Source organism: Tiliqua scincoides, chromosome 1, assembly GCF_035046505.1.
Source record: "Tiliqua scincoides isolate rTilSci1 chromosome 1, rTilSci1.hap2, whole genome shotgun sequence".
In the NCBI taxonomy this organism is placed as follows: domain Eukaryota; kingdom Metazoa; phylum Chordata; class Lepidosauria; order Squamata; family Scincidae; genus Tiliqua; species Tiliqua scincoides.
Window position 1 is genome coordinate 66,445,557 of NC_089821.1, and position 69,687 is coordinate 66,515,243.

Here is a 69,687-nt window from a genome sequence, read left to right on the forward strand (position 1 = left end):
GAGCACCTGTTTCCTGTAGCTAAGGGAAATGATGTGTGCCATGTAACAGCTGGCGATGTGTCAAAGTAGGGGGGGGGAGTACATAAAAACCCCACTGAGGAAAGTGTGACACTTTTAGGAGTACAGGACACAGCTGGGTCTTCATTTCAGTTTCTGAACTGTCTGTTTGAGTCGATAGACCCAATACCAAGATCATCAGGGCTTTTCATCCTAGATTGAGAGAGGGTTCAGCCCTAGAAACGTTTTCCAAACCCTGGAACATAGGAGGTCTTAATGGAGGGTCAATTTATGTTGTTGCCTAAGAAAAAAAGCCCATCCAGTCCAGCTTCCAGCACCTCACAGTGCCCCACCAGATGCCTCAGGGAGCACACAAGACAACCTGTATCCTGGTGCCCTCCTTTGCACCTGGCATTCTGAGGTAACCTACTTCTAAAACCAGGAGGTTGTATATTCCCATCATGGCTTGTAACCTGAAATTTTGCTGTCCAAAATAACTTCCTTTTGTTGAGGGGCTCTAAGCCGGCTGCAGGAACATTTATTTGACTCACAGAGCAAGCCGCCCTGTGCAAAGCATGCAAACACCCTGGCATCTTGTCCCCGTCCACCCCTGCATAACATCTCCTGTGGCTGAAGTCTCCTTTGTATCTTGTTTTTTGAAGACAGTGAAACTCTTTGAAGACAAGGAACATTTTTTTCCTTCGTTTATTTTGCTATGGAAATTTGAGATTTTGTTGTTGCAAAGTGGTATAAAAGAAGTGATGAATATTTGTGTCCCTGATGTCTTGCTTTGTATATAAGGCCCTTGTCTTTAAAAGAACTGATTGTTCTTCTTCTGGTTTGGTTACATGCAGGAACTTCTCCCATGCTCCAGAACTGCAGCATTTGGAGAATGCAGTTTTGCCCTCTTCTCCCAGATGTTAATATAAAACATAAGAACATAAGAACAGCCCCACTGGATCAGGCCATAGGCCCATCTAGTTCAGCTTCCTGTATCTCACAGCGGCTCACCAAATGCCCCAGGGAGCACACCAGATAACAAGAGACCTCATTCTGGTGTCCTCCCTTGCATCTGGCATTCTGACATTGCCCATTTCTAAAATCAGGAGGTTGCAAATAGACATCATGGCTTGTAACCCGTAATGGATTTTTCCTCCAGAAACTTGTCCAATCCCCTTTTAAAGGCATCCAGGCCAGATGCCATCACCACATCCGGTGGCAAGGAGTTCCACAGACCAACCACACGCTGAGTAAAGAAATGTTTTCTTTTATCTGTTCTAACTCTCCCAACATTCAATTTTATTGGATGTCCCCTGGTTCTGGTGTTATGTGAGAGTGTAAAGAGCATCTCTCTATCCACTCTGTCCATCCCCTGCATAATTTTGTATGTCTCAATCATGTCCCCCCTCAGGCGCCTCTTTTCTAGGCTGAGGAGGCCCAAACACCGTAGCCTTTCCTCATAAGGAAGGTGCCCCAGCGTGGACAGGGCCCACAATTATTTTGGGTGGGATCAGCGCAAGCCATTCACTCATCTCCCTTCCCACCTGCTTTCCCATGATTCACCATAGTGAGGATGCCTTTATTGCTAACCACTACACTGAAAAGGTGAAAGTAAAACAACCAGAGTGGAAACCCCAGCCAGGCTCAGGCAGTGCCAGTGAGCCTAGGACAGAGAATGCTGTGGTCTCCACCCTTCTCCAACTCTACCTCTAAGAATGCTGGCTTTGAGGAAGGGGGAGGCTTCAAAGGATGATTCCACAGCTCCCCTGGCTGCTTTCAGTGGCATCCCAGAGAGCAATGGCTCACTATTTGGCAACCACTGGTTTAGGGAATGGGGGCTATAGATGTCCTCTTATGTTTAGCAGATGGGACAGCTACAGTCCTTCTTCACCCCAGCATGGCATCTTTTCCATTGGCTGTTGCTGGTGTCTCTTCTGTATTTTTTTTTTAAGAGTATGAGCCCTTTGGGGACCAGGAACCAAACTGCTTTGTGAACTACTGAGTGTAGATTCTATTCAGTTGCCAGAACTGTTGGATAATATTTGAGCAGCCGTTGCCTTGTTCCAGGTCGCTCACCCATGAAGCCTCTAGCATCTTCTGCCCTATGAAAAATTGTAGTTGGAGTGAACATGACCATTTTTCAAAGGGTCCTGATTCTCCCTCCCTCCCTCCTCACACACACTTCACTAGCTGAGCCTAAAGTACATTGCTACTTTTAGACAGTTACATGAAGGTTTGAATTCTTTCAGATTCCTGATTTAACAAGTGTTTTTAAGTTCATAAGGTTTTTGCTCAGATCATTCCTTCTGAAAGGGAGAGGTTCTCTGGAAAGAAGTTCAGAAACTTCCTGCTGACATTTGTATTGATTTATTTGAGAAAGTGAAGTTTGTTTAAATCTTTACAGGGAAATTATTTTGGTGGAAATAAGAATGGAGAAACCAGTGCAGTTAAGCAGTTAAGAGTGTAGGATTAGGATCCAGAAGTCTTAGGTTCAGAGAGCTCACTGGGAGCCTTTGAGCTAGTTGCCACCATTCAGACTAACAACCCTACCTCATAGGGTTGTTGTGAAGAGAGGACAGGGGCAGGGTAAGACTCATGTATGTTACTCTGAGCTCCTTGGCAGAAAGGTGGGATGGAAATGTAAAAACCTGGTTTCTTTGTTCTAAATATTTTTATCATGCAGAGTGGGATCCCCTGTGTTTCTTTGCAAGCCTCATTTTAACATTCCCTGATAAGAGCTGGGTTTGTTCTGGGCAGGAACCTGGTTTTGTGACACTGCACAGTTAGAAGACAATCTTTCGACTCCTGTAACCGAGAATGCACCCGTAAATGTCTTGCTTATGTAAAGTCATGCTTTGAAAAAGAAACCAAGCAGTGCAGAGAGACACATAAAGATGTTGGGAGGTGATATGCTGCATCTACACAATTCCAGTTACAGTTGGAAGTTTGGAGAGAATTTAGCAGGAAGTAGGGCAAACACAAAGAGACAAAAGGAAACAAAGGATTGTCACTACAATATGGAGACTGATATAAATGGGACAAATTCTGAGAGCTGGTAAAAAAAAACCCCATTTGCACTAGAAATAGGGTTGTATCCAACAAGTTTTAAGAAAGGATGAGGAACGTCTTAAGCATTTAATTCAAGTGAGTTTAGTTCAAAGACAGAGAAATGCCTGCATGAGAAAAAACAGATAAATTATAGCTTTCAGTTTTATTACAGTAGAAGGTGATGGTGGGCGATGTGTCAGAGGAGAATTTTAAAACTTCTCAGAAGCAGGTAATATAGGTACAAAGGTACTATAAAAGAATAAGAGAAACCATGAAGTGAGAACCACCCACAATGCATTGCATACAATTTAAAATCACACACCCTGAAGTGAGGTGTTACAGGATTGCATCTCTGGTGACAGGGCAGAGTAAGGCAGCATCTAGGGGAGGGAAATGGGTGAGTAACTAGAGGGTGTGTGTGGAGATGTTTAAGCCAGAAAATAATAATGTGAATGATGATAATGTGCATTAACTGAAGTGGGGAAAGATTCTCTTGCTTTAAAATGTGCACATGAGGTTGGTTTTCTTTAATTCCTGTCCATCTTGTATAGGGGAATGCATAATCTGCTCTCTGAGTCCACTGCATAAGATTATTACTCACACATTGCCATGCACATCATTTACTTGTTTGGAACTACCTCTGAATTAGTATCATTAATCTGAGATAAAGCCAACATTGGGGTTAGGTTCTGTGTTGGCCTTCCCAAGGTGCTCTCATGTCTGTATACTGCCACCTCCTCTTCCTCCACACCATCACCACCTCCTCACTTCCTCCAACCACTTCTTCTAAATGGGCCAGGCTGGGAGTATCCTGGGAGCAGACTCTCTCAACTGCTAGCATCCTCTCCACACAGCCAGTTTACAAGTAGCAGAGGAAAATCAGGCATGGAAAAAGAGGCAGACATGTCTCTTTTCCTGGTCACAAAAGCAATCAGGAACAGGGATGCAAAGGTGGTGATCTCCTCCTCCAGCTCTACTGCTTTAATATTAAGCAGTGTTGCTGGAGGAGGAGGGTCTCCAAGGAGAGTGCATGAGAAGGAAATGGGGTAGGTAGAGACTAGGTGGTGCAGTCTGGCAAGTGGCAGGAGAGGGGAGGGAAGCGCAAGCCATGGGGCATCTCCCCCAGTTTGCTGCCTCCCACAGCCTGCTGCTGAAAGCAAGCATTTCTGTCTGCCTCATGGGTGGGAAGCCCTGTCTGCACCTGGGGAAATTAATCATGCATACAGTTTCCCTTGCAATCTTTCTCAGCTAAAATTGTTTCAAAAAGAGGAAGTCAGAAGCTAAAAAAGAAGAAATGACCCAGAGAAAGAACTCAGTGCCACTACTTGTTTCTATGGCATGAAACTAATATGAGGGTGATGATGATGATGATGATTAGTGGCAAAAGTCAACACTGGCCCTTAATTTTTATAATGAATTGTGCAACTACTGTATTCCAAACCCTCTCACTAATTAAAGATAATGTGAGGGCAGACTACTCATGTACAGCTGTCATCTTCCAGCTCTTCCCCTTTCCCCACATGCATATTTCTGTTGTGATTGGCGACTCACAGGACTAGCACACTTACAATTTCGTTTCTGCTGATGATACATTCATTTCTGTCTTTGTCCAGCATCTCGTGGAATGGGTTGAGGTCACGTGCAGCTGAAATTGAGAAATAGAACTGGCCTGAGACCAGCTGTCTCCGACTTTCTCTTGTGCTTCACTTCCTTCATCCGTCAGACGAGAATAAAGCTTCCCCATAACAGGGAAGGGAATATAAAAATGTATTTGTGTCAAGTTTTGTTTTGCAGCCAAAGATTCTAAATAACATCATTAGATACAGACCAAAGATCCCAGCACTTGTGGATGCTTTGTCTGCTATGCAATTGGCAGTTTCAAGTTTGGCTCAAGACATCCAGTTTGAGGGATAAGCAATGGCATCAAAACAAAGGGCAAGCAAGGGAAGACAAGATGCCAGACCCTCACCTCCGTGGTTACTGGGTGCCCAATCCTATCCAACTTTCCAGCATTGATGCAGTGACAATTCATCCCTAAGGTAAGGGAACAAATGTTCCCTTACCTTGAGGAGGCCTCTGTGACTGCCTCCCCACTTTATTGGCATGGCTGCATTGGTGCTGGAAAGTTGGGTAGGATCGGGCCCTAAATCTTTTCAAACTTTCATAGCTTGTCTTTGATTTAAGTACTCAGTTCTATGACCCTGACAATCTAATATTCCTCAGTCCCCATTAACTGACACACACACACACACACACACACACACACACACACACACACACACACACACACTTACTTTATGGACAACAAGTCAAGAAAGAAAGTGTATAGACATCTTGCTCACTGTCAAGCAGCCCTTGCCTACATCCCTTCTTTGGACCACTGCCCAGGTCACTCTCACTTTAAAACACCATGCAGGAATAAGACACAGCTATCACTGTTTCATCCTTTTTTCTATAGCACTAACCCCATTCTCACTTGCAATACCACAAGCCCTGCCATCCTGTAATTCCAAGCTTCCCTTTAGTTTGTCATGGTTTGATCACTAACTATCTGGTCACTAATTATTAGACAATCTCAGTGGAGATTATCACCTTGGCCATTTGGATGGTCAAGTCACAGCCCACCAGCAAGGTGGGAGGAAATGGGGAAAGAGATTGCCCCAAATGCATAGAAGGTCGGGCCGAGGAAAGGAATGGTGTGCTTTTGGAGATGTCTGGAAAAGTTGCTAAGAGATTTCTGGAGACAGGAAGTTCATGGTTTCAGGGGTGATGCTGTTACTTTGGGATCAAAGTCATGTAATTTGCACTGCTGTCCCTGAGCTTATTTCTGTACCTGTCACGTCTGCTCAACCTTTAAATTTGAAAACCGTGAAGATGCCATAAGTCTCCAGCACTTCCGTTACCAAAAGGAAACTGGCCACAGAAAAGGTTGCCCCAAAGTCTCTCCAGTCTGGGAAAGGAGAAGTGCAAAACAAACCATATCATCTTTCTGTTTCCATTAGCACTCTTAGCATAAAAAGAAGGAAGCATCTATTGACTCACCAAGCCACTGAAATAAAAGCACATTGCTATACAGTACTATTCAGATGCTTCTTAACCCTAACCCTGTTCCAGCCATGAGTAATTTCACAAGCATCCTTCTCTCCTTGATTCTCATAATCTGGGCAAGCCAGGCACTGGATCCTTCTACAGCTGGATTCCAAGAATGCAAGCGAGCCGTGAATCTTCCTGCACTGGAAGTTCTTCCTGGAGGTGGCTGGGATAACTTGAGGAATCTAGACATGGGAAGAGTGATCAGCCTAAACTACTCATTATGCAAAACTACAGAAGATGGAGCTTACATCATCCCCAATGAGGTCTTCACTATTGCCCGTAAACAGAGTTACCTGGAGCTCAATTCAGAGATCATAGAGTCTTGGATGGATTACCAGTGTACCACGTCTGTTTCCATCAATGCAGAACTGTCCTTTTCCTATATCAGTGGGAAGTTCTCCAGTGACTTCCGTAGGATGAAAACCCACCAAGTGAGAGACCATGCTGTAACCACAAGAGTTCAGGTCAGAAATTTGATTTACACTGTAAAATTTGACCCTGCAGCTATTTTAGATGAAGGCTTCCAGAGACAGCTTGTTACCATTGCTAGCTACCTAGAGAACAACCATACTCAAATGGCTGACTACTTGGCAGAGATCTTAGTATTGAACTATGGCACTCATGTTATCACTGGGGTGGATGCTGGAGCCAGCCTTGTCCAGGAGGACCAGATCAAAGCCACTTTTGTCCATGACAGCTGGTCCAGAAAAAGTTCTATCACAGCTGCAGCTGGGGCCTCTTTCCATAACATTATCCACTTCGACAGCAGTGTTTCAGTAGGCACAGAAGACTATTTCACCAACCAGTACCTGTCCAACCGCACCAGCTCAAGGGTGGAGAGCTTTGGGGGATTGCCTTTCTATCCTGGGATTACTCTGAAAACCTGGCAAGAAAGCATCACCAATCGGTTAGTGGCTATGGACCGTTCAGGCTTGCCTTTGCAGTTTTTCATCACTCCAGTCAACCTGCCTGGATTGCCCGGCCCCACAGTGAAGAAATTGTCTAAGACAGTGGAATCCGCCATCTCCCGCTATTACACTTTCAACACCTACCCTGGTTGCACAAATGCAGCCTCCCCCAACTTCAATTTCTATGCCAACACAGATGATGGAACCTGTGAAGGGACAGCAACCAACTTTACCTTTGGAGGAGCCTACCAGGAATGTGCTCAGCTAGAAGGTCCTGATGCTGTAGTGCTCTGCCAAGACCTGGAACAGAGGAACCCACTCACTGGCACCTTCTCCTGCCCTGTGGGCTATGCCTCAGTCCGCCTGAAGTCCCAGCAACTTGAGGAAGGCTACAGCCACTTGGATTGCCACAGGGAGTGCTTAGTCTGGAAGATATTTTGCAAGTGGGTTTGTAAGGATGTTTTTACACTCTCCAGGGTGCTCCTGAGCTCATACTGGTGTGCAGCAAGAGGTCCGGTCCCTGAAAATTCAGGATTCTTCTTCGGAGGGCTCTTTACTGCCAAGAGCACCAACCCCATGACTAATGCCCAGTCCTGTCCACCCAGCTACTACCAGCTGAAGCTCTTCAACGAGCTCAGGCTCTGTGTCAGTACAGATGAAAGGGGACGAAGGAACTCTGTGCCCTTTGGAGGATTCTTCAGTTGCCAGGTAGGAAACCCACTGATGGGATTCCACAATGGAACAGATAATGATCCCTACCCTAAGAGGTGCCCAAACGGATTTAGTCAGCATCTGGCTGTTATCATTGATGGATGTCAAGTGGAATACTGCGTCCAGGCTGGACTCTTCACAAATGGGGCATTGCCCCAAGCCCGGCTTCCACCCTTCACTCACAAACCTGCCATAAGCCTTGTAGCTACTGACACAGTGGTGATCATGAGCAGCAATGGAAGCCAGACCTGGATCAAGGACTCCCAGACCCAGCTGTGGAAGATTGGCAGTCCTGATGACATGCACAACAGTATGAAGTCAGCTGGGAGTGCCAGTGAGAGCCTTTCAGGTGGAGAGGCTGCTGGGGTCACAGTTGGTGCTACCACTGGCTTGGCCATTCTGATTGGCCTGCTTGTCTACAGCCGCAGAAAGTACAAGAAAAGGGCGTTTAAACAAATGGGGGAGGAGGCAAAGAACCTGATGACAGACAACCCTTTGTATGGATGTATACCTGAAATGGAGGACACACTCCAGCAGGAGCAGGAAAGGCAGTCAGTTTAGGGGAGGGGTTGATACCTTTAATCAATATATTGTTATAAGCTTCTGTCTCTCCCACCCCCCCTTTAGCTTCTTCCTGCTGCCTCTTCTTCATCTGTTCTCAGTAAGTACATGCAATAGCAACTTCTTTGCACATCTCCCCAATATTGTTTATGGGCATAGCTGCAAGGGATTTTTGCAGGGTGGTGGGGCAAGGTAGACTTGGTAGAGGCCACACTCACAGCACCTAACTCAACCATTGTTCCATGCTAGTCCACCTGCCCATCAGCAGTGCAGTTGATGGTTTGAAGGGAAGAGGCAGTCTGCCAAAGGCTGTGGTCTGTACAAAGAGTGGCTTTGATAAGGGACACCCCCAAAGTGAAGGGTGGTGGAATCAAAGAGGTCATCATGAGCAATGTGGTTCATACAGGGGAAGGGATTTCTTTCCAAACACTTTCAGGGATGCTGATTTTCAAAAGCAATCTCCAGAAAGTCTGTAGGGCTCCAGACAAATAGAACAGTGACTGCTTGCAGGCACCTGAAGTGTGACCATTTGTATGAAGGCTCTGTCTATCCTGTCTGTTCACACTGAGACACACACACACAGGCTAAACCAAGAGTAACGAAGGCTGTGGCAGAAATGCTTCTGTTAAAACATGGATGATGTTGGGAATGGCTCCACATCCAGTGGTGGTCTCCCTTCCAATGCAAAAACAAACAAAACAACAACAAAAAAACCCGCTTCAGGGGACAAATTTCATCAGGGCCACAATGCAGGGTTAAAGGTTTTAAAAGCCCTTCCCCGCTCCACACTCCTGATCCTATTTGGGTCCCACAGCAGCTGCTATTTCCAAATTAAAAAATACATACACAGGGCCAACTACACATTTAGCAGAACATGTAGTTTAGTTGTCTTCCTTTAACTATTCAGATGCTGCTGCAGCAGACACCATCAAGGCAGAGATGCACCACCAAGCGTAGGATAACCAAGGATGTCAGCCCTGTGGAATCCTAGTCCTGCAGACGCAGACCAAGGTCCTCTGGAGAGAGCACCCTATATTTTTAATTTGTCTCAGCTACCTCTAAAACTCTACTTTCTTCTTGTAGGGAAGTTCTACAAGGCATTAGTGGAGAGTGTCCTGTGCTGGTCCTTTGTCAGCCCCCAGGGTTCACAGGACCTATCACAAGATTGCTGCAGCCAGGACAGGGTGCATGAAAAATGTCCTATTTGCTAGGGGGTGGAGGGTAAGAATCTCTATAGTTGTTGGATACAACTTGACAGGGACACTTTCTCCCAAGTACAAAGTGGACAGCATGAAGAAAAAGCAGACTCTCAACCACCAGCAGTGCTGGAGAAACAAAATCCAGATGATAGGGACAAGTTCTAGTTTCTTTTCCTCTCTTCTTGTACTAATGCAAAGATAGCAACTGCTTAGAAAAGAAAGGGCTTAACTAACCTTTGAAAAAAGTGCTTGGAGCTATTCAGATGGATGAGAAAACATGGTTATTGTCATATGCACGCACTTAGAGGAGAAATAGGGAGAGGAGAATGGGAAAGGGAGGCAGAGAAACCAAGAGAGAATTCAAAATAACTCAACAGTTCAGCCCTCGTTCAGTCAAAGTACTGAGATGCCAGAAGGCAGAAAGTAGCTGCAAGGCTTTTATTTTTCAACAAGACTCCCCCCTCCCACCACCACTTGTGTGGTGACACAAGTGCATTTTTGAATGTACAAGGCTGAGACCCACATTCCCTGGTGCATTAGCACCATTTTATTCTACTGAGAACAGTGTCTCTGCGATCAGCCAGCAGCCTATGCTCCATTACAGGAATATATAATCTCACAGGAAAGGACAACAGGAAAATGGACTCTTCCCCAGAGTCAATGAGTCAGCCACTTTTTTCTCTGAAAATCACGGCAGGTTATTGACAAGATTTTGTGTTTTTGGGTTTTATTTGATCCAGCAAAGGCAACTGTATATATGCATTAAAATATACTCTAAGAACGCAAAAATATATCGTGATCTTTTATAAACATAAATGCAACACATTTGGTGGGAATAAACCCAAATAAACAGGATTTTGCGCAAATGCACTTTAAGGAGCAGATGAACCGTCTCACAGATTTTCTCAAAGTTGCTCCTAATTGAGTGCCCAGGCATGCATCTTCCTGTTTTATTGCTTATTATAGTAATATGAATACTAGGTTGGTGGTGGAGGATCAGTTTTTAAAAAACACACAAAATACACCTCAGGATTCCAAACAGACATAAGATAGGACGAAGATGTATGCACTCAGATTTTACTGAATCAAACAGTGGAAACTACACACATTGGCAGATCATTTCTGTACCAAAAACCACAGTCAGTACTATATAAAAATATTTCTGGATTCCATACATATGAAACCCATATTCTTTCATCAAAGATAATGAATACGTGAAGTTTATCTATATATAACTAGTTTTGCCTCACTAGTCTGTTTCCGGGACATATGTGGTCACAAAATATGGAATTCCTAGCAAGGAAGAAAGTGAGAGAATGAATGGCTTGGAGAGTTATATCTCTAGAAGTGCTAGGGAATGTAACCTTGGAAAAGGAATAGGTAACTGTGTAAGGCAGTGATGTTTCATTCCTTGGACTCTGGAAAACCAGATCAGACCCATCCTAGTTTCTGAACCTTTAACAGACACAGCCTATTGTTGTTTCCAACTTTTTTTGACAGCCGTACAGATAGGGGCTAAGCACATGCTTTAAAAACAAGGAAAGCTGAGATGCTTAAGATTACAAACCACAGCCCAGATGGCAGATTCTGCGCTTGCCAAGGAAACACATAAAATAGACATGACCCCGATTATGGGTTCTTGTGGTGAATGGGATGCAAAAACATATTACTTTCAGCAGCTGCCAGGATCACTCCAGGAAAGAACTTGTGGTTTCCAACCCTTTTCCTGGCAGGCTCTGTGCCTTTAATCGCTGCATGACAGGCAGTCATTCAACAAACTTAGAATTCCTCAGGACTGCATCTTCAGGCAAGGGGAAAGCTGCACCTGTTATATTTCTGCCTGTCATGCAGCTGTTAATGGCTACAAAGCCTCTGTCAGGAAAAAAAGGTCAACAACCCTTAATGAATGTGAGTCTAGATTCCAAGACTGGTTCAGAATTCAGGCGAGAAATTTAGCAAGGCAATTCTGCTTTGTTCCTTCAAATGATTTTTGTTCCATCTGTGAGATTCTGAATATGCATGCCATTTCAGAATTAAAATCTCTCTTTGGGTCTCTGCCTTTTCTTATCCCATGGTATGCAACCATAATAAACTGGTTTTCAATCAGCTTCCCTCAAGTCTGGCTGTGAAAACATTGTTGTGACAGAAACAATGCCCTCTTGTGGCTGTCTGAATACTGGCGTTCACCTGCTCAGGAAACAGAAACAATGAACAAAAGACAGATGCACAGACTCAGAAAACACAGACACACAACATTTTTAAAACTGGCAGTGGAGTTTTCCTTTTATTTTACACCCCAAGGGTGCCATTCTCAGGCAATGCAACAAACTAGAGACGGGCAAAACGCACCGTTCACAAACAGCAAACGAACAATATACAGCATGGTCTCCCCCCTGCCCTGCCCTCCCACCCCCAAGACCACTACTAGTATCCCACATGACCTGCTTTGGGGTATAAGGAGGACAAAGGGGAAGAGATTCTTCCATCACCCCTGCTTCCCCTCCAGGACAGCATCGCATCAGGCTTGTCATTTGCTAGGAAGTATAAAATTATCAACAGCTGAAAGTTAAAGGCGGAAATAAATCAGCCAAAACAAAGTAAAATAAAAAGCAAATCAACTCCCTTCAGCTGAGAGACAACAGTGGCTGGCAGGTCACCCTCCAAAACTTCTCGTGTCCTGGAGGCTAAGTTACTTCTGAAGGAATGCCATGGTTATTCAAGAAGATGGTGCTTAAAGTGTTTAGAAGAGATAGGAAATCTTGTTCCTTGGGGCAGTCTTTGTTCTCCAATTAGACCAGCACTCTGTGAAACAAAATACACCATGGGAAAGATACATGTAATTTCAAATGCAAAACATGTGGGAAGATATATCAAGAAAGGAAACCCCTGAAGGTTTGTCGGAAATCAGGGCTTTTCAGATCTGTGATGTCCCAAATTCCTTTTTACCATCATTAAGTAGTAATGAACTACCTGAGAACATATTAAAGAACCTGGTCTCAGGAGGGACACACAGAGTTGGCAAAGGGCAAGCAGGACGTTATTTTGGTTCCTCTGTAAGAGCCTAGAGGGAGTGATTTTTCAAGCATATTTAGACCTGCAGGAGAAAGTAGGCATACTGGAATGTTAACACTCCCTTGGGAGCAGTGCTGAGGAAAAAGACAGGAGGATACACAAAAAGGTGGCATATACCCAGGAACCCAGAATTGGGACAGCATTAAGAACCTCAAACACTGCTGAATTAACAACCCTTGTGATGCCTCCAGGCTCCTCCTCATTCACACACACCCTACTTCCGCCACCACCTCAACAAGCAGTCAGTCAACCTCCACAATGTGCCCCATTCCATTCTTGCTTGCTTTCCCTCCAAGCCATTTCCTCATCTGAGCCTGCCCCACAGAGATTTCACATGGGTTGTTAAAATTGAATAAAGTCAAGTAGTAAATAAACTATGGCAGGCAGAGGGAGGGAAGGGGGGAAATCTACATGGATCTTATGTATCCTTGGTGCAGCCTTTTCAAGATGGCCACCAGTCTCATTTCTGTACCATGGCAACCTGTAGCAACAGCAGCACTGAGCCTCTAGGTCTAACTTAAGTACCATTTTGTTATACATCCTAGCCTCAAAGTATTTCTCATACATTACAAATATATATACATACATATATACGACAAACCCCCCAAACATGAGGTAAATAAATTCAAATCAGTATCCAGGGGACTTTCCCATACAAATAGTTCAAAGAACCCACCCAGGAGCATGTCGGGCAGAAACAGAAAATGTCTCTCTCACCTCCACCCACCTCATCTCCACTCATTCTAATTCACAACAGACATAAACAATCCCCTGGGATGCAATAAACAAACAGAAAGAGAGGTCACGGCACATGGTTCTGTACTGGTCTGGAATTAAGTACATGCAAAGAAGCAGAGACTGGACCTAAACTGTAAACAAGTTAATATTGCATGATGGAGCCCAAATGGGCACAGCAGAGCCAGCTGCAGAAACAAGGAATAATTCTCACTTAAGTCTGGAATGGACTGACTTGGTTTGAAGGCAGGAGTGAACTAGAGCCTAATACCACCAGGAAGAAAGCAGTCTACTGCCTTTGCTTGTGTACCAGCTGCAACAGATTCACTCTGCTCTGCTTTCCATTTTGAATTGTATTGGGGAGACTTTCATGCAGCTGACCCAGTTTGGAATGTATCAAAGAGAAGGTATTTCCAACCTACTTCTCTAAGGAACTGGGTCAGATCCTAGCAGTAAATGCAGGCCTGCTTCTTAGCTAATCTGGAACAGGACTGGGGAGGTTGGGGGTACCAGACCAGCAAACAGCACATTTCCAACTCACATTGAGCCCATGACATAAAAGCAGCAGTGACATGACCACATGGAACCAGGCACCTAGCTGGGGGAGAAAACAAGAAAAAAGACCAGGGCTGGTTTGAATCTTCAGTGCCTTTGGAATGGAGCGACCTTCATTGCTCCTGAATGGTACTACCACAGATGCCAGATGAGGCTGCCTGTCCCCCACAAGGCATACTTTGTTTTTCATAGGTTTTTAAGTGGGTCCCTAATCTCCCCACATGAATACATCACTGCACCCCATTGAAGAATGAGGCCAGGTATCTTAGCTACAAACTTACAACAGCTTTGGCTACAGAGGTTAATGTAACCTCAAGCCTCAATAGGACACGCTGCCTCATGCCCAAGATGAGCTGGGAAAAGCCTCCATGTTCATTTGCTCCTATTCACCAAGCGCCATGGGCCATATGAGCGCAGACCAGTGATTTCTCATCTTAGCAAGTCCTAAAGCAGACTGCTGGATGGACAGAGACAGGTCTTTTAAGAGGCAGGTGGTCGCTGTGGCAGGAGGAGGAGAGGGTAGAGCAGGCACAGTGGAAGAAGGAAGGAGCTTTATCCATGGAATCTTGCTGCACCTGTAGCTCCACCCCCAGGACAAGGCCCTTCCCCTCTCCTCCCACACTCTCAATCCTTTTCCTGAGCCGCACTCTCCTCTGTAATGCCCTGAGCAGCCAACTCAGCTAGCACATTGTCTAGGTAGTTGGAATCAGGGTAGCCATGGCCAGTAAGGTTGGAGCCAAACTCTGTCTTGTGGTGAATCTCATTCCAGATCACCGTATCCGACTCGCCGGTAGTGCTGGACGTGCCAATGGCAAAGATCAGGCGCCGATCCCAGGCTATGAGCAGCAGTTTCAGCACCTAAGGGAGGGAAGAGTATTGGGAAAAGGAATTTGTGTTAGATGAGTTATGTGCCAAGACCATGCTAAGGGTTACTTCACTGTGCACACTATGTGAATCTGATGCATTTCTCAAACAATGGATGTCGGTATGCAGAAATCCAATCAATATGTGAGTACAATTTCCACAGTTTCATTGTTGCAAAGCTGAGGTAACATTAAAAGCTCACACAATCAAAGGCATGCATGCATTCCTGTAGCATTCCTTTTATAAAGCCCTCTCCTTCTCCTGCCGACTTCCTTCTCAGTCCAAAGGTAGAAAGCTCTTATGGATCTCAAGCATGTAGAATGAACTGTTTGAGTAGATAAGATGCTTCTTTCCTAGAAAGACTATGGGAAAGCTTGCCTGGAGTGCAAAGTGAATAACTGCCCCAGGCGAACTGGGTCTCCTCATGGATTATTTTTAACTCTCTCTTTAAAAGGGAAGGGGGCTACCCACTACCAGTCCAGAGCACATGGACAAGTTGAGCCGCAACAAGGAAAGAAATTTTTCTCAACAAACGTGAAAAAACCTCATTTCTGTACTTGAGTCTAGACTCTGTATACTATCATTGGATCATTTGCTTCACACACCATAATATGGAGGAGCTCTCCATAGCATGTTTTCACACTACACATACACAAAATGAACTGCCTGTCACATTTTGAGGTGTAAGTGGGCACAGGCTAAATCTGCAACATAAAGCAGACATTCATGGCAAATCAATTAGGAGCTGATTAGTCCACATCACCCACCAATCTCCTCCTCTTTCTCTTTCTACTTCTCTACCATCCCTGCCCCCATTCCAGACTATTTCTACATAATGCTTAATGCCACTTATAATAAGGCATTCTGGAGTGCATAAGCTAATATTTCAGGCAAGAGGATTTCAGTTTTCATTCAGTATTATCTGGGCTTTTGAACAATTATCCACCTCAGCTTCAAAACCAGGAAATACTTTTGAATATTCAAAAACGCAAAGAATTTTTGGTGATGTGTGACTGAGGTTCACTTCGCAACAAAGCTACCCAGGTGCCTTTTTCCAAACTGAGCAGTGACCTCTAGAAACTGCTGTTAGGGGAGGGAACTGTTTGAACTGTGAGTTTAGAATATCAAGACCGCCTGGAAAGGTTTTGGACAGAAATGCAGATATTAAAGGGCTGCTTTTGGGAAGCAAAATGCAAGACAAAGACATTCAACAGAAAGTCATTAGTGTAACTGTTTCAGTACCAGATCTCCTTCATACAGAAAAGGTTGCTGACTCCTTCCCATGCTTAAATATGGGAGTGGGGAGAGAAAAGATTACAGGTAGTCTTCAAGTGAGGTTCTCGAATGAGGGTGTTTCCAGAAAGAGGATTCTGAAATATCTCACATACAGCACAATTCTAATTTGTGCTGGAACAGGGAGGCCAGCAGGCCTGTGCAGTATTCAGTGCAACTTTGGGGCCGACTGTGGCTCAGTTAGGGGCAAGGGGAAACTTTTCCCCTTACCCCAGAAAGAGTCAAAGTGGCCCCAATGGGTCTACTTGGATCTGCACCACTTCAGGAGATGGCACAGATCTGAGCAGAGTGGAGTGACCTGGAGCCACACTGTGTTGCCCTGGAAACAGGGCTAGGACCTGGCATAACCGCCAGGTCCTTGCCCTGCTTCCCACTACCTGCCCACCCGGTCCCGGAAACACCCGTCCTCCCCAGAACACCTCCAGCCTCCTCCCCACCCTCCCCATGCCCCCTCAGACCCCTGCATTGGGTGAGGTCGGATGACACAATCTTACCATGCCAGACCTGGATCTAGCGAGAGGAGATCAACACAACTCCTTGCGCTGGCCTCCCCAACTCTTCAGTTGACACAAATGTGCCTTACAGCATGTTTGCAGCACCCCCAGGTCGGTGCAAGTGACTTGGGACCACCAGTGGTATAGCAAGGTCATTTGACACCCAGGGCCCATAAATTTTTGTCACCCCATACGACATAATTAATGATTTGATTATTAATTATTTATTAATTCATTCATATTTTTATACCACCCGTCCTCTAAGCAGCTCAGGATTTGAAATGAATAATAATAATGGTCAGAAAATAAATGCAATGAATATTTCCCCACAAGCAATGGATGAAATTCTGCATCAAATGGTGTAACATGATGGTATTATTCCTAAAAGCAATGATTTCCAGAATTTTGGTCACTAGGGTGTCACCCCTGCCCCCAAGAATGTCTAATTGACCTGTTTTGAGTTAAGGCAGTGGTTCTCAAACTTTTAACACTGGGACCCACTTTTTAGAATGACAATCTGTCCAGGACCCACTGGAAGTGATGTCATGGCTGGAAGTGACATCATCAAGCACAATGAAATAAATAATTATAAATAATTAAAGAAAAACAAATAAATAAGGGGAAGCCAGCCCTGTTCCACCTAGTGAATTTTCTCTGTACAGAACAGCTGCAAGAACACCCCCCCCCAAAAAAAATCAGTGAGATTTTCAGCCCTCCCCAGTGCCCAGTTCAGTGTAAGTTCTTATATTTCAAGCATAGCACTATAAGGACCCACCTGGCTTTGCAAGTCTAAAAACAAACAAAAATTGACCTTACCCGCTCAAGCCTCTGTTTTATTCTTTGGGGTTAGGCTGCCTTCTGGAGCATTTGTTGAGCTCCACTTTCATCAGATCGGGACCATGCAGCTAGCCTTACATTCCCCTTTGCCTGACTTGACCAGGAGCCAGGGCACGTTTTCTTACTCACAAGTAAACAAAACTGTGTGGCTTACTTTTGCTTTCTATAGGGCTCAATACATTCAATCTGCTTGGAGGGAGGGACTTCCTTCTTGGGTGTTGCTTTCATTGGATAGGAACCATTCTGGTGTCACTGGATTCCTCTCAGCCTGCACTTTCTGACTAACTATGGCAAATTCACCTACTCACGAGTAAACGTGCAATATGGCTCGTTTCATTTTCCTTAGGGTTCTATGCATTTTTCTGTTTCGGTTTTTTGGCCATAACATTTGATGGAAAGGAGATATTTCAATCTGGTTTTTTGCATTACATTCCACTGTGTACAATGATGGAATGGCAAGTGGGACTGGGGGGTGGTGCCACTATGACCCACCAGACTGACCTAAATAAGTGCCACAAATGCCATGTCTAGCTTATGTATCAGCATTCAACATTTTGCATTTGCAACTGCATGTGTGGAGAACAATCTTCCTGCTGTGTGTCCTCTCCCATAATTCAATTTGAAATATGACCAACTAAGTGGCCCAATCCTATCCAGCATTCCAACAATGATACAGGCATGGTGCAGCCACAAGTTAAGGGGACACACATTCCCTTACCTTGAGGAGACCTCCAAGACCCTCCCCCATAGGATGCAGCATATGCCCCACTGGCATGGCTGCATTGGTCCATGGCTGCATTTTTTAGGCAAAAGTAACAGATTCGATTTACAATCATAGACTTTATAAGTCATTCAAAATGAGTTAGCATCATTACTCTCTTACACAGATGTATAAGAAGCTGTGAGTTTTCATGGAGTTGCTAAAGGTCATCCAATAAGCCTGTGGCAGAACCAAGAATAGATTAATCTAGCCCAGAAAACAAAGCAGAACCAAGGCCTTCCCTGGCATGGCATTAAAGTTCATCTTAAGAAAGCCTTTGCCAAAGACTTTTTGGGAAGCTTCCTAAACTCCTACAGTGAGAAGATGCCTCTTACCTTTCTGCCTCTCTCGCTGTCTGGGAGGTAACAGTGACGAGGGAAACCCCGGGCAGTGAAGCTCTTCCCAGGATTTGGGTGTTCTGATCCCTAGAAAGAGGGAATGAGAGACAGAGAGATGAACGAAGTTGCCTTTAAAAATATTCTATGCAGATGGTTCAAGGGGTGTGAGAGAGATCTGGTTAATCTCGAAAGCAGATCCCACTGTCCACTGTAGGATTATCTAAAGACTCTACCTACAGCCTACCACACTTTCCCCTCTCAGCTGCAACTGTGGTTCTCTTCTATGGTCTCTGCCTGTGGAACTAGCTTCTTACCTGGACCCCTGGTGGGATGTTGTAGATAATTCTGATGGTTTTGCAGTCTAGGTGTCCAGGCAATGAATGGGGAATAAGATGATACTCCATCTTCCCAGGAGGCTGTGTGCCAGTCTTCACTCCATAAATGGTTTTGCATGTTGGACACTGCAAGCTCCCATCCTGAAAGTACGATAGGCAAGCAATAAGAACAGGTGATATGTTTGGAATAGCACAGAACAAAAGACACTGAACAAAAAAGGTAGAAGGCTGACACTGGACAATACTGCTCTCAGCATCATAAGAAGATCAGGAGAGAAACTGATGGCTACTGTCACTAGAAAAGTACTGAAACACCATCCATTCCCATGTGGAAATCTATAAGCACAAAAAATAGGGTTGGAGCACAGGTCCTCCCTTCTCTCCCATTCTCAATTTGGTGAGCCTCTGCCTTCAAGGGACAATTAAGGAGTCCTTTATAATTAAGGGGCAGGAAATCCAGGTTTGTTACTGAGTGCATGTTCAATAGGGACCCACAACCACTCTCAGCTTCCCACTAAAAGTGACTGTTTAGTACACTATTTTTTTCAAACATAAGTCTGTTGTATTCTAACTTTAAGTGTACAATTAAGACATCTCATACAATTTTTAAAAATGCAATGTGCAAAGCATTCATAAGCCCCAATCCGTAAAAAAGCCAAGCTAAGGTCAAAGTTAAGTGGGGGAGAAGAATACAGGTGGGGCCTTGGTATACTTGGGGGATCCATTCTCGGACTCTTTGCTGATACCAAAAACTGTGGATAATCAAATCTGCGATATCTGCCTCTGAAGGGGACTGGAGCTGTGCTCCAGTCCTCTCAAGAGGGCTTTCTGAAACCTGCAGAGGCAGCGCACATCCGCCTACTGCCTCTGCAGGCTTCAGAATGGCCCGGAGAGGCAAAAAAAACACCACTTACGGTTGCCTCTGCAGGCAGACACACACTGCCTCTGCAGGCTTCAGAAAGCTCTCTGGAGAGGACCAGAGCACAGCTTCGGTCCCCTTTGGAGGGCACAAGTGGAGCCGAGTCTGGCTCAATATGAGTTTGGGGGACCTGTGTTGAGTCAGATACGCGGATGAAAAATCCATGGATAAACAGGCTCCACCTGTATGCCACTTTAATAGTAATCTCCTCCCAGGCATGATGGACTCAGCAATGCTTCAGAAACTCAGAGTGCTTCAGTGCCTTGGCTCTGCCAAAAGGAGAAGCTGCGTTCATATCAGAGCTGTTTGAGAATGTGACATGCTGGCAAACTATAGCATGACACCGGCAACTTATCACAATACACTTCCTCAGAGATGAGCCTCTCTAACAGTGGGCTCCAACCTTTGTCTAATTTGCACAAATCTGATTCTGAGCCAAGTTAAGATTCTCCAATTAATAAATGATGAATATTTGCATGTATGCCTTTAACTGGCATAATCGCCTGTGCTTCATGAAGGAAGGAAAAGGAACTCTGCCCTATTCCCAAATCACTGCAATCACTTTGGCTTTTATAGGTTAAACAGGACATTATTTTTTATTTTATACATGAGATTAGCAAAGTGTGCTTGTTTTTTATTCAGTAAATTGCAGAAGGACCAGGATGTCTTTTTCAGCAGCTATTCCATGATAAACAGTAGTTGTGGCGGAGGGGGGGAATGGGACAGACAGCTAGGTAGGCCAATCCAGTTGCTATTAGTTGAACAAAACATAATCACATGCTTAACATCTTGATTGAACCGAAGATTTCACCTAGGCACTGTGTTATCTAAACAGCCAAAAGGCTTAGAATTGCTTTTAAGGAGGGAGGCCATGCCCCAGGAGACGTTCCGGACATGATTAGAATGAACATCCAGTTTGCCAGTGCAAACCGGAAGTGCTTTCTAGTTGTGTCTGGGAGGCCTTCTGAGGTGTGGGGAGGCTGCCTGCAACCTCTGGAGGGCTGGATGAGCCCCCCCCGGTAAGTAATTTCAGCACAAAGCAGCCCCCCCCCATGGATATCATTATCTGCAGAATTTGGTATCTGTGGAGAGGGGGTCCTGGAACAATGAGATCACAGCAATGACAATGAGATCACAGCAGTCTGAAATACATTATTTTCAAATCTGAAGACGACTTTACCATGTCAAAAATTGAGGGAGAACGCTTCTCTGACAGCAACTTTTCCACATCACTATTAACTATTCACTGAGTACTCAGAATACATTTTTGAGTTCTATATGAAGGACCAAAAGAGCTGTTCACTCCTAAGCAGAACTGATTCACTAATTATCAGCCTGAGAAGCTGCAGATTAATCCTGCCTCATCTTTGCCTTCCTCTCACCAGTAACACACCTTGTTTCCATTGTTGTACATGGCCACGAGACAGTGGAGGTGGTATATGTGGCCACACTTGGACAGCTTGCCCACCAAGTCTGGCTTGATGGCAGGTTGGGGCCCCTTGTAACCTGAAGGGGCAGAGAGGCGCTCCATACAGATGGTACAGTCCTAAAGAGGAGTAGGAAACTGTGTTAAGTAGAAGAGCAACACATAAACATACACAGAAATATTGGTTGGAAGGAGCTCAAGCCACTAATTGCCTGCCTGCCACCTCAATGTTCTCCTTGCCAAAGATGCAATAAGCTTGTGTAAATCTCAGCTGCTGCCTCTTTCTCCCACTCCTATTCCTCTTTCTACAAATGGCTTCCTATGTTTGGGAAAGCCAATTTCCTGTCTACAAATAAAGATCTTTCCCCCTCTCACTTTTAAGTCCCTTTACAAGGTGCACTTCTTTGGCAGTTTTCCCCAAACAACAGCAGTACCTGCATCTCTACTGAAACTCCCCTAGTTCATTTTCATTCACTAATTAGTTGTCAACCTCTGACCTCTCATTGTGCAAATGTAAACTCTAGAACAATGCCTAGAGCACTATGAGACAAATATAGAACAGTAGGATTACTACTGTCAAGGCAATTGAAGCCCAGCAATAAAAAAAATTCTGCACCAGGATAAACCATAGTTCACAGAGCTTAAGCCACCCCCCCCCCACACACACACAAATGGGCTGGATCCAAGGTGCTTTTCCGCATGCAGAAGGTGACTTCTGTTCATGGAAGGGCTGCTTTCCTCTTGATACTAGACTACTGCATGAGAAAAGTGAAACAAATTCCAAAGTTGCTCCTCCTCCTGCACAAGCAGAATCATGTAAAGCTGCAGTTCTCAAACCCGCAGGGAGTTTGAGGACCACAGTAAGTCCTTGTAGTGGAGAGGGGAGGCAGTGGGGGCAGGGAAAGAGGCCAGGGCCCTCTGGCTGGGGCATCACGATGCCCCAGTTTGAAAAGCCCTGACGTAAAGTACTGTAGAAACAAGGGTGGTATTAGGGATCAGCCATGCTGGGCACTGGTCGAGGGCCCATGCTCACTTATGGGCATACCTATTCAGGATGACCCTGAACCCTTGGCATTAGCAGAGGTGGTGCTGAATGCGTCACGGGGGCAAGGAGGACACGAAATAGGGTGCCCAGTGCAGGACTTGTCACAGGGCCCTCAGAAACCTAGTGGTAGCACTGGCACTATATGAAAGCTATGCATAACAGAACTGCTGTGACACAAATGTATGCGAAACAGCACTAGTGGCTATTTTCTATTTGTGAAAGTTCACTGGATCCAACCCAATACATAGAACTAGACTCACCTCATCTGGAGGATGGCGCACCTTCTGTAAGTATTTTTTCAGCACCTCTTCAGGGGTCTTACCTGGAGAAGAAAGAGGGCTGAGTTTAAAAGAATCAGCACAGTGAAGGCATAATTTCTATAAATGAAGTGAAAGAGAGTGAGACAGAGCATTCTAGAGCTTTACTCAAGGCTTGAGAAGGCACCACAATCAGAATTATATTGCCTTCCCCTGTTACAGACTTGCTCACTTGCTTGAGTAATCTGGAGCTATTAACTCTACACTTACAGAGTCAAAAAGGGTTATCACACCAAGCCATAGTTTATGAAGCTTAACTGTGGTTTGATGTGAAATAAATTGAAAACCACAGTTTGGGATGGGCTGGCAAACCAGAATCAGAAACTATCGTTTGTAGCAGATTTGCAAGTCATGCTTTGCTCTAATCATGATTTGGCATGATGTTATAACTAATGACCCATAGTTAGACCGATCTCTCCATCTTCAAAGGTCACTGCTCCAAAGAGACAAGAATGCTGAGCAGATGGAAATATTAACGGAATGAGCTGAGCAGATGGAAAGAGCATATTAGTGCTTCTCACTAGTGGTTCCCTAAGCACACTCATTCTATGCACAGTTTTTAACAAGGACTAACAGGTGTGCTATGAAATCATGTCTCGCTTTTCAATCTAGACACCCCCCCCCAACTGAGTGCACCTCCGGCGGCTGCACAAGAAATATTTTCGGTGATTCTCACTTAGCAGTTTTGCATTCCACTTGCAGTATTTACCACATTGTGAACCTGGTGACATTGATAAGAGAGACATAGAATTTGTAATAGCAGAACACCCATGGACTCCCCACCATTAAGGTTAGAAAGACAAGTCAAAAACACAGGTCAAGATTCAAACAGGTGCAACACAACGGACCCCCACAAATGCCACCCCATGATGATGGTACCTCTTCAAGACGAAAAAGTCCATTCAGCCACTAAAATGTTAAACAGGAAGCATCGGCATAATCCGAAATGCATAGGGACCTTGTCCAAGAAACAACAAAGGCCCAGGATAATACGTGCCAGGTGCTGCAGGACTCTGATCAGCAGGAAACAGATAGCTGATAAGAGGACTGTAGGGTCACAATTTGGCTCTGTGACAAGGGGAGAATCTCAACAGCCCAAGCCAATATGTGCTGCTACCAGATACCATCTGATTTGAGAAGAGAACACAGCAGCACACAGGATCGCTGAAAGCATCATTTCCAGGAGGAGGCAATATGGCACAGCTGTGCCTGCACCATCCCTGGTGTTCAGCCACTAACAATCATCTCCAGCAGCCAGTATTCCTAGTGAGAGATCAAGCTCCAGTTCAGTCATCACTGCACACAAGCTGCTGCTCTGCTTGTTCTGAACAGTGTGGTTATAAACACTGTTTCATACTGTGGGTGTTGGGGGGCAGAGCAGGCGAGGGAAGGTCAGGGTTCCCTTTTAAAAAGTGAGGGAGCACACATTGCTCCCATTTTCTACAATGATTAAGTGCAGTGATGTAACAGATTACTGTAACTTTATGCTCCACACATCATCAAATACCTTGGTCTCAGAGTATTAAATAAATGGTTTCACTCCTGCCATGCTTTTCCTTATCTGCAGCACCTTTTATTGAGTTCCCAATTCAGTTTTTATTTTCTGAGATCGCAAACTGCAGTCCTTCAAGGTTTCACATAGCACTGTAAAACTGGGGGATGGGGGTGACATTACTCCCACTGGATTGCAGTCACAGGTCACCAAACACGTGGCTGTGGGTGGGGTTGTGACAGATTCCACATATGTTTACTCAGGCTGAACTCGGTGAGTGTAGCATAGGACTGAGGCCTGAAAATGGCCACCTGAGAAAAATCTGCAGCTGAGTATGTTCTCAGCAGGGCTTTGTTCATAGAGAAAGAGATGCCAAGGCTCCAGCATCACCCTTGAAGCCTATGAAAGCATGAAGCCTATAGAAATTCAGTAAGGAAAATGCACTCTGTACCAGTTGCAGGCCTACCATTAGGTCCAATGGGGCAAAAGTCCCAGGTGCAAGCCACTACGACCCCACGAAAGCCTCTCTGAGCCTCCAGAAAGGGGCGGAAACTGTGCTTCTGATTTCCTGGAAGCACAGTTTATAGCATTGGGGAACCTCAGAGAGGCTTCCCCGATGCAATCATGGGTTGCGCGAGGCTCCATGAGGGGGGAGGGCGGATTTTTGCGCAGGAGGGGTGGCAGCTATAGCCCGCAGGAGGGTATCATTGCGGACTTTTGTCCCAGGCACAGAGCTGGGGAGGTCCGCTGCTTCTCTGTACCAGTTCTGGGGCATGTAATTGTAGTTCTAGCTTTTATTTTCCAGGGATAACCAAGGCACTGAAAACAGACTGCATGGCTCAGTCCTGGAAAATCCTGGCATAAATGGAGTCTTCAGTGTTGGCAGCACAACTAGTAACTTGTGCATTACTATCTTTAAATACATGAGCCCTGCTGGAACACACCAAGGGCCCATGAAGTCCACATCCTGCTGACTACAATGGTCAGACAGATGTCTCAGGGAAGCCTCCCAAAACCAGCACATTGAAGCAATGCCCCCCACACATTGTCTATTCCGCAGCAACTGGTGTTCAGTGGCCCACCCTGTTGGCATTGGAATGGGGCAGGAAAGAGTTGTGCTGGAAATAGGGCTATGGGCCCTTCTCTTTTATAACTTATGCTCTTCATACCCTAGCACCTTACATCTCCAGGTCAGGCTTCTGGCTTCCCTTTTTTTCAAGATGCACAGAAGAACAAATTCTTCACAAGCAGATGTGAAGCACTTTGGAGAAGGAACAGCAAAATAGGAGAACAGCTGTACTAAACAGTACTAAAGTGCAATTTCAAAGTACAGCTGCCTGGGAAACCGAGAGGAGGTGGGGTAGGGAATGCGGATAAGTCAATGGCAGGAAACAAAATGCAACAGATGGGAATCATCTAGGGGAAGTTTTTGGACAAGCAAACACTGGTCAAATATTTCCATTTTCTGGCTATTAATGGGTGAAGCTACACAGCAGAATGGGAAAAAATAGAGGAGTGGTGAGGGAGCAAACAATGCTTCAGAACAACATTTGGATGACAATGACTGTGATAGAAGGAGACAGAAAGAGAAAGGAAAAGCAGCAGTCTACAGACTGGTTCCTGCAAGGCAAAAAATGCATTGTATGATCCACAAAGTGGAGAGCTGCTCCAAGATTTTTGAGCAGAAGAGTTTTTGGCTAACCTACCCCCAGAAGTAGCCAACCAATGATAACACAGAAGAACATGCAGGGTCATTTTGCCAGAAGCTGGGCAATGTTGAACAGTTTGCGATAACATTCAGAGATTTTTCTGCCTACGGTCTTTTGCAGAACCCTATCAGTTCTACAGTTCAATGAACAAGAAGAGGTTCTCCTTTCTTACCTTTCTTGGTTTGCTTTTTGGTGGTCTTGCGGCAAGTATTGGAGATCCCAGGGATGGATTTGATTTCACTCTTGCTGACTGGAGGGGGATGTAGAACCAGTTTTGGGGGACGAGTGAGGCAGACAGGCAGACCTGCAGCACTCATGAGGATCCCTGTGATTCCTGGGTGGGACAAAAGGGGGAGGGAGATTTGAGAAACTGGTTTTTGCTGCCCCACCAAAGCCAAACATTTTTAACACTTCAAACACTGCCCCTCTGTAACCTTGTGTCTTGCCCCTCAAAACAGAATAATTTAGAGAAAAGAGAACTCTTAACATACTCCCCATCTCCAAGATAAGTGGTGCTCTTTCAATGTTTTATCTCTTTTATGTCCCTATCTGCAATACTTATATTTTCTGTGCTTGCAGCATTTGCTCTGTGCTCTGAGATGGAATTTCATCTGTGGGGTAGTCCCACCTTGTGGTGTATTGGCAAGCAGACCTAGGGGTTGGCAAGCAGGCTTAATGCCACAACACAGGCAGCAGGTCTGATGTTGAAGCTGAAGGACCTAGGCAATTTTCCCCCTGAATTTAAATGTACTATATACTACAATCCTCTATTACTCTCTTAAGGCTGCACTTCCGAACTATAGTGGTTTCCTACAGAGGAAACAGCATTTTCTGTTGTGGCATCCTGTCTTTGGAAAGCTCCCCTCAGAGATGATCACCTGGGGCCTGATCTGATGAGATTTCTCACTTTTATTTACCCAGGCTTTTTGGACTTAACATGATGCTGCTGCTATTTGAAATGTGGAGGTTTCTTTGCAATTTTTATCTGTTTTACTACTTTACTCTTGCACACAGAACATTTTGATCACTAACTTTCTTGCAATGTTCCTTTCTATACGTCTGCCTTTTCTCCTGCATAATCTCCACCTACCCTCTGCCTGAAAAGACAGCTTCACACCATTCCCCCATTATTGTACTCTGATAAAATCCTGCTGAAACCTTTCAAAATTCCTCCATACCTATCATAGTCCCCCCCAGGTGTCCCTTATGTAGGCCAAGCAGAAGTCAAAAGTCATTTATGCTTGACCTATTCTCACAGTTATTTTACTCTCTTTACCTGCCAGTGCAGGGTTGACCGGACTTGAGCCATTTAGATTTTTCACAGGAACTGTAGGGACCCTGCAAAGAAAGAATATAGGGTTTAGAAGCGGTTACTGAATGATACAGTATCACACAGGGAGGAAATCTTTGAGAACTATGTTAATGTGCAAAGCAACTAGGCAAGGACTTCAAAGGACAGCTCACAATTCCTTGGAAGACCAGGCACTCTGTGGGCAAGAAAGATGCTGTGTTACATACTACCATCACCCACAAATTTTACACAGGATGGGAGGCTTCCCTCAGATTCTCTGATCTCTAAACAGATTGTGTTAAGACTGAATGTGACAAAAAAAAAATTGAGTTCCCACTAAACTAGCCTAGTAGGTTAGATTCCTGCCTTTGGCTGCTAGCAGCCTGAGGCACAAACACACTCCCTGGTTGAGCAAGGAGACCCGGTCTGGGAGGGGCAAGCAAGCTTACAAGTGAGGGTGTGTGACAGAGCCAGGAGAACTGGTTTGGTAAGGATAGTCTGTGGTTGTGACAGGCATTGTGTCAGCAGGACTCCTGAAGAGACATGTCTGTACAGGAGTCTAAGAAGAAGATCAGAATGATACTGAGGCTGGTCTTCGGTCCAGGATAGGTCTCTGCTTGACTGCATGGCAGATAGGAGTAGTCAGTGTGTGACCTTGTTTGCAGGGTTCTCTCTGAGCAAAGGTACATGCTTCTTTTAAGGATGCTACCTCCACTGTTAGTTTAGTGCTAAAGTTCTACAGGAGTTCCACCTTCTGTTCCGAGACAGAATGCTGTTTACTTAGCATCCCGGGGCTTTGTGCCAACCAGCCACAGTTTTACAACCAGACTGCAACGAAGGGTCACTTTACACACATTGCCTTAATTCAATGCAATACAAATGTGCATTTTTATACTGGAGGCAAGCTATGCAAGAGCCCCCCATTCCCAACATATGCAACGCATGAGCAGAATCATCCACACTGTGGTTGTACGTTGATACCCAGACTGGAGTTATTGTGGCAGGACTGGGGGGGGGGGGATGACACATTTTCCTACGCTCAAATATACTCACATTTTAGAAAAAATGTATACTGCACAGATACGACTAAGAGTTATGTCTAGATATTCAAGATGGGAATGTGGCTGTGTAGCTCAGTGGCAGAGCAACAGCTTTGTGTGCAGAAGGCCCCAGGTTCAATCCCTAACAGGACTGGGAAATTGCACTGAGTGAATTGCCCATGTGAGTCAGCATAGTAAACCCTCAGCTACATAAACCAAGGGTTTTAGACCTTCAAGGGAAGGGAAAATCACCTCCACCACAGGAGCTAAGGACCGGAATTTCAGTGAGGAGGAAGTAAATGCAACCCCATAACCCTCTTAGAATGCGTCTACATGACTACTACATGCGCTCCTCGTTCATCAACACACATAGGAGTTGACCTAGAAAACCTGACTCTTTCTCTCCTAGGAGTGCAGGACTATGTGGATGTCACAAGCTGGGCCACACCCTATCCAAAGGCATGACCTGCAGGAGCTGACCCAGCCTGAAGAATCCTGCACATCTTGGTTTGCATGAATTGGTCTAAGCCCTGAGAGCAAATTTGAAAGCCTGAAGACGACACTTGCTGACTACAAGTTTATGGCTGCTAAAAATGCACAAGCCTGGTTAGGCTCTGAAGTAAAAAAAACACAGCCACTAGGGAGGCATCTGGAACAGGGGTAGATGAAGAATGTATAAGACAGTGAGGCCTGAATCACAGACAAGGGCTAGGGACCTTTCCAGCTGGACAATAGTTGCTGTAGTGACAGACCAAGACCGATCTGGAGACAGAGGATCCTCTAATCTAAAGACAGAGGCATTTCTAAACCCTCCCCCATTCGCTAGCACCCTTCTCACTGCTCCTTTCTCCAGCTCTTTAGAAACCTTGGTTGGGTCTCCAAGTTATTCACAGAGCCTTTTGTTCCTGGAAATGTCACCTTGGCCCCTTCCTCCCTTGCTGTCTTCCATGGGAAAGTCTTTTGGAAGGGTCATGGGCAGCGAGGGGGGCACAACTAACGACAGAAGGCCGATGGCAAAGTCACACAAAAGGGAAGAAACACGCTAATTAAATGGCCAAGAAAGAGTGCTTTGGTCGGGGGAGGGGGCTGAGAATGGGGTGCCTTCCAGAGTAGGCAGCAGTGTGAAAGGCTTTCTATGGGCCTTTTGATAGGAATTCGACCCAGATATGAAGAGGAGAGAAAAAGAATGTTTCACTCCCTCATTAAAATTCAAAAGGAGTTTGCAGGCCTCCCCTATGTTATGGTTATAGGGGTCTGCAGTATTTGCTGGAGCAAGGGAGAGCGGGGGGTGGGGGAGTTTCCCCCATAGTCAGTATTAGCTCTTCATTAGGATTCTTCTATCATGCTGGTAGTATGGGCTGTATGTATTAATCAGCGAACAGCTTCACGCCACTCAACATCTGTCTAGATTTTCAGTGAGGTTCCCCCAGTTTACATAAATTGGTGCCTCTGTACCAAAGCCTATGGAGCTGTCCCAATCAAAACGCCAGTTTCCTTTTTCCCTGTCCAAAAACAGCTAAAAGAGAAAATGCTTTTAAATTCCCAGCTCAAACTTTAAGGAAACATTTCAAAGTAGTTATGCATCTGGCTGGTTCACCTGGTGAAAAAACCCTGCACAGATGCTGAAACTTGACATGGTGACCATTTTTAACATGAGTCAAGAACTGGTTTGAATCACCACCTGTCTACAGCAATTCTCCAACTGATGTTTGATGGCTATTTCAGAAAACCAAATCAGTGAGAGAAAGGGGAGAGGAAATCTCAGAGGAGTTTCTCCCTTACTGACCAAAGAATATGCCACGTGTAAAACAACACTATCTATACAAAGGGTGTGGGCTCCACATCCCCATGGAAAAAAGGGAAGCCATTCAATTGGCAGGATCCATAATTCAATCAGGAATCAGTTCTCTCAGACACTGGCAACGGATAGTACTCACCCAGAGGCAATCAGCACACGGGACTGGGCAATGGCCAGGCGCTGCAAGTTGGTACGATTCAGTGTATTAAGGCTGGCATGAGTCACCTTGCCATTGGCACTGGGAGGGCTGGCAGGAGAACCAGACATGGTGAGGGCCGGTGTGCTGGCTGCCTGCCTCCGGCTCACTTGAGATGCCAGGGTCTTCAATGAGCTGCGCATGGTGGCTGTTCCATCTTGGGACTTGTGCACTGATGCTGGAGCAGGGAGTTTGGTGCTACCAGAAAGGGAGACAGCTTTACGTGGTGGAGGTTGTGGCTGCTGCTGTTGCAGTTGCTGTAGGCTGGCAGTTGCTCCATTCCCTCCATTGCTCCCAGCTGCCACAGCTGCCTTGATGCTCATGACCAGGAGGCACTGTGGACACATGCAGGCAGGAGCAGGGGGAGCACTGGCCACACCAGGACTTGCTGGCCATGACTGGGATTTGGGCAAGGTACCAGTGACCAATGGGTAGACCATGTCAAGGCGGCGGCGGACACGGCGCTTGCGCTGGGTCTGGCGGTTGATCTGCCCCATGGTACTGAAGTCGATGATGTAACAGAAACCAATTGAAGTGAGATCAATCCATGGGTGTTGTTTCTCAAAGGCATGCTGGATGGTGATACCCACTTCCATGTCATAGGGTGTCCAGGTGCCATTGTCATTTTCCCATTCCCACACTACACCCTTTCCCGGTGCTGAGGAAGGGTCATAATAACTGCGCCGCACTGGCCGAATGGTGCCTGCAGGAGAGCAATGGAAAGAGGATTTTAAACAGGAAAGAATTCAGATTAGAGCTCTAAATCACAGGAGTGTACTTGAGAATTATACGTGGTAGATTGTTTTTAGGATCTCTAACCAGCAGAAAAAGCTGGTACAGTACAGTGGCTAAGATTATGACCCAGGAAGTCCCTGACTGAAATCTCACAATAGCCACAAACGTGAGGAGTAGATAACTATTTTTTTCAGCCTCAGTCCTCTCCCCTCCCACACGCACACAAAATCTGCATTGTGGACCCAATACTGACCTCCCTTACAGGGTTGACTTGGTGGTAACTGAGATAATGGTTATAAAATGCTTAATTATTATCTTTGTTTAAAATATTTCCATCCTGCTTTCTCAGTTAAAAACTCAAGGCAATGTACAATAATAAAAACACAAAAACAGCAACATTAAATATAAACAAAATAATTAGCAATAAAATTATACATTAAAAGTCTGGAAGAATAAAACATTTTCAGTGTCGATTTAAAGACTGTCAAGGGTGTCATGTGAACAAGCTTCTCAGGGAGAGAGCTCCAGAGGTAAGATGCCACTACAGAAAAGGCCAGTAGGAACCCCATACTGACTAAGGGTCCCATCCTACCCAACTTTTCAGCACCGGTGCAGCTGCAGTGCAGCCCCATGGTAGGGGAACACATTGCCCCCATACCTTGAGGAGGCGTCAATGACTGCCTCTCCCCCACAGGATGCAGCCCATGCCCCTCTGGCATGGCTGCATCAGCACTGGAAAATTGGACAGGATTGTGCCCCCTGGGGCCTCTGTGAGATACAGGAAGCTGGACTAGATGGGCCTATGGCCTGATCCAGAGGGGCTGTTCTTATGTCTCTGCTATCTGCCAACCAAGTTTGTGTCAGTGGCAAGTTACAAAACAGGGTCTGTGAATCTGATAGTAAAACTCGGGCAGGTTCATATGAACCTTACAGCACTTTACAGTGCTCTCTAAAAATGAAAGTATTATTATGATTAAAGAGTAACTAAATGAAATCTCAACCCTACAGCAAGCTCCATCACTGATTGTCACGAGCCAAGGTGTGAAAGGTATTATCCAATCATCACCATTTCTCAATCTCATTATGGAAGTGGAGGCTGGATCCATGAGGCAGCTGGAAAGGAAATAGTAATTGACCCCTGACTGGCAGTCTGTTATTGGTGTGGGAAGCTGAGTTGAGGTTGTGGTGAGCAGGGAGCAGCAAAACCCAAGCACAGTGAGACTGATTCAGGAATAAGCTCAGTGGTTCATGGAAAGCCATTTCTTTTAAAAGTGCTCTCCACTTTGGATATGCAAAAGTCTAAGTGGATTGGAGAACATGTTTCCCCCATGCAGTTTCTTCACAGAACAGATATGTGTGCCTTACAGCTGAACTGGGACCATCAGATACTACTTAAAATCTGACATTTCTATTTATTCACATTGTAGTGCTGCACATCATATATACTGAGGGCCCAATCCTATCCTTTCCCTCCCTCACTGATGCAGCTGTGCCGCTGGAGCACATGCTGCATTCAGTGGAGGGGACACTCCCAGAGGCCTCCTCCTGGTAACAGAACATTTGTTCCTTTACTGGGGAGAGGGGAGCTTCCAGCACTGGAAAAGATTCAAGACCTGCACCAGTAATTTCACTGGCAAAAGTCTAAGTAGACTTACTTAGGAGCCCCTGGCCCCTATGGGTCTCCTCAGACTTGCGCCACATCCTGAGGTGAGTCAGAGGAGAGTACAAGTCCGAGGAAAGCAGAGCGGGAGTTCCCTGGGAATGGAGATTGGGATTCATTCGGCATCCCAGCCCTGCCTCCCACTCCATACCCGCCCCCAGGGCTGCCCACCGCCTGCCCTCTCCCCCACCCTGGAACGCCTCCCTCCCCCACCTCCTCCCTGCCCACCCCAGTCTTGCCTTGGTAGAATTCAACCAATGCAAGACTTGGAACCTCTGCCAGCGTGAAGGTTTATTCCAGCCTCCACAGGCTGGCACATCTCAACCTTGCCGACTCCCAAGGAGGCACAAACGTACCTTCTAGGATTGTGCTGTAAACATATATATGGTGCATTACTAAACAACATGTAATTGAAGACAATGTTTTCTGTAGTTCCCACAACGCAATGATTATTTTGGTACATTAGTGCAGCAATTTCTTACTTATTTACTTGGAGTTTGGGAAATCATATTACCTCTTTTTTACGTTTTTATATAGAGAATCTCTATGTTTTGTTTAAAACAAGTTTCTAAACTTTAATGCTGTGAAGAAAAGGAAAAAACATTTGAACAGTGTTTGGCACAATCTCAAAAGGAAGAGAACTGCCAAGAAGGATTTCCAGTGGCCTAAGGGATGCTTCACATGTAACTGATTAGCAAACACATCATCTGTTCAGTTTTGTGGTTTTTTCCATGGAACCCCATTAACATGAGAAGTGGTCACATGCATTTATTTCACCATGTGTTCACTGCAAAAACATACTGCTGAGAGCTGAAATTAGACCCCTACTCCCCATGAGTAATGGGTGAAGCATCCTTGGAGATGGAGAATAGCTCCTTGCCACTCCCTTACAGTTAATACTTCTCTGGGCCCTGCCTATGTGATCTACCCCAATCCCTCTGCCTTTTCCTCTCAATCAATACATCCTTACAAGTAGAGGCTAAGTTCTTTGAATCCCTTGCAAGCAGAATTATGCAAAAATAAGCAAATATATGCGCCTTCATTCGGAGCACAGATTTCCTGTTTTTGTGCTTCTGTCTTTTTGCTTGTATTACATGTCACAGTTCAGGACTCTTAAGTACTACCGAAAAAACAACTGGACAATGCTGAAAAAAACAACACAAAATAAACATTCTGTAAACAATCCTCTCACTAAATACCTCCTAGCCCTCCAGGATGAAATCAGCTGAAGCATCAAGTACACAACAATTATCTGATTATAAATGATAACATCACTGGTATTAACTAATTATAGCACCATCATTAACTCCTCCTGCCAGTGATGTTTACATGACCAAGAGCCCCAGCAGTTTTTCACTGATAAAAGACACTCACATACCACTGGTGATAAGGGAATCCATCCTGTGATAAATATTTAAACAATCAGCAGGATTAGTAACCACTACAATATTATTCCATTGCTAATATTAACCCTTGGACCCCAAAAGTCATTGTTACCATCTGTGGATGCAGAAAACAACTACTCAGTTAAAGCTTATATAATCCAACTAGAAAAATGCAGACCACTGCTGCTATTCCCTGTGGCATTTTACATCTAGCCTTTCTGCGTATCCTTCAGTACTCCCATTTGCTTTGTTTTAACGTCTGGAAGATGCTCAAGGGGCAGTTAGAATTTAAAAAGGAAGACCATAACTACTAGTGCTAAAATTATTTTTTATCACAACAGGCCACATTTGAGACCTCTCAGGTTATAACCACACATCACATTTTGACCATTAGTTCTATTACACAAACCAGGTACATGAAGCCTTCTGACATACTACCCTCATTTCATCCACAAAATTAGCTAACAAGAACTCAGGCGGTTTCATCTGCAAGTGGAGTTAATGGGCTTAAGGATAATCTGATTAGTGACATTCTAAAGCACTAAAATCCACAGTTTTCATCTGTGAGGGATGGGCCTCCCTAAGGAGATAAAGGCAGCTACTAAGGAAAGTAAAAGCTCCCCTCCCCAACTTATCCAGCAGTTCGGTTTTTCCTGCATGACTTAGGTTGGAACTACACATTGCAAGGGAGACACAGAGTTCTTAACCTCATCTTTGTCTCACAATGCTAAAGCAAGGCCTGTAGGACATCTGCTGGGGAGAACCAGCAGGAGGGAGAAGGAATGCTTAACCCTTCCCCATCACCAATTCACTCTACAGCTGATGCAGTTGCACCAATGGTGTGATACATCCTGCAGTAGGGGGTGTGTGTGTGTGTGTGTGTGGGTGTGTGAGACAGAGGCCTCCAAGATAAGGGAATGTGTATTCCCTTACCTTGGGGCTGCATTCCAACAGTGCTGAAAACTTGGGATAGGATTGGACCCACAAAGATTTATTTTAGGACAGTGAAGAACCAAAATGTACTTTGACAAGGTCTGGAGGCAAGTTGAGGAATCTTTATGTCTACTTTTGGGACAGCTTGCTAAGTGGTGGTGGTAATACTGTGATGCTTATGGAGGATACAAATGATTGGACACCAGAGTAATTAGATCTGATATAAAGTGCATGTATTCAACAGGCACTGGTACAAAGACGGTATTGAGATTATGTGAAAAATACAAACCAAGAGAATCTCAATTTGAGGATTTATGTTTAATTCTGCGTACAACTGCTGCTCAGGCCAACTAAATATTGTTATCAGGTTTCCATATTTTTAAAAAAGCATTCAAAACAGAGAATAGCTATTTATTGAACAGATTATTTACCAAAAATATGAGAGGCAATTCTTGCTTCATGCAATGGATGGTGCAAAACAATCAGACGCTGGCAATCTCCATTGAAAAAAATCTTAAAGGCGCTAGGTCAATACTAGTCTGTACATCACTGCAACCAAGGTTTATCAGTAACTTGACCCAAAAAAGAACTGGGGAAAATAAGATTATTATTAGAATAAATCACTGGTGAAAAATCCTTATCTAGAAATTCTGTAGATTTTACTTTAAACTGAAGGACATTGATAAAAACAAAATGTTCAACCTGAACTAAGTTCACCAAAATGAATTTCTAAATTAGAAAAGAAAATTAAAGAAGTCTATTTTCACTGCAAATCAAGAAAAGAAATAATATAATCTAGAAGTATGCCTGAGGATAAATATTGTATTAATTCTACATGCTAATAACTATCACATGAAGTGGTCAGCAGGAATGCGACCGTCAAAACAATTCATTTATTCTTACCCAGTGACCCTTTTCCTTGCTAGTGCAAAGCTCTAAAGTGCACCTGCAGCTTCCTGACTGCAAAAGCTTCCCTGACCACTTCAATAGCTTCAAATGCAAACTCCCCCCCCCCCACACTCCTCATGCAGACATGAAGTGCCTTCCTTTATCCAAGTACATGTGCAGGAGTAGTTCAAGCACACTGGAATGCATTCAAGGGTTTAACAGAGGCAATAACTTTAAAAAATGGACATACATATCGGAACTATGGTTTTTTAAAGGTTCAGAAGTACATTTACAGTGCACTCCTCTGCATGGTTATTTGGAAGTTACCGTAATCTCACTGTGCTGGGGGGGCGGGACTTGCTCCTAGATAAGGGTGCACTAGACTGCAGTCTCAAAAAATTTCTGAACTTTTTAGTGCTACTAGTGAACTGATGCTCCACGCTAAAAAGGAAGAGATTGGGCAGACAAACAAAGTGCACACCGAGTAGTCCTGATTGTTCCACAATCCTTATGTGTGCCTGCACACTTGCTCTGCAATGTTATGCACAGATATCTCAACACAGCATGTACAGAATGTAGGACTGTAGTCAGTTGTTCCAGTTATAGCTTGAAATCTCTGGCACCATATGAAGGCCCCTTGACTTCTGTAAAACATATATCAAAACCATATATGTTTTACAGTCGAGTCCCAAAAGAGGGATAGGGGAGCAGAGTGATTGGAATTACCAGGTCAAAATTATCAGCTATAAATTCTGTGATTTTACATAAAGTTCTCCTATTGAAATTTCAAGGGTACCTAATTTTTCTATATTCCTTCATTCCAACCCAGCTCCCACTAATCTCAATATGATTAAGAGAGGGGAAGGATGTGGAAACAGCTCAATGTACAAAGCTGGTTAAATATAAAAAGTAAAATTGTTCACTAAACAATTCAAAGTTGCTTAAAATTTCAATGCAAAATAACCCTTGTGAATCCATATGCCACATCATTTCCAGTGCCAACATCTCCCCCTCCCCCAGAATAAAAAAAAGACAGATCAGCAGCACCACACTGATTTGGAGGTCCTGTTTGATTTTAAAAAATGAACAATTCCAGACATGACTTCCAAGGTAAAGAGCAGCAGAACCTCTAACAAGCACTAGAAACATGTTGCCCCAATGCAGATGGCTCATGTGGATTAGCAGGTGATCAAACAATAAAAAGAAGGGATAAACCTGGATCATATATTCTGTCAATTGTAGTGTAAGCCTGCATGACATGAAAGGCTTTATGATTTGGTAGTGAATGTACTGTAGCATACGCTGTTCAGAAGAAAGACACTGTTGTGACTGGCTTCCACTCGACAAAATGTTTGCAGAATTCACTAACAGGAACATTTCCAGATGGAAAGGGAAGATATGAATTAGTAAGGATAATCAGTTTACCAGGGCTAACACCTGGATATTTTCTTCCAATTCCAATCTTTCAGAAGTTCCTGGATTCATTAAGCCTGATGAAAAATAAAATCCTGCATCAGGGAAGGCCACAGACACCAACACAACGTATTTCAAACAGAAAAAGATTTTCTAAGGAAATTATGTGGGGCAGTGGGCTCTAAGAAATAATCATGCATTACAATGCCAGAGTCTGCAACAAACCACAGTGCCGCTCCACACAGACTCTATAATTTATTATAATCCATCAGAAGTGGAATGAGCCAGTATTTGGGGGGGGGAGGGGGGAAGAGAATGCAGGAATGTCAGCATCTGGCCCCATCCAGCTCCATCCATCAACTTTGTGGGAAAATTCTCCCCGCCATCCCTGCTCCCTGGGTCATTCTGAGACAGGCCATCAGCCTTCCATTCAAGAAGGGAAGAAAAGGGACAATAGCTATTCAAGACCCTGCTAAGGTCACAACCCCTCTACCATCAGAACTTCTTAATGACCCAAAACAACAACATTCATAGCAACTGGGGAGGCCGGGGAGGGGAGATGCAAAGAACAATCGCCCATTCTATAAGGCAACTTGGGCTCCAAGCAAGTTGCCCACCCTTGCCCACCCTTCTTTGAGGCAGCTTCACAACAGGATATTGACAGCATTCTCAGTTCCTAAGAGAGCCAGCAGATTCTTCTCTGCCAAAATTGTGCCAATATCCTAATCCTAAAAATCCCTTGCACTTAATGGGACCTTGGCCCAGGCTCACAAATGAAATCTCATTTTAAGGAACTTTAACCGGCTTTCATTCTGCTCTGTTCTCACTGAAAGGGTGTTGGAAAGGAAGAGAGGTTTCCTCTGCAAAGGGCATGTCTGCCCTACCTGAAATATTTGGTCAAGTGAATATTATTAGGCTGCACAAAAAGAAATGAAGAATGCGTCCCATCTTAGATGAAAAGAGGGTTATATCTATCTCTATGCGTGTGTTCTCAGAGCTCCAGGCAAAATGTGAAGCATATTACCTCATAAACTCTTGATGTTTTCACTGTGTGTTTACACACTGCAGGGAGCCTTAGCTGACCCTGCATCATGGCAGCATGCGCGCAAAAAAACAGAAAACCTTTTATCTGGAAGTGTGAAACAAAATTTCCAGTCTGTCTTAGTGATTGAAATAAATGAAGCAGGAAATGCGATTTATTCTAGTACAATTAATTTAGAATTTTTAAAATTATAGGCATCTGAATGCTACTTCAAAGAGCAAAAAGCACTGGGTGGGAGAAGGCCCAGCTGTTTTATAGCTCCCACCAGACTCTTGTCTGAAAGGGTAGATCTCTGTCAAATGCTGGACATTTCCACTGCTGGAAATGGCTTCTATGTGATTATTTCCCCCACCGTGACCATAACCTTTAGCTAGCATTGCTGCTAGCACAGAGACTCTCCGCGTGAGAAGGAACAAGGAGATGAAGAGCAGTATTACACCTCATGGCACAGTGCAGTTAAGTAATCCCACAGAAGTTCTTTCCAGCAATCTCTTTATGATTCCCATTAACAGGTACACCAGCTCCTGCCAGAAAAATTACTAATACAGTACTTCATGTATAATATTTCACATACAGATTACAACATACTGGGAAAATGCTCCACCCCAAGCCAACCATCTTCCTGAACAGTTTTGTCCAAGAACTCTTATTGCCTTGTCACCTCTGCCATCTCCTCAGAGGTATTTTTCATAGAGCGCAATCCTACCTTGCACTGGAACAGGAAAGCTAAGAGGCTTGCAATGTATCCAACGCAGGATAGAATCCCAAGACAGCTCAGCCAGAGGCAAGGGGAAACTTTCCCCTTACCTCTGGGTAAAGCATGCTGGCCCCTATGAGTCTCCTCAGACTTGTGCTACCTCCGGAGGTGGCACAAGCGTGAGGAGAGCAGAGCGGCTTGAAGCCGCTCTGATCTCCCAGGGGTTGGGATTTGATATAACTGCTAGATCTCAGCCCCACCTGACCCTGGGGCCGCCCAATGCCCACTCTCCCACCGCCCTGGAATGCCTCCCTCCTGCTCACCCCAGAGCCTTGCATCGGCCCAGCCAGGTCAACGCAAGACTCACAGAGTAAGCGGCCACAGATTTGGCCTCCATGAGCCAACACAGCTTACTCCCGAGGAGACACAAACATGCTTTCCAGCATGTTTGCGACCCGCCTGGTCGCCTCTGGATTGCACCCATAGCTAAGTACAGGATACAGGTATTATGTTGTTTGTTCCAGATCTGGAAAAGCAAGACAGGATGCCAAAAGGGATTTTAGGCATCCTTTAGTGCAGAATACATCAAGTCTCCTAATTTCTTTTGCCATAGCAACAGTAGCGTAGCTAGAGGAGGCGCAAAACATTAAGTACTGTAGGTGCTGAAACGCACCGTGTAAGTGGCCACTCCCATTTACCATCAGAGCCATTCTGGGCAGCGACAGCAATATGCAGGATACGCCATTTGGTTTGGCAAGCACCTACACCAGCTATTTTCAACCACTGTGCCCTGGCACATTGGTGTGCCGCGACAGGTCCACAGGTGTGCCACAGGAATTGGGGGGAAGGTTATTTATTACTAGGGCCAATGATGTGAGCCCCCACTGGCAGCACGGTGTGCCTTGTCAACTGTCAAAAAACTGATGGAGTGCCTTGACAATTTTAGTGCCTTGTTTATGTGAGATGAAAATTTGAAAATCACTGACCTACATGTTGCTGTTGCTGCTCGGGAATGGCTCCAATGGCAAGTGTGGGGGCTGCTTACATGGCACGTTGTGGCACCTGCAGTACTTACCATTTTGCCCCGCCCTGCTACACTATTGCACAGCAAGCGCAAAGAGAATACACAGACAAAATATGAAGTACAAGCAGTTTCTCACTCCCTATGACCCTATGACCCATAGGCCAAATCAGGCCTGCCATCTAAAACAGCCATTTTCAACCAATGTGCCGTGGCACACTGGTGTGCCACGAATGGTCCCCAGGTGTGCCACGGGAGTTTGGTGGAGGGTCAATAGGACCATTGAGGATATGAGCCCCCCCCACCAACAGCAAGGTGTGCCTTGTCAATTGTCCAAAAACCAATGGTGTGCCTTGACAATTTTAGTACCCTGTCAGTGTGCCATGAGACAAAAAAGGTTGAAAATCACTGATCTAAAATAATTTAGTCTCAAAAAGATATTTCCATCCAGCCCCCAGTGGTCCTAAAAAAGAATTCAAGTTTATAATCCAATCTCTGTAAGGCTTACAATGTAAGCAGACCAAGGACAGGAGCTTCCTTTAAGCGTCATGGTGCATGCATCTCCCTGCACCATGCTCATCTCTTTTTTCTTAGCTCTATGGCCTAATAGGGAGGCTCATGCATGTGTATTGAATGTGCACGCATTCTTACTACTGACAGACCCAATGTCTGGCCCCTATGCAGAAGCTTGCTGACCCCTGCTCTACAGTATTAATGCTCTAATCCTAGGAGCCTGCTGTGTCACCAGAACTTGTGCTCTGGTTGTGCAGTGCACTTTCCAACACCACAGGATGCAAAAATCTGGCAGCCACCACAAACAGTAAGCAGAGGCAGCTGGGCCACAGCAGGTACTGCAGGACTTACCAGGACCAGGGAAGCAAGGGGGGAGGCAGTGGGTAGAACCAGGCAAGGAAGGGGAGGAAAGGGGCAGGGACTGGGGCAGAGAGGGGTGTGTGTCAAGGGCAGGAAAGGGGTGATTATCTGCAACAGTGGCTCCACCTATCCCCCTTCCAGGCCTTGATCTAACTACTCAGGTCCACTTGGACCTGTGCCACCAAAATAGCTGGCATAGGTCCTAGTAGACACATTGGGGCAGTGGAGGCTTGCCCTGAGGCAAAGGAACAAATGCTCCCTTACATCGAAGACTCCTCTTGGGCCTAAAACTCCCCTGCATGATGCAGCATATGCCCCTCTGGTGCTGCTACATTGGGGGCAGGGGGGAGAGAGTTATGCTGGATTAGGCTGTAAAATATATTAAGCCACTACACTCTTTTGGAGTTACCTCCTCCTTTCAAGAGGCCATAGATACTGCCATTATCAATGTAAGAGTTTGTTCCATTACACAGATTGATCAGATTTCAGTGCTAATACAGCAATGGCCTCATGTGACAACTGAGAGCAGAGCTAGGATGGTATATAATGGGTAGAGTGCTGAGTCTGAAACAGAGAGATCTGGATTCAGATTCCCACTAAACCATGAAGCTCATGTGGTACCTTTCAGTTATTCACAATCTCTTGGCCTAACCTATCTCACAGGGTTGTGAGGACGAAACAGGATAATACCCGTGAACTTGAGCTCCTTGGAGGAAGGGGAATGTATAAATGTGATATCAGCCAGAACATGTTCACATGACTGTATTCATGCATGCATGAAATGCACCTGAACTCATGAGAATGTGTGGGTTCTCCACGCAGCTAACAAAGGCACCCTACAAGGCCATTGCAGGTTTCACAGCCTGCATTGCAGACTTATTGTCTGCACAGGGATGTCCAAGTGGATAAACTTCTTGGTACAGAGCCTGTGCTGCTAAATCTAACTCAGACTCCTATCTGTAAAATGGAAATAAAAGCAACTTCACAACTATTAAAAACTGTAAAGTGTTCTAAATATTTAAAGTGCAATATAGGATAGCAATAAAATGGATCTCTGGGTAGAATTCTCAACTCAGTGAGCAGAAAATTCCTTACTCTTCTTGTTTTCCCCAGGCAAATGAATGCCTCTTCTAGCTCTAGGGAACCCCTAGGCTGGAAGAAAACTTTTTTGTTGGCATTCTTTGTCAGGTTTTCCTTTTCCAAGAGCAAAGCAAACATTAATCTCTGCTTGTCTCGGAGCTGACAAAAGGCTATAGTCAGGCAGGCAGTCTGCCCGGCCCACTTTCTTTCCTGACCCAGTGGCTCTAGTGCCAAGTTGGGACGAGGTTAGACTTCAAAATTAGTTTGATTCTGCCTGAGCAAACTCAGCCAGGGAGGTGGAAGGACAGGCAGACATATTGCTGTTATCACCGTGGCAACCACTCAAGAGGCCTGGAGAAGGACAGGACTTTTATTCAGAGCAAGGGAGTAGACTTGGGGAAGGGGTGGAGAGCGAAGGAGCCCAGGACATAATCACACAGACAAGGAGTCGGTGTGCATGCTAATTATTCTTTAGAGGGTGCCAAAGCCCTTCACTAAGTGCAAACTTCGTTAGAAGTATTCTGCAGCTGCAGTGACTTAATGATGCGGGGGACTTATGCACAATATTGTGGGATAGAGTGCTAAGTAGGCGGATGCACTTATATCAATGCGCTTTCCACATCAATAAAAATATAAAGATCCACAACTAAATTCTGGGATGAGGAAAATGTCACCAATATTATCACCACCGGTGTGTTCCTCAAGTCTTCCCTTCATGCGAATAGCGAAAACCTCTGGAGGAGACATAAAAGCGTTTTAGGAAAATCGAACATATTATGGCAGCCATTTTCAACCACTGTGCCATGGCACACTGCTGTGCTGCGAATGGTCCGTAGGTGTGCTGTGGGAGTTTAGGGGAGGGTCGTTTATTAGTAGGGTCATTGAGGGATGTGAGCCCCTTACCAACAACATGGTGTGCCTTGTCAAAAAACTGATGGTGTGCCTTGACAATTTCAGTACCTTGTTAGAGTGCCGTGAGGTGAAAAAGGTTGAAAATCACTGTGCTATGCAAAGAGCAAACAAAGAAATTATGCTCATGTTCTCTCTGAAAACACTAGAATTTGGGAGCGCCCAATGAAACCAATTGGTAGTTAGGTGCAGGACAAGCAAGACAAAACATTTCCTCACACAACAAATAAGCAACTTATGGAATTCATGGCCACAAGCATCAACTGTGTTAACAAAGGTTTGTTTAACTCATGAAGAGCAGGATAGAATCACCAGAGGCTGGAAACAAACAAAACTGACAACCTTCCATTATACTGTACTCAGTTTGTGAAATTCTTGAGGCAAAAGGTTGCCCACAAATGGAGACAAAATGCTAAACTAGATCAACTAGAAACGTTCTGACCTAGAAAAAGCCATATTTTTATAGGGTCCAGGCATCCACATGCAGCAACACCTGAACCACTGGATGAATACTTGAGGAGAGAGAAAACAACTATTCATCTTTATTTTGCAAAGGTAGCCAGCAAACTACCTCAAACCTTCAAAGGTCAACCAGGTGTTGCTGTTTCTCCCTCGCACCCCCCCTTTCCCATTATCACTGCCCTTTGAAGTGCTTCTGTACCAATTGCCATTTTCCTTACAATATGACATGTACGCAAACGTATGCATGTCTGAAGTATGTAGAAGAGAGTTGGTCATTCGAAGAGGAGAAATGGGAGACAACACTAAAAGCAGCAGGTACCCAGAACAGGTGATGGCTTCTAGAATGGTAAGTGATAGTCTAGCCCCCAATTTATATAACAATGTTTATATGGTTCTTTTACTAAATGTTCAAACCTCTTATTATTATCTCCTTAATCTATATAATTATCTCCTTAATATATATAATCTGTAAAACTAGAAAGGCCAATATTATTACACTTATGATGGTGATACGCCAATTCATGCTAGAGCTTAGATGTGAATTGGGAAATTTTCTCTTATATTAGACAAGTGATACAGGAGAGCCAGAATTTCTGAATGGGAGCCCAATCTTAGGCATGTCTACCCAGAATTCAGTCCCACTGCAATTAATAGGACTTAGTCCCAGGTAAGTGTGGACAGGATTGCAGCCTAACAGCCGAATCCTAACCAACTTTCTAGCACTGATGCAGTCACAATGCAGCCCTGAGGTAAAGGAACAAACGTTCCCTTACCTTGAGGAGGCCTCAATGACCCCCCCCCCCCGCACCACAAAATGCAGCCTGTGCCCCATTGGCACAGCTGCATCAGCGCTGGAAAGTTGGTTAGGATTGGGTTGTAAGTTAACAAAGGTTTCACCAGTAGGTACCCAATATCCAATCAAGTAGCCTTCAGCTCGAAGCAGATATAGTGTAGTTCCACAGCAGAAATAACTTCTGTAAAGCTTCAGACCACACCAAGCATTCTTTCTGCATGCCCTATTTCATGCAAGGTACAAATGCATCAATGCTCAGACATAAACGTTATTCCTCAGTACTGAGTGATACAACTTCAGCACTGCAGATCTGAATCCCTCCATCACACAGCGTACCTTCAAGACCAGTCTTCCAAAGATGCAGCTGATTTTCAATAACTAGGCCACAATACTCAATTTCCATTATTCCAGAAAGGAATGATGCATATGAACGTGTGCATGCCTCCTTAGAAGTAAATCCCATTGAACTTAATGGAATTTAGGGCGCAATTCTATCCTGTGCTGGAACAGGCAAACCAAGAGGCTTGCGCTGTATCCAGCGCAGGACAGTGGCCAGAAGCGGCTTAGTCAGAGGCAAGGGGAAACTTTTCACCTTACCCCTGGGTAAGGGCCGCTGGCCCCTATGGGTCTGGAGGTGGTACAAGTCCGAGGAAAGCAGAGCTGCTTGAAGCCACTATGTTCTCCCTGGGAACAGGGGTTGGGATCCGGCATAACTGCTGGATCTCAGCCCCACCTCCCTCTCCTTGCCCATCCACCCCCGGGGCCACCCACTGCCTGCCCTCCCACTGCCCAGGAACGCCTCCCTTCCGCCTCCTCCCCACTGCTTAATTTTGGGGCCTGCCTCAGAGAGGAAGCCAGCATGGAGGCTTGCATCAGCTTTCGCAGGCCGGCACTCCTCAGAGCGCCAGCCTGGCTTCCTCCAAGGAGGTGCAAACATGCCTTACGGAACGTTTGTGACCCTCCTGGGCCAGCGCATGGGCCTTGTGCCAGGCCAAATCATTTCTAGGATTACACCCTAACAAATATATTGTAGGCCAGATTCTACTTCATCAAATTACTTGATCTATTTATTATAATGTATACTTCACTTGATGCAGCTTACTTCATTAAACAGTTAAAATGACTATATTGGGCAGCAGATATCACTCTGAGAGTAAAAAGTAGGATGCAAGTAGACTTCCCTAGCTGCACAGAGAGGGTACCATCTACTTCATGATGGTACACATGATCTGTGTGCCCCCACAGAAGGATATTCATAGAGTCTCTCTGGCTCATCTTAGTAAATGGGAGACAGTATATAGGAGGAGGTGCTCCTTCAGGTATCCAGGATCAAAACCACAGAGGGCTTTAAAATTCAGCATTTTGAACTGGAATAGTGTTACATTTTCTTCAGTTTGTGCCAGTTATCATTCTTGCTAGTATATTCTAGACTAGCTGTAGTTGCTGAAGACTCATCAAAAGCACCATCATGTAGAGCACATTATAATAGTCCAGTATAAATCATTGTATCACAATAGCTAAATATCAGATCTCGTGCATGAGGCAGAGCTAGAAAAAGGCATTCTTGCCCACAGTTGTCACTTGACAATCAATCAGCAGTGATTGGGAGCACCCCAACATATGAACCTCATTCTTTGGGGGAGTGTAACTGCATCTGGAGGAGGCCTCTTGCCAACACCTAGATCAACTTACAGCACAATCCTAACTGCACGTGCCACAAAGCACGTTTGTACCTCCTTATGAGCAAGCCGAGCCAGCACACAGAGGTGCGATGGCACATGAAGATTGAATTGAGCCTCCACGGCAGCTTGCAGGGCAAGCCTTACGTCTGCCCAGCTGGGCTGACGCAAGGCTCTGGGGTGGGCGGGGAGGAGACGGGAGGGAAGTGTTCCGGGGCAGGGGGTGGGCAGGAAGGTAGCGGGAGGCAGGGCTGGGACCTGGCAGTTATGCAGGATCCCAACCCCCATTACTGGGGAGTTCGGAGTGACTAAGCCGCTCCGCTCTCCTTGGACTACTGCCACCTCAGGAAGTGGCGTGAGTCCAAGGATACCCATAGGGGCCAGGGTGGCTTACGCGGATGTAAGGGAAATGTTTCCCTTTACCTCTGGCTGAGCCACTTTGGACATCTATCCTGCACTGGATACAGCACAAGCCTCCTGGCTTGCCTGTTCCAGCACAAGATAGGATTGCACCCTTAGGTGTCCCTACTCAACAACTCACAGCAGAAAGCTTTTCTTGGACTCTGCCAGCGCAGCGGTCATGATGCCAACCTAGAGTGTTGCAAATGTGCTATAAAGCATGTTTGCGACTAAGCAGCGCCATTGTGAAGGCCTGTGCTGGCCCACCAGCACTGTATCCAAAGGAGCGGCTGGCGGGAAAAAAAGTGCGGAGCAGGGTGGGGGCTGGGGGAGGGTGGAACAGAGGTGGTGAGGAGGTGTAACTGGGTAGTGGAAGTGGAATGGGGTGGACGGGCCCAGGATGGGTGCGGGACTGGCAGAGGAGGCCTCCCCCATATCCTTACCCCTTTCCCAGGCTTGCCGGCCCTTACTCAGGGCTTCCTGTGATTTAGCTGGCTCAGATCTGAGAAGCCCCACTGAGCAGACTGCGGCTTTACACGATGTAAGGGGACAGGTAAGGGGCGTTAGGTAAGGGTTCCCTTACTCTGAGGAAACCCCCAACCTCCTCCTAACCAGACTGGATACAGCATAGGCAAGTGGTTCTCACACATTTAGCACCAGGACCCACTTTTTAGAATGAGAATCTGTCCAGGACCCACTGGAAGTGATGTCATGACCAGAAGTGACATCATCAAGCAGGAAAAAGTTTTACAATCCTATGCTGCAATCCTACCTACACTTACCCAGGAGTAAGTCCCATCTATTGTCATTGTTAAAAGAATATACATAGTAGCTTGTTAAAAGTACAGGGTTGTAACTTTCCACAAATGCAGTCACATACCATGGTAGCCTCAAGTCTAATATATTAAAAATAAAATACTGAAATGAATAGGGACCCACCTGAAATTGGTTCACGGCCCACTTAGTGGGTCCCGACCCACAGTTTGAGAAACACTGGCATAGGCCTTGCTATGCCAGCACAGGTTAGAATTGGGCTGTCTGTCTTTAAGATGCCTCAGGACTCATTGCTACTTTTGAACATCATTTAGCTGAAACTGAACCAGCATCAGTTGCCACTTTAAAAAAAAACAACAACTTTAGCTGTATTAATAAAAAAAGTAAAATATACTTATATTTTTTCTAGAGGACATACAAAAAAAAATTAATGGATCCAAAACTATAGACCAGATTCAGGTTCTTCTCATGGACTCCTGATGTATTCCTTAGACATCATTGCTCTCTATAATAATATTTGGAAAAGGAATATTTAATAATATTGCCAATCAGTGTGAGCACCAAAAGACTGGCCCTATCCTTTGCAGTGCCCCCCTCACCCCCCCCCATGGATTTTTACATCTGCCTCTCCCAATTTTTGGCCTCCTTCCCTCTTGCTTTAGAATCTGTTTAGATCTCCTCCTGAAACATCCCTCTTTGCTTTCTCTGCACTGGTTTCAGTGCCCCATCCTCACCCTTTTCTTTCTTTCTTCCTCACCCAATTTCACTCTCTCCAGTATGCAGTTTCCTGCATCATGACAGGACAACTGTTGTTCCAATGGGCTGTGGTGGCCTGATTCACCTGTTATCTCCTCCCAGCTCCTCTCCTGATCCAATAGCTTTGCCCCTTCTTGAAGTGAGCTCACTGGCAGCAGCAAACAGGGATTCCCAGCCAAGGAGGCTGATGGCTTTCCCAAGGTATTTTCCTCTTGTCAGCAAATGGCTCAGCTCACTGTCTCTCTCCCACCTACAGGATTCTTTTTTCAGTAATGAGATTACATTTGCCTCACTGAAAGTATTTCTGAAATACTTTATCTAGGGGCATTTAACCCTTGGTAAATCTCTTAATCAAGAACACTTATAGAAGCACAGGGAGAAGGAAAACCCCGCAGCAGAAACACAGGAGCACCATTCACATCTCTGCCTATGACTCGAAAACCTGAAGCCATAGCCCTGCTAATAAGGATGTCTTTATACAGTGGTTTGTTTTTTTTGTCAATTTCATACTACAATTCTGGCCTCTTGGTTCTTTCTAGCTGACAACATGTTAACTGACAATAAGTAGCAACTGCCACCACCCCCACTTTCTTTGCAGAATTCTAAAGATCAGCATACATGTTTGATTAACAGCGTTTAACATTTACCTTGGAAAGAACCAGTAATTTACACCCACCCATTCAAACACACATGCTTCCCCTCCCTCATGCTCCAAGGGCAGTAAGACTCTCAGGGTGCACACTCAATGTAACATAGATTTGTTACTACCCCTTAAAAACTTTTTCATCATAATCTGGGTATGTAAACAGTGTATTTCCCCCTCCTTTCTGTTCAAGTGCATGGGTGCTGTAGAAATTTTTCCTGTTTTAATGAAAGAGTTAGAGGGTGGCTAGATTTTGTGCAGTGTAAGGAAAGTACATATTTACATGTAACATTCCTTCTCTTGGGAATCAGCATTGCGAGTTGCTGATCAAGTTGCTGATCTGATGCTGTTCGCACTTGCTTTGAAAATCTACATACTGTGCACATAAACATTAAAAACATGATTATATCCTATTTTATTTACACACAGAGAGAGACAGAGAGAGAGAGAGTTATGTTCTGTCTGTCTTAGAGAAGTGCAGCAAGGCTCATTGAATCCAGTGGACTTTACTCCCAAATAAGTACAGCCTGAGTTTGCCTCAGTGCACAATGAAAAACTGAAAACTTTTTTGCCCTTGCCTTTGTCTCATTTTTATAAGGAAGGCTTGCCATTTCACTGTCACATGCTCAGCTCTTTTGCAGGTGCAAATGCTGGGGAGATCACACATACTAAACAAGACATTTGAGAACAAGGCACATGACCATACTGAGGGTGTAAGTGCTGGAACCTGTTTCCAAAACTTGTACCCATTAGTGTTGGCAGTTACTACAAGCCAAAGTACAATTTGACCTATGCAAAGACTGGCAAGACATCCAGGTGGCACAGAAGCCCATCTAGGTGAACTCCCTCTTGACTGCCCTGCTGTTGCAGTGACAGTAGTAGCTTGAGGGACGTGACATGCCAACGCACCATGCACACCTCCCAGGAGTTCCTCTCTAATGCAGGATGCATGATTTCCATCCCAGCGTGTGTCCCTGTCCCATCTGGTTCCCTCCTCGCCTGGGATCTGCCCAGACCGCCACTCTTTTAGAGAACAGGGAAATAAAGAGGCTGACCCGCACATGTGCAAGAAGCTGCCTTTACATACTACTTTTTTACCCGGTCCCCAATTCCAATGTGTTTCTCAACGCGGCCTTTGTTAGGTACCAGGGCAGGGAAGCGAAATCTGCCATGGAAGATGGGACAGGGCAGGAAGGGACCAGATCACAGGCAGGCAAGCAGCCAACGTGGTGGGGTCAGCCTTAAGGGGACGCAGAGTCACTCACCAGTGTCCTGGCGGAACTGGTGCATGGACTGCAGATCGATGATATAGGGCGAGAGCCGGTTGTCCACCTGGCCGAGGACCACGCTCCCCCCGGCTCTTGGACCTGCTCGGATCACCGCCTCGATATGGTGGCTCACTGCTGGGCTGTAGGGTCTCCAGCGACCGTGTTCGTTCAGCCATTCCCAGACCACCACGGCGGAAGCCAGCAGCATCTTGGATGCGGTCCTCTCCCAGATCCGAGCACCGCCTGGAGCCCCTTTAAAGTCCGACCCGTCGCATCAAGCCCTTTGCAACTCTGCAGCGTCACGGCGAGTGGGGAGCTGCTCCTTGGATCAGTTCCAGCGGGCTTTCTTCCTTCTTTAGAGCAGTCTATATGTGCAGTATGTATTTTACCTCCTCCAGCCAAGATGCGGCTGTCGTGGCAAACGGTGCCTTGAGCCTTCTGGGGTCCGCGGCGTGCAAAAGCAGCCTAAGAGCCTTCTGCAGCCCTCATCCCTCCTACTCCAAGGATCTCGCCTCCACCGCCTGTGAAATGCGTGCATTTAAAAAATAACAAGGACCCATCCAGTCAGCGACCTGGAAAAGCAGGTTCCGTCATTTGCTCTGCGAAGTGGCTCGGAGGGGAATTTCTCCCTGCCTTTGCACAGCCCAAGGAGGGTGACTCAGTTACACCAGTTGCATCTCCTCCTCCGACTCCTGTTTTTCTCTCTGCAGTTGCATGGGGGATCCTTCGGAGCAAGCCCTGCTCGGAATTTCATGCTCCAGTTTTTTTCCCCTGCTCCTCCTCCCTGTGCACTGGATGCAGCAATCCAGCTCCAGCTCCACCTCCCTGTTGCTTTCCCGTCTGTCTGCTTCCTACGAGGAAGCCGGGTGAGGGTGAGTTGGATTTTCTCGGCACAGCACACGACATGCAACCCCCCGCCCGACGCGATGCCCCCCTTCCAGCGCTGGGAAACAACCACCCATTGCACGGCCGGGGCGCTGCAGCCCTGCCTATTGCAACCCGCTGCAACTTCCCCGCCCGGGCAAAGGCTTTCGAGTAGAAGCCGCAGCACGAGCTCCCCAGGAACGCAGCGTCTCCGGCACACTCGCTCCCTCCCCTTCTCGCCACCATTACCTCATGCTCAGCCACCCGCCCCTAAGCCCACCCTCCGGCCGGCGCCGGGACGCCATCTGCTGCCGATGCAAGGCGAACAGCAACCGCAGGCGGGACTGAACCACCTCTTGCGAAACAGGGGTGGGCAATGAGTAGCCACCACGAGACCGGGCAGGCAGGCAGGGGCACACCGGACCACATGGGTGCAGCATTACTTTGTTGCAGGTGTGCTGCTGGACCAGAGGCCTTCACAGTGGCTTTTGCCCTCTTCCAGTGTTTGAGAAACGAAAACAGGTGAAGCTGGGCGAGTTGAGAGACTTCAGGCATTGCTGTTCCAGCTAGCTAGAAATCTAGCAACAAAATCTGTATGGTCTACAGCAGCCATTTTCATCCACTGTGCTGTTGCACATTGGTGTGCCATGGAGGGTCTGCAGGTGTGCCGTGGGAGTTTGGGGGAGGATCATTTGTTGATAGGGCCACTGCAGGGATGCGAACACCTGCAATCAGTGCAGACTGCCTTGTCAATTGTCAAAAAACTGATGGTGTGCCTTGACAATTTAGGGCCCAATCCCATCCAACTTTCCAGCACCAGTGCAACTGCAATGCAGCCTTGAGGTAAGGGAACAAATGTTCCCACACATTGACAAGGCCTCTGTGATTGCCTCCGCACCACAGGATGCAGTACACGTCCCATTGACACTGCTGCACTGGCACTGGAAAATTGGATAGGATCGGGCCCTTAGTGCCCTGTCAGTGTGCCATGAGATGAAAATGGTTGAAAATCACTAGTCTAGAAATATTTATTACAATTATTAAGAACTCTTCAGCATACAAATGAAATTGATAATGGGAGAAGGGAGAAAATGACATGAGGACGCTGTTTGCCAATCACAGTCATAATCCATCCAATGTCTTCTCTAAAACCTTCTAGACCAGTTGACTGCCTGCCATAGACTGGGACGGGGCAAAAGCCCCATGTACCAGCTGCTGGGACCCTGTGGAAGCCTCTCTGAGGAAAGGCTTTCTCTGAGGAAACTGTGCTTCCAGTTTGGGAGGAGGTCATGCAAGGCTCTCTGAGCCTCTGATGAGTAGGGGGGGCGGATTTCTGCCCAGGGGGGTGACGAAAGCCTGCAGGGGGGGGCACCATCCAGGTGCGGGGCTGCGGAGGTCCGCAGGTGTTCTAGACCAGTGTTTTTCAACCAGTGGTACTTGTACCACCGGTGGTACTTGACGTGGTTTTGCTTATACTCCTGGGAGCCCCAGACCCCCACCCTGGCAGCAAGACCAGCAACACAATGCGACAAGCAGCGGTCGGAGGCTCGGCTCAGCAGGCGTTCCAGCATGTGCTTTTCATGTGCTTGGAAAAAGTCCCTTCCGTACGCCCTGAGGCTCTTACTGGATTTTGTCATGTTGTATCTGGCCTCCTGATGGAAGTAACTGGTGATGACATCATCACTACTTACTTCTGGTAGTACAGTACTTCCAATAAGTGGACAATGCAAAGTGGTACAGCAGGGGACAAAAAGTTGAAAAACACTGTTCTAGATAACACTGCATACACATAACAGTGCATTTTAAATAACTAGTGCTTCTCTGAAAACTTGAAATTATGAAATTATTTTGAATTCTTTCCAGTTTCGATTCAGAGCCAAATCACATAGCCAACCATCTCCCTTTAGTGTGCAATAAGTTCAGTATGTTTCATACCTTACTACTGTTCAAACAGTCTGAGTACCTGAAGGATCAGAATGCCATGTAGGAAGAGTAAGGGGGGCAGTTCCTACTCATTTGTTTTCTGGCCATACATTGATAGTTTTTTAAAAGTCCTATATGGCTGGTTTACAACTGGATTAACTGCTGATTGTTGCACACAATTGTTACATTTCCAAATCTGAAGAGGAATGCCTGTTGTGCCTGCAGTAATCAAACAATCACTTCACAGTATGTCTAGCTATGCTGCTCGCAGTAGTGAATCAAATCTTACCATGGGTTGTCACTATTCTATATTTCTACAACTAAGGGCGCAATCCTAATCCCTTACATCAGTGCTTTCCAGCACTGACTTAAGGGTAACGCAGCTCCAAGGTAAGGGAACAAACATTTCCTTATTTTGAGGAGGCCTCCGTGAGTGACACCCAACTGCCACTCTGTCAGCTGGCAGGAGGTCTAGCTCAGTTGGTAGAGCTGCCGCCTTGTATGCCTGAAGATCTGAGGCTGCCAGTTTGAAACAACCGGAAGTACCCGAGAACTGACGACACGCTGATATACTGATGAGCTGACCCTCGGTGGCAGTCAAGTGGAGCGTGGGAGGCGAAGGGCCAGAGAGAGGCCAGACCGGGAAGGAATCCAGCTGGAACACGGAGTTCTATGAAAGACTAGAACTATTCAATTGTAAAAATCCCTACGGGGGATTAGAACAGCCTGCCTGTGTAAACCGCCTTGGATTAAAGTCTGAGAAATCTGATGACCAAAGAAAGGCAGTATATAAATACCTGTATAAGTAAAATAAATAAACTGCAGGATGCAGCACAAGTCCCATTGGCACCGCTATGCCAGTGCTGGAAAGTACTGACCTAAGGGGTTAGGATCGCGCCCTACAGTGGCTACAATCATATGCTCATGAGCTGTTGAGTTGATCCTTTGGAGTACAGTAGGACTTCTGTCGAAGCATGCATAAAATGAGGTTCACAGCTGAATATTCCATAACTGCTATTATGCCTTAATTTATGCAGCAGACACAATCATGGCACTGCCATATGTACACACAAATATACCCCATAACACTGCTGGTGCCAAAACCAGTTTCCACCTAACTCTGTCATTGACCTATCGCCATACATTCAGTTTTTTTAAAAAATGCATATATTATACACTGCTCAGCAGAGGCAACTAGGGCTGAAGGAATTCAGGTGCTGGCCCAAAAGGATCCTTCCCTCTTTAGCACTGGAAACTGAACCCATTCTTTGCATTGAATGCAATTCCTTGCAAGAAGGAGCAGTAGATAGCAGACATCATCATGAGGGTACAAACTCCTGCTGTATATGCACCATGCCAAGGACTTTTTCACGGAGCTTGGAGCAGTGGTATCCCATTCATGAGGCTGAATGAGGTAAACTCTCACATCTGTTCACCCAGTCACCTCCACTGCTCCTCTTCCCAGTTTGTGGATTGGGAAAGGAAGGCAGGGACAGAGCAAAAGAGGAAGTGTGTAGAAGAAGGTGGTGGGCTGCAGCATCCAGATGCTCAAGTCTACCACACTTCCTCTTCCACTCCATCACTCACTTCCTTTGCCAGTCTAGGGGCTGGGAGGAGTAGAGGCTGACATCACCAGGTAAGAAAGGAGCAGTTGTTAGCTTCAAGTGCCACTTCAGGCACAAGATGACTTGGGTTGGAGGCAACAAGGGCAGGGTTTACATTAGTCCTGGCATCCTATCCTAATGCCCCCAGTGTCAGGTTAGCTGCGTGTAACAGTGTGACTATTAAGGGCTACATCAAGACATTTTCCTCTTGTTTTTAACAGCAAGCAGGGTAGAGCTTTCTTACACAGGATCCCCTGGCAGCTATTGCAATGCACTGGTATTGGACTCTCCATTTGTTTGTACAGTATTACCATTGCAAGATCAAATTAAAATCAATGTCAATCTGGAGTTGCAATGTCTGTGGAGCTTTTTAAAACACAAGACATTTAGTAATGCCATTATGCTGTACATACAACTCCTGTCACAAATATGCGCATGCTTGCAAACTGCATACTGACATGCCCCCAATTTTCATAAATTTGGTCTATGGCTGAGAATTGCTGACCCCAAATCCCACATCATTTGTTAACAAACCTAATGTATACAATGTCATTTGGGGTTCTTTTTTCCCCACATACTAACTCTGGGTCTTATGAGAAGACTGGGTAATAAAAGTTTTAATTCTGTGATCAAGAACTGTGATCAAGAATTGTGTGATCATATGGATGATATTTATAGAATGTCTGTTATTGTATTTTGATTAATGCCATGATCTATGACTTATGTACAAGTAAATGAACAAGTAGCAAATGCATTAAACCCCAGTTTTACGAATCTTGCAATGTGAAAGTATAAGAAATGGTTAAAGTCCCAATAAAAAGTCAACTTTATCCTGAAAGTGTCCCCTAAAAATCTCTATAAAGAGAATGTCACCAGCCTTTATTATCTCAGAATGTATCGATAAAACACAGTTAGAGTTTCAATAAGAAACTGCAGTGGTTCACTTCATACAAAAGCTGTCAGAAGCAGCAGAGAGCTTTTAAATAGGTAAGGCATAACCCAGTGCCAGAAACTTCAAAGCCTGGCTGTGAATTCAACATGCCTATTAGTAAAAATCACTACAAGGAAATGAAGTCCTGGAAACAAGCTTTTTGATTTGTTTTCACTGATTGTTGAGTGGTGATGCCAGGTGAGCTATTGATTCATTCCATTACAGCCTGCACCTGAGAGGCTTAAGTGCTACGATGCAAGAAGACAAGTCATTTAACATGGGGATTGACTGTTAATGACTGTTATTTGTTAATACCATTATTGCTAACAGCTAGGTTTTTTCAGATCTTGAATGCTGGAATGATGAAACTGGGCACACACTGATGACTACAGAAAGTATTGTGGCACCTTAGTGCCACTTCATACATTATAATTTTCCAATGTGCATGTTTGTGTATGTGTTTGTTATACAGGTGCCTATGTCACATAGTGGGGATTGCCTCTCCACCATGTTATGTGTGAAGGAGCATTTAGAAACAAATTGGTTTATTGTTGCATGGAACTTCGTAGACCACAGCTTACTTTACTGCTGCATGTCAGATTGTATAGGTTCCTCCCCCTCCCCCCAGTCAGGAAGCTTTTCTTAGTCATAGGTTGGCATAAGCTTCAGCCCTGCAACCATAATGTGAACTGTAGAAGTGTAGTGGGTGGGTTGCAACAGAAGAAAATAAAATGCATTGGGAAGAAGAGTGCTTCCACATCTTCTTAAAGTCAAAAAGTAACAGACCTTGTTGCAGGAAAGAAGATCAAAGGTCTTCCCTCCCTCCCTTCCTTCCTATATTTAGCTAGACCCTGTACAGAAAATAGAAATAACAAAGTTCCTGCCTTCAGGCTCACAATTTAAAGAAAGACACAACATGTTAAGGAGAAAAAGAAAGGAGAGAAAAGGAATGAGAATTCAACATTAAATGCAAATTTTGAGGGATTTTCACCATAGAGAAGCCTAGGATATCAGCTTGGAACATTTTGATCCCATAAAGAATAGTGGTTAACCATCTTTTCAGCTATTATATGGTGGTGGTGAATCTCCCTTTGCCAGGGCAAAGTGCCCAAGTGTTTGGTGGCAGCCCAGCTTCAGACATCCTTGGAGCATATTGATTTTCTGAACCCATATCAGTCTGACTTTTGGATCAGATTTGGGACTGAAACTGGTCTGATCCCCCAAGTGGATGATTCTGCATATAAAATGTAGCAGCCAGGCTGTAAATTGAACTGACTGCCATGAACAGGTCACTGCAGTATTGTATAGAAGATTCTTCATTGACTTCCATTTTATTCTGGGCACAATTCAAATTGCTGGTTTTGATCTTTAAAGTCCTAAACAATCTGGGGAATTGGTATCTAAAAGGATTGTCTCCTCTTGTGTGAATTTTCCCACTGAATGAGACTGTCTTCTGAGACCCTTCTCTGAGTGTTGCATGGTTGGAAGTTAAGTAAGTGGCTACTGAAAAGAAAGCCATTTCTGTGGTGCCCCCCACACTGGAAATCTCTCTGTAGACATGCTTAACTGACAGTATTACTAGCCAAGCAAAGTCCACCCTCTTCTCCCAAGCTTGTAATGGTCTTTAAGTTACTTATGGCCCAATCCTATGGGCATGTTATGCCAATGGAATGTATGTTCTACTGGCATAAAGCGCTTTACAGCAATTATGCCAGTGAGCGTGGCCAGCACAAGCAGTAAGCAGTGGTGTCCGTGTTCCAGTGCACCAGAGATGCCCACCAGTACAGGTAAGGCTGCAGAGGGGCTGGAACAAGGAAGGGGAGGATGGAATAGGGAGAAGGACCGGGTGGAGGCCCAGGAAGGGGGTAGGTTAAGTGGCAGTAGCACCTGCTGAATCCTAATCCCTTTCCCAGGCCTGATCTGCCTTCATAAGTCTGAGTTAACCCATGTCGGCTGCTGGGGTTAACCCCAAGGAAGCCTCAACATGCCAAAACTCCCCTGTAGTATTCAGCAGATGCTGCATCATCACACAGGTAATTAGATAGGATTGGGCTGTTATTGTAACTTATCCGTTTCTTTATCTGGGGATGGGTTGGTTGTGTGAAAGTGTGTGAATTAGATGCATACTACTGTTGAAAAATAATTTCCTGTTTATTTTATTGCTTTTTATTCTTGATGTCTTCTCTCTCTTATTATACAGTATTCTCCCCCCCCATAAACGCTACTTGCTTGGACCCACACCTCCATTTTTTAAATGTCATGCTCCAGTGTGGTGTGCCTTAAGTGAACAGATGTACATGTGTTTGTTCCCTGGTGTGTTCATATTACTACATATGTTCAAGACCACATCTGGTTACATTTGGTCCTGAGAAGACACCTGGACTCTAACAACAAATGTGTAACAACTGTGGATTTGTGCAAAATAAATAATAAACTCAGACAGGGATCTCCAAACTTTTTAACTTAAGGGCCACATTGCACACCTGCCACAGAGTCAAGGGCTGGGAAATAAATAAATAAATAGCATGCATACATGCATCCTCCTATCAAGCTTAGAGCACAATCCTGTGCATGTCTGACCCCTGCTAATTGGGTAAGAGGCACTTTTTCAAGTGGGTGCTCCTCTTTTTAGCAGGGGGAGAGTAACTGGCCCTCCTCACCCCAGCACTATCTGTTCTAGTGGCAGTCTGCTGGTATTCATTTGCATCTTTTTAGATTGTGAGCCCTTTTGGGACAGGGAGCCATTTAGTTATTTGATTTTTCTCTGTAAACCGCTTTGTGAACTTTTAGTTGAAAAGCGGTATATAAATACTGTTAATAATAATAATAATAATATAATGTCTACTCAGAAGGAAGTCCCACTGTATCCAATGGGCTTACTCCCAGAAAAGTGTGTATAGGATTGCAGCCTTAAAGCTCCCCACTTGACATATCCCCCCCCTCACACACATACCTTCCCAGTTCCTTTACTTGCCCCCCCAACATGGTAAAGGAGGCAATTGCCCTCAGATGCAGCAAGCTCAAAGCCCAGTGGTCTGGAAGCCAGCACACCTCCTTGCCAGCTGCCGCCGCCTCCTCCTCCTCCCAAGCTTAAAGCACAACTCTATGCATACCTACTCAGAAGTAAGTCCTATTGTGTCCAATGGGGCTTACTCCTAGGAAAGTGTTATAGGATTGAAGCCTTAAAGCTCCCCACTTGGCATTCTCCCCCTTGATGAGCTCCCCTCACCTCCGGAGGATTATGGGGCTGCCGCTGGCCAGATGGAGAGGCTCCTGGCAGGCCGAGGTCTGGAGACCCCCAAACTAGAACACTGCTTAGATTACATATTAAGAACACATTGCTAATAATCAAAATATTTAGGCCTCATAACACTTGCCGAAGGAGAGTAGAATTGCAAACAGGGAACTTTTAAAGATCAGCCTTCAAAGACTATTTAGAACCTATCTATGCACAGAGTCTAGTAAGATGGGAGCACTGTGGCTTGCCAGCTTTCTTCCTGTCAGAGGCTCAACAGCTATGCCTCAACAGCTCCATGAACAATAAAATAAACAAGTAAACAGACAGTTGCAGTTTGTCCCAGCCTCGAGAGTCTGTTTTGCAAAAATGCTGCAAATCCTTTTGGATTTTAGCCATTTGTACAGCTGTTTCAAGCCTGTGCCAGAAAAAAAAAGATGATTTGAGAGACTAGGAGTTTAGTCAATCATGTGTGTATCATGTGGATAGATGCCCCAAACCACAAAGGACATCAATATAATTAAAAAAGAGCATGACTAACCTGGGATTCTGCTTACTAGCTTCCTAGGTTCTAAGCAAGTAGTGTCAGGTGCCAATAGAAAAAGCAATCACATGGGCAACTTTTTGCTATGTCTGTTCTGTTTTCCATGAAGAGAGAGACAGGGCAGGAATCTCTGCATCCATTTTCTCATCTCTTTGCAAATATTGCCACTATTGTGAAGAGCATAGCTTCTCAAATCTCAGGAATATAGGATTGGGCCATTAGTGTAGTATGATGTGGTAATCCTAAAACCAATGGTCTAATTAAAAAACTGATTGTATACAGTATACCCACTTGCTGAGACAGCTTCATTTGTCATGCTGGCAATATGTGTATCACTTATGCCCAATTCTATCAGATCAAACTAACTCAGAGTAGAAAGTTGCCTGCAAGAGCTCACTAAGGTTTCAGACAGGAATTTTTCTCTTTCTTACTTGGAGTTTGAACTAGGTCTTTCTGCATGCAAACCATGTGTCTGCCACAGCATTCTGTTACAGAGAGGCCAGAGAGCATTAGATATAACCCCTGATAGGCTGCCTTGCCCCACTCCCACAGATCATCATGAGGGTACTGTAAAGACAATACCAAGTGACCTGAATCCATACTTGACTCCTGCAAACTCTGCTCTGCCAAACATGACCATATGCAAGTCTCTTTTCTCAGATAGTAACTCATTTCTCCTATGCTGCCCTTTATTACAATACCTCCAATCCTGCATCCTCTTGTTTTCAGAGCTTTCATTGCTGCAGAATGGCACAAGTGTGTTTGAGTATGGCTGTCCTTTCAAAAACCATAAAGACATTTACCACCTTCTTAGCCGCTTCCTCTTTTGGAAGACAAACAGAAAAAAAAAATGCTTATTTACTCATGGCTGGGCAATTTAGGATTCCTGAAATTGATTAGATCTGTGGTTCTCAAACCTTTCAGCACCCGGGACCCACCTTTTAGAAACACAACCTGTTGGGAACCAACAGAAGGGATGTCATGGCCTGAAGTGACATAATCAAGCAGGAAAAATTTTAGTACCCCAAAGTTTTAACATGGTAGCCTCAAGTCTATTAAAAATAAAATATGCATTGCAATGAGTGGGGACCCACCTGAAATTGGCTCGCGATCCACCTAGTGGGTCCTGACCCACAGTTTGAGAAACACTGGACTAGATAAAGCCAAGTGTGGCTGTTTACATAAAGCTTTCTAGGGGGAAATACTTTTCTAGCAGCAGACTAGGTGACTGGGTTATCTGATGCTCACATGGAGACACTGTCACTTTGTGAGCTTGGAGGATGGGAGGGGATAAGCAGCAGCAGTGCTTTCTGCTCATCTGTTCACCTACGCTGTGTGCTTGAGTTCACAAAAGAGAAGGGTGAGCCAGGGCAGTACACTACTGCACAGTCTTTTGCTGCCTCCAAGTTCCTAAAATAAGAGGCAGGATCTCTGGGTGAGTATCTGGCAACCCTACTTCCCAGTGCAATCTGGATGCATGCACATTCTTCTGTGGGTCAGAGAAGAATGAAAGGAAGGAAACAATGCTATAGGGAAGCAAGAAAAAAACTAAGTAAGCAGTATCAGCTGGACATAAAGTATAATGTGTGAGCTGGAAGTGCTCACAAATGCTGAGAAGCACAGAGAGGGCAACTTATAGACTACAGTAGTGCTGTGTCACCTGGACAGATTAGATGAATAAAGAACTTTCAGACCTGTTTTGGTGAGAACGGGGTTCAAAGTTTGTAATTTTTCCACTAGGACACCAAAATGCATAAAGATAGCCTTGATGCAATATTTATTCTTGGAGCAAAGGCGTGCATTTTTTTAATTTTGTCTTAAAAGTAAAGTGACATTTTTCTCATTGCTGTAGTTCTACAACAGTATAGTAATCACAACTGTAGTTCTGGCATCTATGGCCTGATAAAAACATTGAAAAGATGAGACTCTGTATTTTCTATCTCAGGTAAGTAACTGAGATCAATCACCTTGCTAGAGTAGCAAACTATAGAGTCGCACTGTAGACCACAGCAATAACAAGGAAAGAGACTGAGATGCACCTGCTCTGGGGTCTACACCAAGGGGGGGTGCATGATTACCTTGCACCACTTAAAAGTTCACCTGGAGGACAGTGCTCACTGCAGTGCCTTCATGCCTCCATTCCTTTTGCTCAGTGGCACCCCCTTCAAGTGGCAACCCTTCAAGGGGGAGTCTCCATAGGAGAAAAAACAGGGGTGCGAAGCCGCCAGTGCCTTCTCCTCTAGGGAGAACCCAGAAGTGATGTCACAATGTCACATGATGTCATGACATTACTGCCCCGAGCTCCAGAGCTTCTAGGTACATCTCTGCTATAGAGTACTCTATAGTGCTAAAGTAGTGCTAGAGTAGCACTATAATTACTAGTAGCTAGTATAACTATTACTACTAGCTAGTAAAATTACTAGTTGTAGAGTAGCAGTAAAATTATAATCATATGTCAAGCACTTCCATGATATTCTCAGGATCAGAGCTATAGCTGCAAGTCATAACCCCTTTAATCTGTTATACGCATGCCTTTATTTTTACAGTATTACCCTGAAGAAAAAGGGGCCGTTTGAAGCCTAAGAAACTTTTATAAGTCCTGTAAAACAGAAGATTACACATATAGTACTGAAATGCAGAATTTTCCACTAGGTACACAAGCTTCCATTTTACCATTTTGAGAGTAAGACTTTTGCCTTTATATTGGTGCAGTGCATTTTACTTAACCCTTTTTTGGGGGTTGAATGATTATTGGGGTGGTAATTTTTCCTTAACATTGCTCTCTTCTTATTTCACCCCCTAGTGCTTTTCACCAGTATTTTTTAAACTGGCCACTGCCAACTACAGACCTGGGTTCCTGTTTGCCTATGCAGAGTGAAAATGCCAGCAGTGTGTGCTGATGTGAGCTTTCTGTAGAGTTTTGCAGCTGACAAGGTCAATCACAGCTGCCAACTACTGGCAGTTGGGCTAATGGTCTGCTGGAATGCAGCAGGAACAGAGAGTATCTCAGCGGTTTTTATATTGCAGGCACTTGACCGGCATTGTTTTCTCATAAATGTTTCTTACTTCTGTCAGCCAGTAACTCACAGATCCCGGCCACAATAACTTATGTGATTGACAAAGCTGTGAAATTGATTTCTGAGACCATAGAAGTTCCTGTGTTTAAGGATTGCTCATATGCTACAGTAGAAATTTGTATTCAAGATATAGCACCCTTCATCTTCCCCATAATGTATGAGATGGCTACACATCATGTGCAAACATTGCACATGATGTGCAAACATGTGCAAACCTTGTTAAAGCATACACAGAATACATACAATGAAAACAATGGCTGTAGTTGCCTCACACATTATGGAGAAGTATGTACTTGGTAAATCTGTTAACATGCTTGTTTCTTCTGTTGCACATACATTTACCCTAAGAGACATGAATTACTGATCCACCCATTATGTTAGTCAGGAAGTGTGCCATTTCCATGAGTGAAATGGGGATACTTCACACATTTAACATAAAAAGAACCCTGCTGGATCAGGCCAAAGGCCCATCTAGTCCAGCTTCCTATATCTCACAGTGGCCCACCAAATGCTTTAGGGAGCATGCAAGACAACAGACACAACCTGTGTCTTAGTACCCTCCCCTGCATCTGGCATTTCTTGTTCAGTAGTAAAACTTTTAAAAAACAAGCATATGCATGAAAAAAACACATGCTTGAAAATGTGTTTCTTATAAAGGTCCAGCTGCAGTCATCAGAAAACCAAGACTGACTTTATCACTCAGTTGAGTGTAGACTTGATGGCAATCCCAGGTGTGTTGCAATATCATACATGGACTTGCCCCCGAAAGCACAGGATCACATATGACAACGGCTGGAACTAAATGTACTCTTACAAGAATTCGTGTATTTTAAAGCATCCTAGTGCTCCATTAAACACAGGGCCGGCCCATTCATGAGGCCAACTTGGGTTGTAGCCTCAGGCAAGACATTGGCAAGATGCTCACCTCCATCCACCCGTTTGCCTCCACTGATCCTCCAGAAGCTGGGACATCAGCAGGTAAGGGGAGACAGCATTTGGCATGCCATCTCAAGTGCCAGAAGGTTTTGGGCGGATCCTGATTAAATATAAAGTGGGTTGTTGTTTCAGAGCATCACAGCTTTGTAGAAATGATAAGATAACCCATAGACAATATCCACTGATAGTTCAATTTTGACCTGGCAATCTTAAACTGGGGAAAAAAAACCTGGTCTCTCAATTGCTAAGGCCTATAGTTGTTGCAGTCAAATCATGCCTGGTATGCTCAGAGCTCTCTCACATGAATGCCACAGTTATAATTGCCCCAGGAAAACAAAACCTCAGGAGACATGGAACTCCTTTGAAAATTCATTATTATTCACTTAATGAGGAAACTAGTTTATCTTCTGGAGCATGTGACGGCCCTGTAAACTAGGTCACAGGCAGCACCAAGCTCAGCACTGCTAACTCGAAAACATCACTGGCCATCACAAAGTGTGCTAAACATTGTGGGGGGACACACACACCTTTTTTCTGTCTGGGGTTCTCCCCAAAAGATACAGAAAATCAGTTTAAACAGAAAACATTTCCTAGCTACAGATAATATAGCTGCTAAAGCTAAACAATGACTCTGCTTTCCGCTAATAGTACTATTTTCCTCTAACTATATTTCCACTAATAGCTCTTGGCAACCAATTAACCTCTCTGAATCCGAATCTCTATTTTATTTATAATCAGTGTGAAAACAGTGTGAAAGTGGGAATATACAAAGTCTTGATGCTGTCTTTGTAGCAGACATTATGTTGCAATTATGTGACTGATTACTAAAAATGCTGTACAGAAATGGCCAACAGGACCAACTGAGTATTTGGGACCTGTCAGCTGCCAGTAGGGGATTCCAGAATTCTTCAGCTCTCCTTCTGTGCACTATACTAAATGTTTGCCCTCTATTTTTTTCAGTTTTTACCAAAATTAAGAAACTTGGTCCAACCCAGAAATCCTCATACAGAAAAAAGTCATTAACAGATGCTCCTTTAAAAAGTGCCGAGGTACAGAACCCAGTGCAGCCATATTATTGGATTAAGAGGAAGTTGAAAAACCCTCTCATCTATTGCACATCTGTGCATGTAAGCACAGTGCAGTGGGACCACTTCCTCCCAAACCAGCATCACCTTCAGTACATAAGCAGCAAGCCACCTTCAGTACAGTCAGTTGGACATAATCATACTGGAGTGCTGGTGTTAGAGTTGAGAAATGTGGTTTCAAGTCTTTGTTTTGAGCCCATCACCAACTCTCAGCCCAACTCTCAGGTAAAGGGGGGGGGTAAGAATTATGTCTACCAACTTTAGCTTCTTGGAGGGAGGGTGGGAGTAAAAATCCCTTGATTGCTCAGGAGGCCTGTTCTTTAGTTACCATACTGATTAATATATATTCTTGATTAATTTGGCTGATGAGGGAGGCTGAGATTCAAGGCAGCTCTTTGTGTCACTAACCATTTTGTTTGATGCTTGCAGGGTGTGGCTTGTTTAGAGATTCAAATCTGCTGACCAAAGCAAAGAGTGGCCAGTCATGCAATTTCCCAACATGCAAAAGAAAGGAGTGGGTTTGGGTGATTGCTGTGTAAAACCAAAGTTTGGCCTTTTCTCTAAGATATGTGGGACCTGAGACTTCCTGCCATCAGCCCATTCCAAATCCCACCAGACTGGCCTGGGTCGTGTTCTCCTAGCATGTACCCAGCACCATGTTCACATGAATAAAAACAATGGATCAGGCAACAGCATGTGACCTGGTTACTTTGGGAATAATTTATTTGTATGAAATGTACCTAGTCATTTGATCATGTTCACTTTGTAGGTGAAGATCCAGGATACAGAGTTAGTTGTGTTTTTTTAAAGTCCCTGCTACTTCCCTGTAAGTAGAGGGAAGCACAGGGGTGTGCATCCCACCCTCCACTCCACCCCTAACATTCAAAGTCTGCAGCTGTAGGGAGTATCCAAAGAAGGCTGGTGATTCATAGGCAACTCAAGAAATTGTCCTAATGCAACACACTTGTGGTTAACATTACCTCTTGTCAAAGTACAGTACTGCAGTTGTTTGCTGCCTGAAATTCTCAACCCAGCATCCTTTAAGGATGACCAAGCTTTGGACTTCTTCACATTCATGTAGTTTCCAAAGCTGCTGGGGGCAAACATATAATTTGCCCCCAACAGCTTTTTAACACATTTCTACAGAATCCCAAATTAACAAAGATTTGTCCATTATATTTAATATCCACTAGTAGATGTAATTAACCTGAGTACATAAACCAAACCTTGATTAAATATCAATGAGCTGAAGCTGAGTGGAAGCTCATTGTGCAATTGACTAGCCACAAAAGGTATGCAAGGGCAGGATTTCCCTACAGACCTAGAATGTTTCTTCCTTTGAATTCCTCCCATCTCTGCTCTTTCTAATCCCAACCTCCTGCAGGAAAGCTCTCTGCTGCCCCCTTCTTGCTTCCAGTGACTCTTCTTACATCCATGTCTGCATCATCAGTTGCCTCAACATCAGTACAACAGGGAGCTGGAGCAAGGTTCAAGGAACATATGGGGTCATGATGATGTTCAAAGTCCCTGGGTCCCAAAGTACATTCCAGCCATGCTGGTGGTGCACCCTTTCACTGACAGAACCTTTGTTGGTTCCCTCTTAACACATCTCATTTTGGAGGCTTCTTGAATACTTGGTGATCTCTCAGAACCAGGTTTTCCTTGATGAGACAGATGATCTGAACCTGTTTCAGTTTGATTTTTAGTGACTGAAACAGCTTTGATCACCTTGGTGGACAACTTATACTGAGAGATGAACTGGAGGACCCTGGAGGATTCTGCAAGTTCTCCTTTATCTCCTGGGTTGTTCAATAGTCACATGACAGTACAGGGTGAATTTGTTCAGAGATTTGGGCTACAGAGTCATCAGCATGTTGATGACACTTTATCTGCATCTTGCTTTATCATCTGATCCTAGTGCTGTAGTGGAGATCCTGAACTGGTATTTGGCAGCTAAATGGAACAGGATGAGGAGAACAAGCTGAAACTCAATTGGGACAAGGCAGAGGTACTATTAGTAGCATGTTCTACTAATTTAGGAGATTCTGTTCAGCCTACTCTTGATGGGGTAGCACGCACTTTCTCAGACCAGAGAAAGCACTGCATCCTGCAGGGGGCAGGGTGGCAGTCCTGGAGGTCAGCTCCAGGTAGGGGAATATTTATTCTCTTGCCCTGGGGTAAGCCTCTGCTGTCCTGATCTGTCCTGATCTACTAGAACCTGCAGCAGCTATTTTGCTGGTGAAAGTCTGAGTGGAGCTGGGTTGGTGGATCAAGGCCAGGAAGAGGGATAGGATATTGATGGAATTGCTGTTGCTGCTATCTTCCCTCTTCCCACCCTCAACACAAACCCTCTCTGCCCTGGCCCCTGCCTCATACCATCCACCCCTGTCCTGTACCACCCACCCTCCCCCACACCAACTTACCAGTGCCAGAGGGTCCAATCCTATCCCAACTTTCCTGTGCTGATGCAGCTGTGACAATGGGGCATGCGCTACATCCTGCAGTGGAAAGGGGGAGTCATGGAGGCTTCCTCAAGGAATGTTTGTTTCTTTGCCTTGGAGCTGCATTGCAGCTGTATCAGTGGTGGAAAGTTGGATAGAATTGGGCCCAGAGCCACTCACTGTATACTGCAGCAGCCAGGTTGCACTCTATGGTACGCTGCATTTTGTGACCACTGTAAATCGCAATCTGGCTGTGCTGATGGCCCATAAGATTGGGCCAGAAAGTGTAACCAAGAGAAGGGCCTTGTTGGTAGTGGCACCAACTCTGTGGAATGCCTTTCCTACAGATTGTAGGTAGCTCCTACTCGGCACTGTTTCAAGTGCTATATTAAAACCTGCCCTTTCTTTCTTCTTTTGAGAGAGAGTAATGGTTGGCTGGTGACAGGCAGTAATTTGGAGTTCTTTGGGTGTGGATGGTATTCTAGTTTTTTTTATGATGCTGCTGTAATTGTTTTGTTGTTATAATTTGTTTTGATTGTTCCTACCATAAGCCATTTCTGCCCAACGTTGCATGTACGTAACAGGGATCAAACGTGTACACCTGTAGACTGGGCAGAAATGGGTTAAGTCCAATCTTATTTAGATGCTGCACTGACATTGGATCAACACTGGTGCAATATCTGTCATACTCCAAGCCCATCCAAGTAATATTATACCGGTGTGTCATCAGCATGTCATAAGTGCATCATTGGTGTGATGACAGCATGACATCCAAAGAGCCATCACCACATTCACACAGTCCCAATGCCAGTGGCCAGAGAAGTGCCGCTAGGGTGAACAGAGCAGGAGGGAGGCAGACTCAAGGCCAATGGACTGGAACCTCAGTGATAACTATAGTCAGGGTCAATATGTTCCAAGATGCAGAATCCCAACTCTCTTCCTGGGTGTCATCTTACCCCGAGGCGACCTCCAGCTGCCAAAGATCCCCTGTGGTATGCAGCAGAAGCCGTGTGGGCACCGCTGCATCACCAGGTGGGGATTTAGGCTGAATTGGGCTGTTTGTGCTACTTTGGTCAGTAGATGGCACTCTATAACACCTGCCATCCACTGTCCGCTAAGCTTTTCTCCATTGTAAATAGGTACAGTTTACTATTCAAGTGCAATTTCTTTATCCATGGGAAGAAAAGCTTCCAACAACTGAGACAGATTAAACCATTTCTCACTGAACAGACTAAAAGGGAGGGGTTTCATGCAATGATGCTTGGGGAGATGTTATCTTAGGTCAGATAAACCTGAATAACATCTCCCCAAGCATCATTGCATGAAACCCCTCCCTTTTAGTCTGTTCAGTGAGAAATGGTTTAATCTGTCTCAATTGTTGGAAGCTTTTCTACTTTGGGTAGACAATTGCTTCTACCCAGCATTTTTTTGCTTGCTCTCGATTTCTCCGTCACACTTGTACAGGTGCTCCCTTTTCTCTGACTTTGCTTCTGTGCTGTAACAGCCACATGAGAGCCTGAAGTTCCCCATTGCTACTTTGGCATTCTGAGGAAAGCGAACCTGTCACATTTTTGCCTACTATGGTGCTTTTGAAGTCACAGGACAGTTGCCTGTGGCACCGAAAGAAAAGTGGCACCATCAAGTTGCTTGCTCTCCCTTCCCTCCTGCATTTCACAGATTACATTATTAAGGGCGCAATCCTAATCTGCGCTGGAGCAGGCAAGCCAGGAGGCTTGCGCTGCATCCAACGTGGGATTGCAGTGAGCAGCAGCTCAGCCATGGGCAAGGGGAATCTTTTCCCTTTACCCGTGGGTAAGGGCTGCGCGCTTTTATGGGTCTCCTCAGACTTGTGCCACCTCCGGAGGTGGCACAAGTCTGAGGAGAGTGGACGGGGGTTGGGATCCCGCCATAACCGCTGGGTCCCAGCCCTGCCCCCGGCTCCCTGCGTGCCCGCCCCTGGGCCCGCCCTCTCCCTGCCCAGTAACGCCCCATCCCGCTCCCTCCCCATAGCTACCTTTGCCGCTTATGTTGGCGCACTCACGCCGACACAAGCAGCAGCGTGGGAGCCATGGAGGCTTCTGCCTCCGTCCATGCACATTTGCGACCCTCTAGGGCCACCTATACCGGCATAACTGCCAGTTAGGATTGCGCCCTGAATCTCATTAATAGGAGGGTTTGAAAATGGTGCTACTTTTTCACAGATTTCTTTATTTGAAAGGTAGAAAGCGCTTTTTATTCTGAGTTCTCATTCCATGTTCTTATTCTTATTAATTTTAAATGCTTTAAAAGTGTACTAGGTAGGTGATATAGGTATTATAGTGTCAGAAGATGTAGCCACAGTATTATTTCTAAGTGGAAAAGTAATCTATTTTAATTTCCGGAAAATCTTAAACACCAAAAGGTGGTGTTTTGTGTTTTTATGTGTATTTAAAAAAACAACAAAAAACCCTACCCATTAAACATACAGTAAGCTGCAGTGTACTGGTTACAGTGAATCTCTCAGATTTGTTGAGTGTTGACATGGTGTAAAACTGAAGACAATCCCAGATTAATTTCATGATTCTCTAAAAACAGATTTCTATTTCTCCACTCTTCAGACACACTCCTGTTACTGTCAACAGTCATTGATGGTTTTTCTGACCTTTTGGACATTCAAAGATCAACAAGATACAAATGAATGGCCTTGATGAATTCATCCCACAATTGCCCGTCTGCTGCCCTATAGGAATTGAAGGTATAAGAACAGGCTCAGCTGTTAGCTGTAAGTAACAGAAAATACACAGATCTTGACCATATTTTCAAGATACGAGAGATCATGTGGGCCACACTTTCAGCAGTGACACATTGGTACAGCTCAGTAGCTGAGAGCAGCTGGTGGTGGTGGTGGTGGGAGAGCCTGAGGGCCAGATAAAAAGCTTCCGCAGGTCGCATCCGGCCTACAGGCCTTATGTTTGACACCGCTGATGTAGCTTATGTGTAAGGCTTAGCTGCATGAGCGATTGAATACGTTGCATAATTTTATTTCTTATCCCCCTTCCCAATTATTACAATAAAAGTGACCTGCTGCTGCCTCTTTAACCTTGCCTCCCTCTGTCTTTCATGCCATTCGACTGAGCTGTGCCCCTGGCCACTGCACTTGGTTCTTGCACACACAATAGATTTGCCCCATGTGTCCAGTCATAAAAGCATATCCAGTAATAAGTATGCATGAAAGAGACATTATCAGGATTTGACAAGCCAAGAAAGTTTATATAGGAGGAGCAGCCACTATGATCTAGTGTGATCTAGTGATCTAGGAACAAGAGAGACACCATAGATGTCTTTCACCTGGGACCTCCCCAATGCATATAAGACCAATCCAGAGAAGCAGGGTTTATCAACAGTAGCTTCTAACGGTTCCCAAACTGATAAACAGATCTATTGCAACCCACACGACTCTATGGCCAAGCCTTCACATTTTTGCCTATCTTCACTCATGGATTATGATATTGAAAGTCAAGCACAACCAGGCCTTGGCCAAAGTAGTGCATAGGAACTTATAAGAAACAGAATATCCCTCCTCTGAAGCAAATACTCTTGTTTACTCTGTGCCCTGGAGATTCAT

At 45.1% G+C, this 69,687-nt stretch overlaps 2 protein-coding genes across 2 annotated transcripts; one reads left to right on the top strand and one right to left on the bottom strand.

The window, feature by feature from the left end:
- The first annotated feature begins 6,127 nt into the window (after positions 1–6,127).
- Positions 6,128–11,424, top strand: MPEG1 (macrophage expressed 1). The gene has a single exon (XM_066611353.1). It carries the CDS (start codon positions 6,132–6,134, stop codon positions 8,316–8,318), a length of 2,187 nt encoding a protein of 728 aa, XP_066467450.1. The 5' UTR covers positions 6,128–6,131; the 3' UTR covers positions 8,319–11,424.
- A 2,946-nt stretch (positions 11,425–14,370) lies between these two features.
- DTX4 (deltex E3 ubiquitin ligase 4) lies at positions 14,371–49,651 on the bottom strand. Its single transcript, XM_066635770.1, has 9 exons — positions 49,441–49,651; positions 29,977–30,736; positions 26,985–27,046; positions 25,881–26,042; positions 22,451–22,512; positions 21,113–21,265; positions 18,780–18,941; positions 18,463–18,552; positions 14,371–14,737 (listed from the first exon to the last, which is right to left on the bottom strand). The coding sequence occupies exons 1-9, from the start codon at positions 49,649–49,651 to the stop codon at positions 14,504–14,506; spliced, it is 1,896 nt and encodes a 631-aa protein (XP_066491867.1). The 3' UTR covers positions 14,371–14,503.
- Between the last annotated feature and the right edge of the window lie 20,036 nt (positions 49,652–69,687).

Bases quoted from the DNA above. Each gene is read 5' to 3' on its own strand.
- DTX4 (XM_066635770.1), bottom strand. From the start codon at position 49,651: ATGCTGCTGGCTTCCGCCGTGGTGGTCTGGGAATGGCTGAACGAACAC. The intron at 22,513-25,880 runs GTAAGAAAGGAG...TTTCTTCTCCAG, and splicing joins CAAAAAGCAAACCAAGAAAG to GTAAGACCCCTGAAGAGGTG. The intron at 18,553-18,779 runs GTAAGAAGCTAG...CCCTCTTTCTAG, and splicing joins ACATCCCACCAGGGGTCCAG to GGATCAGAACACCCAAATCC.
- MPEG1 (XM_066611353.1), top strand. From the start codon at position 6,132: ATGCTTCTTAACCCTAACCCTGTTCCAGCCATGAGTAATTTCACAAGC.